The sequence below is a fragment of the Hordeum vulgare genome, chromosome 5H, assembly GCF_904849725.1.
Source record: "Hordeum vulgare subsp. vulgare chromosome 5H, MorexV3_pseudomolecules_assembly, whole genome shotgun sequence".
In the NCBI taxonomy this organism is placed as follows: Eukaryota; Viridiplantae; Streptophyta; class Magnoliopsida; order Poales; family Poaceae; genus Hordeum; species Hordeum vulgare.
Window position 1 is genome coordinate 136,753,626 of NC_058522.1, and position 72,089 is coordinate 136,825,714.

Consider the following 72,089-nt stretch of genomic DNA (forward strand, 5'->3'; position numbering starts at 1 on the left):
AAAGGGTTTTCGACAAATTCAAGGAGTTGACTACGAAGAGACTTTCTCTCCCGTAGCGGAGCTGAAATCAGTCCGAATCATGTTAGCAATTGCCGCCTTTCATGATTATGAAATTTGGCAAATGGACGTCAAAACAGCGTTCCTTAACGGGAACCTTAAGGAAGAGTTGTATATGATGCAACCAGAAGGTTTTTTCGACCCTAAGGGTGCTAACAAAGTGTGCAAGCTCCAGCGCTCCATCTATGGGCTGGTGCAAGCATCTCGGAGTTGGAACATTCGCTTTAATGAGGTGATTAAAGCGTTTGGGTTCATACAGGTTTACGGAGAAGCCTGTCTGTACAAGAAAGTGAGTGGGAGCTCTGTAGCTTTCCTCATACTGTATGTGGATGACATATTATTGATGGGGAATAATATAGAGATGTTGGAGAGCATAAAGGCCTATTTGAACAAAAGTTTTTCAATGAAGGACCTTGGAGAAGCTGCATACATATTAGGCATCAAGATCTATAGAGATAGATCAAGACGCCTCGTAGGTCTTTCGCAAAGTACATACCTTGACAAGATATTGAAGAAGTTCAATATGGAAAACTCAAAGAAAGGGTTCTTGCCAGTTTTGCAAGGTATGAGATTGAGTAAGACTCAGTCGCCGACCACGGCAGCAGAAAGAGAGAAGATGAGTTATGTCCCCTACGCTTCAGCCGTGGCTCTCTAATGTATGCCATGTTGTGTACTAGACCTGATATAAACCTTGCCATAAGTTTGGTAGGGAGGTACCAAAGTGATCCCGGTATGGAACACTAGACAGCGGTCAAGAATATCCTTAAGTACCTGAAAAGGACTAAGGAAATGTTTCTCGTTTATGGAGGTGACGAAGAGCTCGTCGTAAAGGGTTACGTTGACGCTAGCTTCGACACAGATCCGGATGACTCTAAGTCACAGACCGGATACGTATATGTGTTGAATGGTGGGGCAGTGAGCTAGTGCAGCAGCAAGCAAGAAGTCGTGGCAACATCTACATGTGAAGCGGAGTACATACCTTCTTCAGAAGCAGCTCATGAAGGAATTTGGATGAAGGAGCTCATCACCGACCTTGGAGTGGTTCCAAGCGCGTCGGGTCCAATGACACTCTTCTGTGATAACACTGGGGCCATTGCCATAGCCAAGGAGCCCAGGTTTCACCGGAAGACGAAGCACATCAAACGCCACTACAACTCCATCCAGGACCATGTACAGAGTGGAGTGATAGATATTTGTAAAGTACACACGGATCTGAATGTTGCAGACCCGTTGACTAAACCTCTTCCACGAGCAAAACATGATCAACACCATAATGCTATGGGTGTTCGATACATCACAATGTAACTAGATTATTGACTCTAGTGCAAGTGGGAGACTATTGGAAATATGCCCTAGAGGCAATAATAAAATGGTTATTATCATATTTCCTTGTTCATGATAATCGTCTATTGTTCATGCTATAATTGTATTAACAGGAAACAGTAATACATGTGTGAATAAATAGATCACAATGTGTCCCTATCAAGCCTCTAGTTAGCTAGATCGTTAGTCAATAGATGATCATGGTTTCCTGATCATGGGCATTAGATGTCATTGATGACGGGATCACATCATTGGAGAATGATGTGATGGATAAGACCCAATCCTAAGCATAGCACTAGATCGTATTGTTCGTATGCTAAAGCTTTTCTAATGTCAAGTGTCTTTTCCTTCGACCGTGAGATTGTGCAACTCCCGGATACCGTAGGAGTGCTTTGGGTGTATCAAACGTCACAACGTAATTGGGTGACTATAAAGGTGCACTACGGGTATCTCCGAAAGTGTCTGTTGGGTTGGTACGAATCGAGATCGGGATTTGTCACTCCGTGTGACGGAGAGGTATCTCTGGGCCCACTCGGTAGAACATCATCATGAGCTCAATGTGACTAAGGAGTTAGTCACACGATGACGTGCTACGGAACGAGTAAAGAGACTTACCGGTAACGATATTGAACAAGGTATAGGTATACCGATGATCGAATCTCGGGCAAGTTCTATACCGACAGACAAAGGGAATCATATACGGGATTGATTGAATCCTTGACGTCGTGGTTCATCCGATGAGATCATCGTGGAGCAAGTGGGAGCCACCATGGGTATCCAGACCCCGCTGATGGTTATTGGCCGGAGAGGCGTCTCGGTCATGTCTGCTTGTCTCCCGAACCCGTAGGGTCTACACACTTAAGGTTCGATGACGCTAGGGTTATAGGGAATTGTTATACGAGGTTACCGAAAGTTGTTCGGAGTCCCGGATGAGATCCCGGACGTCACGAGGAGCTCCGAAATGGTCCGGAGGTAAGGATTGATATATAGGACGGATGGTTTCGGATACGGGAAGTGTTTCGGGCATCACTGGTAACGTACCGGGACCACGGGGACCACCGGAGGTGGCCCCGGGGGTCCACCGAAGGGGGGCAACGACCCCGGGAGGTAAGGTGGGCCAAGTGGGGAAGGGAACCAGCCCCTAGGTGGGCTGGTGCGCCTCCCCACTCAGCCCAATGCGTGGGGGAGAGAAAAGGGGGGGCAAACCCTAAGCCAGGTGGGCCTAAGGCCCACCAGGTGGTGCGCCACCCCTCCCCACCCTAGCCCCCCCCCCCTTTCCCATCTGGTGGCCACCGGCCCCTAGGGTGGGAATCCTAGGGGTGGCGCAGCCCCTCCCCCTCCTCCTATAAATAGAGAGGGGTTTTGGCCCTTGGGAGACAGACTTCTCCCTCTCCCTCGGCGGAGCCCTGCCCTTCTTTCTCCTCCTCTCTGCCGGTGCTTGGCGAAGCCCTGCCGGGAGACCTCGTCTCTCCATCGACACCACGCCGTCGTGCTGCTGGAGTTCTTCCCCAACCTCTCCCTCCTCCTTGCTGGATCAAGGTGCGGGAGACGTCACCGGGTTGCACGTGTGTTGAACGCGGAGGTGCCGTAGTTCGGCACTAGATCGGAATCGCTGCGAGTACGACTCCATCAACCACGTTCTAGCAACGCTTCCGCTTAGCGAGCTTCAAAGGTATGAAGATGCTCTTATCCCTCTCTTGTTGCTGGTCTCTCCATAGGAAGATCTGAATATGCGTAGGAAAATTTTGAATTTATGCTACGTTACCCAACAGGTCCACCTATGGATCTCAAGATAACAGGGCATGTGAAAGGATCGATATGGTTGACTAGAGGGGGTGCATAGGCTACTGCCATTTTTAAGCTTTTCTTTAACAAATTAAGTTTAGCAACAAATAGGTTGTCTAGATATGCAACTACGTGAGCAACCTATATGATGCTAACAACAGCAACAACAACAACAACAACAACAACAACAACAACAACAACAACAACAACAACAACAACAACAACAACAACAACAAACAAGTAACAAATACAAGTAAAGGTAAGAAGTAACCACAAGTGGAACTGATGAAGATGAGGATGTGTTTCCGAAGTTCCTTCCCTTTGACGGGAAGCACGTCTCAGTTAGAGTGGTGTGGAGTCATAATGCTCCCCAAGATGCCACTAAGGCCACAGTATTATCCTCACACCCTCACACAATGCGAGATGCCATGATTCCACTAGTGGTGCCCTAGAAGGCGGTGACCAAACCTTTACAAACAAGTTTGGGCAATCTCCACAACTGAATTGGAGGCTCCCAACGAAACCATGAAGCTTCACCACAATGTACTATGGCTTCGAAGTGACCTCTTCCGTCTACTGTTCTCAAAAACCCAATAGTAACAAGATCCGCAAGGGATTAATGGGGGGACAATTTTTCTCTTGGTGGAAGTGTAGATCAAGGCCTTCTCCTCCAAACCGTAGAGCATCAATACGAATTGGTGGGTAGGGAGAGAGATCGGGCAAGATTGAGTTTAGGAGAAATAATGGAGCTTTTTGTGGAATAAAATGTAAGGTCTCTTGGGAGAAGAATACCTATATAGAGAGAGGGAAGAATCTGACCATTTTTCTGCCCTCAAGTCGCACATAAGCGGTAGTATCGCTCAGGGAAGCGGTACTTCCAGTTGCATGGAAGTACCGGGCACCATAGGAAAAAGGACACAACTAGGGAGACGGTAGTTCCGCTAGAGCAGTACTACCACGCTTCCCCCAGCGGTACTTCCACTCAAACTAGACACACGACATTGATGGCACTAGAGAGAAAAACTAGGTGAAAGAGGGCTCGAAGGGGAGGACGGCAGTACCGCTCAAAATGGGAAAATCCATCGAATATGCCAGAGAGGAAATACAAGCGAAAGTGAGGCCGGACATGGAGGGCGGCAGTACCGTCGGGCGGTACTACCGCTCTTTAGAGTTGTACTTTCAGTTATATAACTATGAGGGCCTTAGGGGTAGAACACAAGCTCCATTGTGTCGGGAACAGGATGGGGTGCAAATGTGTATGTGTTTGTTCCTCCCAACCTTTCCAAATGCGGATTCCCTCCTCATAGTATGGGTTTACCTGTGACTCAAGTCCACCAACACTAAATAGATAGAAAAACACCTTCTTCTCTTTGAACCACTAGGGGGGAATAACAGTCTCGTGATATCTGATAATCTATGAAAGCTTAATGCACATGATTAGTCCACAAGGGGCATCGTCATCAACCACCAAAACTACTTAGGATAAATTGTGCTCTTACAGTGAGGTCACCCCCTCGGTGCGCACTGATGGCTTGGGAAGCCCACATGCAGGCACAACCCCCATATTTTGTTATATGATGTATTGTGACCTAGAAAAATCAAGAAGATACTTTAGGGGCGAAGATCCAACGTCTTGAGGCAGAAACCTAGGCAGAGGCCTTTTTGCTCTCAGGAAGAGTAATTCCGCCGGGGAAACTTCCCTCCGGGAGGGGGAAGTCAAAGCCATCGTCGTCACCAGTGCCTCTTCCTTTATGGTAGGGCCAATCTTCACCAACATCTTCACCAGCAACATCTCATCTAGAACCCTAGTTCATCTCATATATGCAATATTTGTCCCAAAAACTCATATTGGTACTTGGGGGCTACTAGTAGTGTTGATTACATCTTGTAGTTGATGCTTGTTAGTTTACTTGGTGGAAGATAATATGTTCAGATCCTTTATCATATTTGTTATACCTTTGATATTTAACATGGTGATGATTTGTGAATAGTTGCTTTTGTTCTCGAGGACATGGGAGAAGTCTTGTTATAAGTAATGTGTGAAGTTGGTATTCATTCAATATTTTGAAGATATGTATGTTGTTGCTTCCTTTACTCGTGTCATGTGAATTTCGACTACATGACACTTCCCCATACTTGGGCCTAAGGGAAGGCATTGTGGAGTAGTAAGTAGATGATGGGTTTCTAGAGTGATAGAATCTTAAACCCTAGTTTATGTGTTATTCCATAAGGGGCTGATTTGGATTCGCATCTTTCATGTTATGGTTAGATTTATCTGAATTCTTCTTTCGTAGTTGAGGATCCTTGCGAGAGGGGTTAGTCATAAGTAGGTAGGTCATTCAAGTAAGAACAACACCTAATCACTCGTCCACCCATATATCAAATCATCAAAGTAACAAATGTGAATCAACCCAACATGATGAACATGACCAGACACAAATTTCCATGTGTCCTCGAGAGCATTTTCCTTTATATAAGAGAAATTTCAGGCTTGTCCTTTGCTACGAAAAGGATTGGTCCACCTTGCTATAGACTTTCTACTTTTGTTATTTGTTACTTGTTACAAATTATCTTGCTACAAAACTATTTATCATTGTTACTCAAAGCACTTTTAGGGAATGCCTTGCTGAAAACTACTTATCATTTCCTTCTCCTCCTCGTTGGGTTCGACACTCTTACTTATTGAAAAGACTACTGTTGTTTCCCTATACTTTTGGGTCATCATGACTGCTTTCTGGCGTCGATGCCGGGGAGTGAAGCGCCTATGGTAAGTGGAAATTGGTAAGGAATCATTTTTAGTACATCCTGAAATTTACTGTTGCTTGTTACTATGGAAGATAATCCTTTGAAAGGCATGTTTGTGCTATGTTCACACTGACCAGAACTGGAAAAATTTGCCCCTCAACCTACTGAACCTACTGATAATATTTACTATTAAATTCATTCGGGTATGTTAGAGAAACTACTAGCTAATCCTTATGCAGGAGATGGTACAACTCATCCTCTTTTGCATTTGATATATGCAGATGAGATTTGTGGATTAGTTAAGCTTGTAGGTTTATATGTGGAAAAGTTAATAAAGTTTTCCCTTTATCTTTGGAGGGAAAATAATTGATTTGGTATAGACTATTGGATGATATTAGAACATGGGACTGGAATGGCTTGAAGCTGGAATTTCATCAGAAGCTTTATCCTATGCATCCGATTCATCGTGATAGGAACTATATCTATATTTTTGGCCTTGTGAAGGATAAAGTATTGCTCAAGCTTTGGGGAGGCTTAAGTCTATTATGCACACATTCCACAATCATGAGCTCTCAATAAAAATAATATTTCAAAAAAATTATGCTCGGATTTCTCATGATGATCGATCGAGGCTTGATTCTTCTTCTTCTGGTTCCTTCACGAATAAAACTATTGAATTCGAATGGGATCTCCTAGAAATAATTAAAGCAACTCTGAAGATTGGAAACGTGACAAAGGAAAAGAGTCAAGTATAAAGCTTGAGTTTTACTGTGTCAAAACCTGTATGGAAACTGGTAGCTTTCATAAGTTTAGCAATATGGGCTTGACTCTGTGATGGTAGCTTATTTGTATGAATAATTTTCTACTCATGTTGATCTCCCTAATGATAAGTGGTTTAAATTTCATCCACCTATCAAAGAACTATTGAAAGAACCTATTATAGTTAAAGAGGAAACAATTTTTTACCATGTTGATCCAGTTGTGCCCACTGCTTACATTGAGAAATCACCTTTCCCTGTTAGGATTAAGGAACATGCTAAATCTTCAACTGTGGTTAATACAAGCAATATTAGGACACCCAAACTTCCGAACAAATAAATGTATAACCTAATATTGTTATGGTTAAAGATCTCCTGGTTAATAATATTGATGGACATGTCATTTACTTTTGTGATGAATCTGCTAGAATTGCAAAACCTGTTAGAAACAAACAAGATGAGTTAGATAGAAATAAACCAGTTGTTGACATGCCTGTTGTTTCTGTTAAGATAAGAGATCACTACTATCATGGCTTGTGTGATATGGGTGATAGTGTTAGTGTTATACCTTTTACTTTATATCAAGAAATTATGAATGATATAGCACCCTCTAAGATTGAAGACATTGATGTCACTATTAAACTAGCAAATAGAGACATTATTTCACCACTTGTTATTGTTAGAGACGTTGAAGTCTCGTGTGGAAAAATCAAGTACCCCACTAATTTCTTAGTACTTGGTTCACTACAAGATAATTTTTGTCCCATTTTATTTGTTACACCTTTCATGAATATCGTTAATGTAGAAATTAATTGTGTTATAGAAAAGTTAAAATTAAGTTTTGGTAATGTGACTCATGAATTTAATTTCTCTAAGTTTTGTAGACGACCACATGAGAAAGAGTTACCTAGTAAAGATGAAATTATTGGTCGTGCCTCCTACTGATCCTTTGGAGCAATCTTTGCTAGACCATGAAAATGATATGTATATGAATGAGAGAAATGAAATAGATGAGATATTATTTAAGCAAGCACATATCCTTAAGCACAATTTGCATGTTCACATTTTAGGAGATCACCCCCGCACACACACACCTATGGGAGATCCGATGTTTGAATTAAAGAAATTACGTGATACTTTGAAATATGCTTATCTTCATGAAAAGAAGATATATCATGTTATTATTAGTGCTAACCTTTTAGAGCATGAGGAAAAGAAATTACTTAAAACTATGAAGAAGCACCGAGCTGATATTGAATATACTCATGATGATCTTAAGGGCACTAGTCCCACTCTATGTCAGCACAAGATTAATATGTAACATGATGCTAAACCTGTTGTTGATCATCAACGTCGATTGAATCCTAAAATGGAAGAAGGGGCAAGAACATAAATACTAAAGCTTTTGGAGGCAGATATAATTTATCCTATCACTAATAGTAAATGGGTAAGTCCCATTCGTTGTGTTCCTAAGAAGGAGGTATAGCCATTGTTCCTAATGATAAAAATGAACTTATCCCACACAGAATTGTAAATAGTTATAGAATGGTAACTGATTTTACAAAATTAAACAAAGCTACTAGAAAAGATCATTACCCCTTGCCTTTTATTAATAAATATTAGAGAGACTGTCTAAGCATACACACTTTTGCTTTCTTGATGGAAATTATGGTTTCTCTCAAACACCTGTCTCAAAAGAAGACAAAGAGAAAACTACTTTTACTTGTCCATTTGGAACTTATTCTTATAGGCATATGCCTTTTGGTTTATGCGATGCACCTGCTACCTTTCAAAAATGGATGACTGTTATATTCTTTGACTTTTGTGAAAATAATGTTGAGGTATTCATGGATGATTTTTCCATTTATGGAATTTCTTTTGATGATTGTTTGAGAAACCTTGATCGAGTTTCACACAGATGTGAAGAAACTAATCTCATCTTGAATTGGGAGAAGTGCCATTTCATGGTGAACGAAGGCATATTACTTGGACACAAAATCGTTGAACGGGGTATTAAAGTAGTTAAAGCTAAAGTTGATGCTATTGAGAGAATGCCATATCCTAGAGATGTGAATGGTACAAGAAGTTTCCTTGGCCATGTTGGTTTCTATAGACGCTTCACTAAATATTTCTCAAAAATTTCTAGGCCATTAACTAATCTTCTTCAAAAATATGTTCCTTTTGTTTTTTATGATGATCGTGTAGAAGCCTTTGAAATACTTAAGAAAGACTTAATTATTGCACCTATTGTTCAACCACTTGATTGGAACTTATGTTTTAAAATTATGTGTGATTCTAGTTATTATGTTGTTGGTGCTGTTATAGGGCAAAGAGTAGCCAAAAAATTAAATGTTATCCATTATGCTAGTAAGACCCTAGACATTGCTCAAAGAAACTATGTTACTACTGAGAAAGAATTTTTAGCAGTTGTGTTTACATGTGATAAGTTTAGTCCTTATATTGTTGATTCTAAAGTTACTATTCACACTAATCACGCTGCTATTAAATACCTTATGGAAATATGCATTGAGTGTCTGCAATCTTAGAAGGCTAAATGATGGTTGAGTACGTGAACTTGCTAAAATAAAATATCTTACGTAGACTCTTCTCTGAAATATGATGAATTGTGATTGTCTCAATGACTAAGAACATAGTTTGTCGATTGTCAATAAAGTTTATGCTTCATACTCCAATAATTGTGGATAGATTGTTACTTGTTTATGAGAATTTATATAATGAAAACTTGTTGCTATGTTAATATTCATGATGCTCTCATGTTCGTATTTTGCTTTTATCGACACATATCTCTCTAATTATGTGGTCATTATTATCAAGTTCGGCTTTCGCTTGAGGACAAGCAAGGTCTAAGCTTGGTGGAGTTGATACGTCCATTTTGCATCATGATTTCTTATTGATATTTATTTTGTTCTTGGTTATTATTACACTTTATAATGAAATTATAATGCATTTTCTCTCTTAATTTCTAAGGTACATCACAAAGAGGAAAATTGCCGGAAACTTGAATCCTGGACCCGAAACCCAAGAAAAAGCTAAAAATTCTCTAGACTCCAAATGACCTGAAACTTCACGAGGATTTTTTTTGTGGAATATATATGAATTTATGAAGCAAAGAAGTGCCAGAGGGGGCGACCTATGGCTCCCAAGTCAACAGGGCGCGGTCACCCCCCGGGCATGCCCTGATGGCTTGGGAAGCCCACAGGCAGGCCCAAGCCCCCTCTACCATCCATATTACACATCTATCACCATATCTTTGTCGAATTAGTGCACATACATAACTGACAATTGTATTAAGTGTGTTGGGGACACAAGAGACCACTTGTATTTGATTCCAGGGTTGTTTGAGAAAGAACCACCTTCATCTTACACATATCATGGATTGATAAATCTTATGTCATCCATCCGATGGAAATTTGCTACTATCTTATACTCCCTCCGTTCCTAAATATAAGTCTTTTAAGCGATTTTACTAGGAGTCTACATACGGAGCAAAATGAGTGAATCTACACTCTAAAGTATGTCTATATACATCCGTATATAGTCTACTAGTGGAATCTCTAAAAAGACTTATATTTAGAAACGAAGTGAGTAGAATTATGTGCTTACAGGCCCAACAAAGTCTACAAAAATACACTTGCGTAGTAGACATCGAGCTATTTCTAGCATCGTTGTCGGGAGATGAGTGCTTGAAGGTATCTTCTTTAGATCTTACAATTCAATCTTTTAGTTTCTTTTTTTATTCACTAGTTTGGTTTATAAAAGAAAACTACAAAAAAATGGAAGTAAAGTTACGTCATATTCTTTTCTTTATAAAGTTTTTCATGAAAACCATGAAGCTGATAATTGTTATGAAGTGTTTTAAATTTCATCCACCTATCAAAGAACTATTGAAGAAACCTATTATAGTTAAAGAGGAAGCAATTGTTTACCATGTTGATCCAGTTGTGCCCACTGCTTACATTGAGAAATCACCTTTCCCTATTAAAATTAAGGAACATGTTAAAGCTTCAACTGTGGTTAATACAAGCAATGTTAGGACGCCTAAACTTCCGTACAAATAAATGTATAACCTAATATTATTATGGTCAAAGATCTCCTAGTTAATAAAACTAATGGACATGACATTTCTAGCATAGTAGACATCGAGTTATTTCTGGCGTCGTTGTCGGGAGCTGAGTGCTTGAAGGTATCTTCTTTAGATCTTACAATTCATAGTTTCTTTTTTTATTCACTAGTTTGGTTTATAAAAGGAAACTACAAAAAAATGGAAGTGAAGTTACGTCGGATTCTTTTCTTTATAAAGTTTTTCCTGAAAACTATGAAGCTGATAATTGTTATGAAGTGTTAAAAAAAGAGTTTAACAAAATGTTTGATGTGAGTTCCTTCAATATTAAGAATGACTGTAATGATGTTAGTATGAATTCTCTGAATATGCATAATGTTAATGATAATATGAAAAAAAAAGTGAGGGAGGATGGGTGGATATCCTTAGCCTGTGATAACCAATTTCCTTCTTGATTACGATAGATAGATAGATAGATAGATAGATAGATAGATAGATAGATAGAGATTTCATGGCACTGATCAACCCTAGAGATAGTGGTGCACTTTACCCGATTAGTAGATGTGACTCCATTGTCACTCAGCCACAGATGAGGAAAACAAAGGAAGGGCTAGCTAGCGAGGCCAAGAGGGATGCATGACTCCTGTGCATCCCATACAATAGGACTGTTTTTTTTTTTTGTTTTTTTTTTTTTTGGACAGCAATAGGACTGTTCAGAAATTATTGGAGCTTGCAAAGGGGAAGCTGATATTAGAGCTCCATACTCAGCTACTTTGGCTGACTGTTTTCATCTTGCTCGTGAAATACCACAGGTTTGGTTTAATCATTGCCGCAGGCAAGCGAACAACTTGATTCAAATGTATTTTTGTCTTGGGACTTGGGAGGATGAGCCTCACAACTTCCTGCTCCAACATATACTCCAAGATGTAACTCTATCAACCTTTGAATAAAGTGCCAGAAGGCTTTCCTTTTCAAAAAAAAGAAGAAGAAGAAGAGGGATGCATGACACACGGGAATGACAGGAAATGTAAAATGCATTTGGGATTTGGAGTAGGAGACGTTGGAAGATTCAAACATGAGACCTTGCCCCTTGAGTGCCACTCACCCTACTCTTCTGCATCCTTTGCTCTCTCTCATTGGTTAAAATTCGACAACCTGCTATCTACTCCCTCTGTATCAAAATATAAGGCACTTTGATCTACTCGACTGCTTGATTTCGACAACAACCTGGACTGGTGCATGACAGCATCCAAAGCATATGATACATCTGGAAAGGGCGGAGAATTTTCCAAGATGATCATGCCCATATGGTCTTTTACATTGGAAAAGGTTGCATCTCGCAGAATATCGAACTTCTTTGTATATGATTTACTAACAGAAATGGTGACGCTGAAAATTCACATTAACAGTGCATAGCACAACTGCCTGGTGCCGAGTTAAGGGTGTGGTGATCCATGAAATCGCAATCCTTCTTCTCATGGGGATTATTTTTCAGTACATACACATGCCATCTATACATAACATAATTATTCTTCACCCAGTGTGATGTATGCTAATGGCTGACGCCTGCAAATTGTGAAGCAACTTTGCTCATCCCATTTGCTGCGACCGATGCAACAGAGTGCTAAATTCATGGTAGGTCAATGCTGGTTTGAATATGTAGCTGGTACTCCGGAGGTTACGTCACTGCAAGAAGCAACCTTCCATCAACGACTGCCCACATAAAAAAAAATGGAAAAGCTAAACATTTCTAAGCCAAACTGGAAGAACTCAGTGCACATCGAAATTATCAGAGTCAGTTAGATTTTCTTAGCTGTGTGCACCAATCCATGGAGAGGCTGGAACATAATAAAGCTATTTTTTTTATCTTTTTTTTCTTTCAGATTTCCCCAGAAATATTAGACAGGTCACAGGACCAATTACCTACAGCCAATACACTTCAACCACACTATAATTTATTGTTATGAAATGTATGTGCAGAAACTAATGTGAACCACCGTGTATCACCTTGTCGGTCAGGTATAAGCTGTCCAAAACAGCAAATCCCGCAGCAACACCGCCTTCATCTGACGAAGAAACTTTTGTTCGCATCAAGTAACCACACTTGTCATTGATGATCACTTTATCTTTGTTCCTGAAATCAGATATCAAGTCATGACCTGTTTGTCAGAAGAAACACCCTTATGAGGAGCGCTAGTGTTTGGACTTCTGTGTTTCAAGCACTTATTTTACCGCAGGTAGGCTCCATATATCCCAAGCTCGGATACTGTGAGGGCCTCATGGCAAACACCACCACGGACCAGATTAGCGAGTGATGCTTTGGGAAAGATTCTTTGCATCAATATGTAGGCTGAGAGAGCATCTCCTCCTTCCTTCTTGAGTCTGATCAGAGCCTCTCGCACATCAAGGCCGTATATGTTGTTCCCTGTGCATGAATAGCATATCAACAAATAATGAGAAAAAATCCTAAGAGAACAACTAATGAGAAAAAGAATATCCATATGTTACTGCATAAAACTAACCTCCGCCTTCACGTTGAGGCTTCAAGACAAACAAGTCAGGGTTTTCAATCGCAGATTTGACAACCTCTTCATCATCCAAGCTCCATAGTCCTGCAAAGCATTGACGGAGCTTGGAAATTTCCTCCTTATTTTCAAGAAACCTGTAGGGGGAACAAATTATGGCCAGATAAGCTTTTAATGTCTACCAAAGACTGATAATTGATCTGATCACTGATGGCAGAAGTACAGCGACAATACTACAACGTGTCTTACAACCCTATGTTCAGTCATGAACTTAAGTAGACTCATAGTCCTATATGCAGTTCACATCATTGGAATATTCAAGTGCATTCCACCCATTGGTACTGAAAAACTGAATCACCTTTCAAGCACGTTAGGTTTTGCTAGTTCTTGTTGAATCTTCTTGGTCCCCACTAAATGATATGATATTGAAGGACACTTCACAGCAGATGATTGTTCCATCAAAAGCCTTGCACTCCATTCCTAGAATATACAAGAAACATGCCATGGGATTAACAACAAAAACAATTGCTATATATCCACAAGACATACACAAATTTTGCTTCAGTGTTGACCCTATTAACGACTAGTGAAATCAATATATACGAGGGAATGTAGAAGTATTCAAATATATTAAAATTTAAAATGATGCCGTATTATCTCAAAGAACAGTAGAACGTGCTTCTATGGTAATTTGGTTTTCAATCAAAGGAAATGTCACAAAAAATGCTGTGTTGAAGGGTGGAAACAATGTATACACGTACTGCTTCTGAAGGATAATCGTTTGGTGTATAGCCAGCTCTAAAATATACCACAGCGACCTTCCTGTCATTTCTGCATTTTCCAAAAATACCTTAATGAACATTCTGAAAGATTGCAGCCATCACAAGTGCCAAGCCGCAAACAATAAGCCAATCATTGATACATACACCACAAGAGTTCCATCAGGGAGAACCTGGCCTTCAGCCTCCACCTCCGACAAGGTTTTCCTAATAGTTGTTACGCCATGTGTAACAAATTGTCAAGGGAACACAAATTTGACTTGATTTAACATTTTAGCAGACGGACTGGGAAGAAGATCCTGGACACTAAACTGGAGACAAGCAAATAACCAGAAGTACTAAACAGTTGTCATATGACAAGATTGAGCTATAGACTGGGAAGGTGGACCAGAGATGTCATGCGGAGAATCCCATGGACATCACCGTGAACCCATCACCAACCCCACAAACTCCAAGTGGACCGATGACTAGAGCTCGCCCGCGTGCCATCGAAACTGAGGTGACTTCACTCCTACTTGAGGTCCCTATGTATTTGGATGAGACATAGCTTCTAGCTTAATCCGGAATGTTATGTATGCTTAGATACGAAGGCATGAACCTGGAGAAGCAAGGAAGGAAGCCCAAGTCCCAAGCTAGAAGCGGAGACTCAAAGAAGGAAGAAAACAAGTGCAAAATCTGCAGTTCTGCACTACCAGACAGTCGGGCGAGCGCTGCGCCTCAGCCTCGACCCTCTGGAGCGACCAGAGGTCGAGCAGACTGTCTAGTTGGCGCTCGCACCTCGTCCTCAACCCTCCAAACCGACCAGACTGTCCAGTCAGCGCTGAAGCCTCTGAAGAATTGCACCACCAGACTGTCCCGTCCACTCTGACCTACCTGTCCAGTAGTTCTGTCTGTACAGATTTTGGGCAAGGTCCGTGTATCTCCCCTCCTCATACCCCTTCATGCCTAGGCTACAAATACCGTAATTTTCTCAGATCTAGGGTTAACAAAAAAAAGTATAGACTAAATCTTGAGAGAGCTTTGCTCGATCTACCCTCTCCCTTGGAGATCGAGAGCTATTTTGGGAGAAGAATCCTCTTGGATCATCAAGACATCCATTTCCTTTGGATTGGGGAAGAACTATCTCTCAAGACCCATCTCTCCTAGAGATTTGGAAGAACTACCCTAGTTATGTTTTCCTTTTGTTGTTGCTTGGATCTTGACATGTGTTTCGTTTTGGCATGAGATTTGAGTACTTTGGTAGTGAATCTTGTCTATGTGAGTGTTTCCTCAAAGTTTTCCCCTGTTGTTCTTCGTATTCATCGTGTTTCACCCAAATCCACCTCCAAATCGTGAAGATCAGGCCATCCCTACGGTTTGCCCCGTATCAAGATGGCAACTGCATTGGCAGGAATAACGTTTTAACAAAGCAAACTATGAGCAACTGAGTCACGGCATCTTTTGCTAAGCAAGAACTTAAGATATAGAAAATCACAATTTTCATCATTAAGAGATGTGCCAAAACAGATCACAAAAGGATATGATTCCCTCAAATATTTGACAAGCCAGTACTGGTCATACATATTTCTTTCTTCGGGCTGAACAATCATCATAACTACAGCACTGAACATTTCATGAAAAGGCGTGTCAGTTAATGCTCAATTGGTTAGCTATAATATGCATGATTCAGCTAGAGCATACCAAACCTGTCAACATTAAACTCATCCCATGCTTTGGCCAATGCTTTAGCGAATTGACGGCTCGCCTCATTTCCAGGAACCCTTTTGGCATCTAGACATAATAATTTTCCATACTGATTAATCAAGGTCCTGCATACCAATTAGTGATCAGTTGATTTACCACCCATACTGATGACCCAATAATAAATCTGATAGAAATACCCTGATAGGTACAAAGTACAAAACTTCATAGTATCCATCCGTAAGACTTGGTTAAATATAGAGAGGTTTGGCTTAGGATGAAGCTAGAACCTAGAACTTCAAATAATTTGGAACGTGAGATAGAATTCTTACTTATCTCTAAGTAAACATAGAAGACATAGTATTAGTTGACATCACAATTCCAAGGCCGCATCGTTTAGAAGTGTAAAAATAATCTTTTGGACACAGAAGTTTAAAACCATGTGTACAATTACCTAACCAGAATTCTCAAGTAAATGCACAATGCAAATACACGGAAGCATAGCGATGTAATTACCAAAGATGTGTTTCGCTGTCTGACTTTACCTATGAAGCTCAGCCACTGGAGAACAAAGCCCAGGAAAAGATACGGAAATAGTGTTGAGCTCTATTTGGAGAAGAGAATTGGTTTCTGAGTCCAGCATATAATCTGATCGGTGCAACCCCAGTCGAATATTCTGGTAAAAAAATAGCATTTGTCAGTACCATACAGTTAGGACATCAACCAAGATAGGGACCAAGAGACTAGACGGATCTATTAATGTTGAGGTATAAAAGTTGAGTGAATAGTAGAGGTGAGATGAATAACCTCCTCCTTGTTTGCATCCATCATCTTCCTGTGAATATCTAAGAGCCTAGAAGTGAAATCATCAACCTGCCTTGTTCTGAAAGTACAAGTATGACTGTATCAGGCTATCAGCCCAAGAGTTCCATTAAAATCCTCACCAAATTGTCAACAATCTGATTCGTTGATATATACTCCCTCCGTTCCAAAATATAAGACCTTTTAGAGATTTCACTAGAAGACTACATACGAAGCAAAATGAGTGAATTTATACTCTAAAATATGTCTATGTACATCCGTATGTAGTTTATAGTACAATCTCTAAAAGGTCTTATATTTAGGAACGGAGGGAGTAGTAGCCTCTAAAAAAGGTCAAGGCAAATCTAAGAATAATTGACATAATCTTTTTTTATCGTGGTCAACTTGCAGGCAGAGCTGTGAACAAAAATCATGCAGAGGTTAACATGGCAACAGCACTCACTTGGACAAGGAATCCTGCAAGAAATCCCCATCCAAGCTAACACGATCCACGAGCTCGTTGAAAAGCGGAGCCAGCTCGCACGCCTGCCTCCAGAAGGACTCCGGGAGACGCGACGGGAGCAGGGAGATTGGAGCGTGGACCAGCCCAACCCCAGGAACTGTTCCTGATCTCTGCAAGAGGGCAGGCAGCAACGATGAATGTTTGGTCATGGACGATAGATACTCCGAGCTCTGCTCGTCGCATCAAGGCTCATCCAAAGATTGCTCGTTCAAAGACTGCGGTCCTGAGCTTGGCCGGCGGATCCAAGAAGATGCTGATTTCCATGGAAGTTTGAACCGAGGACGAGGAGGCGAGAGAACCTTACCGGGTCCGCGCGGTCCCCGACGACGAGCCCGTGCATCGCGCACCACGCCGCCGCGTCCCGCGCCATTTCCTCCACCGCAGCGGCGTCCGGCTTTCCCTCGGCGGTGCTCATCGCCGGCAGTGGTGGGCGCTGGGCGTTCGGGCGGGTGCAGAATTTCTGCGTAGTTTGAGGTGGTATATTCTCAATTTGAAGCTTATGTTATTGGCGTGTGGTGGGGTCTGCGATTTCTAGGGAAATGGAGGGGGCGGCAGGGTCAGGTTTGGTCTAAGATACTAATGTTAACGTAAAGGGAATCAAATTACAGGGTGTGACAGCTCGGTATTGAGAAAATCAAATCTCTTTTGGTTCAGCTGTGTAATGGAAATAGTTACCCAGCGTACTGTCTGGCGATGTAGACGAGTTGGGGCGGCAGCAAACGGGGCTGACGACCAGGGACTGCAACGATGGATACCAGGCGATGGGGCCGCGACCAAAGAGGCTGGCATGGCGCGGATGCGGTGGCGCTGGACAAAGAAGAGAGGATCGAGGGGAGGCAAGGGAGGGCTGGAAGGGGATCAGGTGGCGCCGGTGCCGGATGGGGGACGCGGCGGGCGGCACTGGTCAATGTGGAGGGAATTGTGGGCGGCGGCGAAGGAGGAGGAGGTAGGTAACGCAACTGTTTAATTACTGGGGGTCGTGGGTGGTATCGATCGATAGCAAGTCGGAACCCGGAGGCAACGGATTACAGCGTCCAATTAACGGAGCTTTCTGCCGGAAACAAACATCTCAGTAAAGTGTGCCGGTCACTTTCTCTGCTTGGGCAGCAGCCTCAAACATTAAAAACAAAAAATTCTTCCAGCTGAAAAACTGATGATGGATTAAGCGAATCCAAACCATTCTACTCCTCAACAGTGGAGTGCTATATAGGAGTAGACTATATAAGAATAAAAATAAAAGAACGGTGGTGTGCTATACTACTTTCCTCACCTCCAATTTGTGGTTCAGATGAAACTGGAAGATGCTTTTAGAAAGATACCCATGTCACCTTTTTAGAAGAGGTTTATAAACTGGAAAAGGGATAATTGACCTAATCCTTTTTGTTGAAAGTTATCATCTCGACTCGATATTCGTGATTAGTACCATGTAGCTTTTTGTTAGACTAGCTTGTCAAGACAATCCCGAATATTCGGCTCGTTGTCTAATTATTTAGACACAATTTACCTCTTTCTTAATCCTATTTGGATTTATATCGTGCCAATCCAACATAAGCCCCTATTTTATTTACTTTTTCTATCTAATTTGTTTTCTTACCATTGTATTTCCATTGACAAAGGTCTATTGAACAAATAGAATTTGTAGATAGATGGGTCTCTTTATCCTCACTCCATATTTAATTTTTCTGCTTACACTTCGCTCAAATGATAAGGGTGTTCCTCTTGCATGTATTCTCATACAATATAATATATATATTTTTTAATAAAAATCGCTAAAAAAGGAGAATTTGGCCATCGTGATTAGGGTCGCTCTTTTTTTTCACTTTAGTGGAATTTAACCGGACCTGTTCGTTTTGCCATTTGAGTGTTTTTCATGGTCGATAAAATCTTTCTTTTGATGTCTTGCTATGGCATCATGCATGACATGATCAACAGATTAGTGTCTCGATTCACTGAACCTAAAAGAGATGCTGCACCCCATTATACATACTACTCCCTCAGTTCCTAAATATAAGTCTTTTTTGAGATTTCACTATGGACTACATACAGAGCAAAATGGATGTATCTATACTCTAAATGATGTCTATATACATCCGTATATAGTCTTCTAGTGAAACATCTACAAGGACTTATATTTAGGAACAAAGGGAGTACGTACCAGTAAATGGAAGAAAACCTTTATACTAGAGTAACATATTTAAACGGAACAAAGAAAGAAATCTGGATCATGCTTGGCACGTCTCCAGTTTCTCAACGCACCATGAATTTAAGCGGTGATCATCGAAATAGCATTACAACGAGCATCAAATTTGGATACAATGGAAAGAATCCCAGTGTTGTAGAAAATTTATTATTGCTAAGAAGAGAAGACCATGGATTCGAGATCGCATAGAGCCATGAAATCTAAGCTCAGCATACCAAACTTGTCTGACAAAAATGATGTACAGATTTGTTGTTTCCCACTTGAAACACTATTTCCTTAATTATAAGAACTAAGAGAAAACTTCCAGCACAGCTCTGTGGTGGGACCAAAAAACCGTTGAGGACCGTGCCTGGCGATTGAACACTGGCAATCATAATTCTTTTGGCAAAGCTGCAGAAGGACATTTTCCTAAGGTATTCCATAGTATGTAGTCTCCAGAAGAGGCCTGCCAAAGGAGAGCAATGTTATCAAAGAGTATCTTGTATTGATGGTCCGCACAGGGGTCTCGTAACCGATTAGCAATAATACGGTAATTCAAGTACAATTCATATGTTTGGATATACAGATCAAATGTCTATTTGTGGAACAAATCTTTTGTAATGTTAGTCTAGCATAAATTATATTGTGGATCAAATGCCTGGTTTGGGCAACTAGGCATCAACTAATTACTCTAGAGGGAAGCCAGAGGCCTGCACAGGCCTAACCCCCTCCCCGATCCCCACCCACACACACTGCCGCGTGTGCCTCGCCGCCCCAGCTTGCCCAAACCACCTCCTCCACAAAGCCACTGCCACACCGGCGATACCACGGCCAACCGGACGTCTCTGTCTCAGGCTCGGGGCTGCACTTCCACGTGCCGAATTGTTTCAGGCGACTTACAAATAGCAAACACGATTTTATAAATACTGTGTGCAACAGAAGCTAGGAGGGTGCTTCGCATCAGATCAAAATGCTTATAGTTAGTTCAGCACTAACAAAGCAAGGTACACCCTCTGTTCTCAAATGTAAGACGTTTTGGCATTTTCAAATGTAAGATATTTTGGCAGTTTTAAACTGCCAACGTCTTACATTTGTGAACAAAGGAAGTAATATCTTTTGCATATGCAAAACCATGCATGCACTGTATGATTCTTGCTGTAGTTTGTACAATTCTCTTAGGGCAATTATTGAAATGTTGAGAAGAAAACAGGTTTTTCAGTGCATTGACTATTTAAAGAGCCAAAGTTGGAGGGGATGAAATAAGGAAGTCACCTGCATTGAGTATTCCACTGGGGCTTTGACAGAAGGGTAAACGGTTACCTGCAGAATATGTTAAAGGAAACATGATGTTTAATTATGACTAAATTATTTGAATAAAGAATGGGAGGAAATGCTACAAGGAGAAAATAACTAGTATTTCATAATGGAGGTCAGGACATGTAAGGGTGTGATTCTTTAGCAATCTCTTCAGCATGGTAGTAAGGAAACTGTAATATGTACCCCCTATCAAGCACTACAACATAAGAGCACGAACAAAATGTATGTGTGGATGTCGAGTTAAATTTTGTGAAGAACAATGGCTAAATTTTTTGAGCCGGCATGAGGGCATCAACATCATAACAACACTAAGCTACTTGACTGAGTGGGTGAAGATGATGATCAAGAAAGGTTGTGGGTAACTTACAGATCTTGGGTCGATTATAAGACCAGACAGGGTGCCACCAACAATCTTAAAAGACACCTGGAGAATATTTCATAATCAATTAATATTGAAAACACAAGTTCAAATGAGAAGTAGATATTAAAAGACTTCACGGGTGTGCATAAGGAAGAACAAATATGATACAGTGGTTGTTCCAGATTATATTTTCTGATCCCAGGTACAAATATTACATGAATAACAGAATGTCATGCAAAATGAACAGCTGCATGATCCTATATCAACCAACAGAACAGGACAACTGAGAGCTACTATATGCTGAGAAAGCAATATGAAGAAGAGGCCAGGCATGTCAGAAATACAGTGACCGAATATGATTGTTCCCAATGATCTCATATTCAAAATAACATCATGAAAGAATGGCTTCACAAATTCCAACAACAATATGTTTCGGTAGAGGCAAACCTTAGCGTAATTATAAGCCTGCCAAGACAACGGCTCTTCCAAGTCAACTGCTTGAAGGTCTTTGTTCATTTTTTCCATGAGGTAGTCATCCAAGTTGGCACCATTCTTAGTGTTATCTTGCTCACAATCACTATCTTCAGCAAATGCAGTGGTTGCGACCAACCGAAATGATGAATTTACTCGCTGTGCTGTTCTAGGATGAAATCGAACAGTACCAGAGAAGGTAGCTTCAATGCTCCTACCACTGAGGCCCCGGCCACTTGACACAATTCTCCACTCAATTAAATGCTCTGTCATTGAAACCGTCCCAACTGATGGATTTCCGTCATATGATGCAACTCTTCTTCGAGGAAATGGCATTGTAACCATGCAAAATTCCATAAGAAACGGGGACTTGTAGCCCTCCATCAATCTCAGCTTAAATAGAAAAGCACCTTCATTCTCAGATACCATAGATAACTGATAGAACCCTTTAACAGGTGGATCGATGTTGCATGGAGCTTGATAGTGCATCAAAACGAAATTTCCTAGTGGTGGTTGAAATAGCAGAGATTGCTTATCACCAGTAGCTTCTGAAGCTTGAACACAGTGGTGGAATGATGACACCTCCACACGGGCAGTTTTTAACCCAGTCAGTGGCAAAGAAACATCAGGTAACCCTTCCAGTTCAGCCCTACAGGTTAGTTGTCCCGAAACGGAAAGGAAATCTGGCACATCATCACGGTCATATAGTGCAGCGTTTATAGTCTCCAGGCTAGAAAAGAGAGTCCGTTGCCTCCCTTTGTATAGGTAAGGCTTCCAGGCAGGTTGCTTCTGGTCTGTCGGAAGAGGATCAGCTGAATACCCGGTTGTTCTAATCGAAGAAACATTGCCATAATTAAGATCCTGAGGTGTGCCTGCAAAAAGATACTGTTAGCTTCGTTGGCTAATCAATAAACAGATCCATGAAGCTAGATGATAGAACAACACAAAGTGTTATATTCGACATCATACTCACCAAAAGGCATGGCACCGATGATGAAGCTTCGTAGTAATTCCTTGTCAAAAGGTCTTATACCACCTTTTAAAGAGTCTGATTGAGCAGAACCAACAGGCGAAGAAACTGATGCAACTGGGGCTGCAACAGGTGCAGCGATAGGTTTTGACCGGGCTGTAATACCTATGCTTCCAGTCAATGAATCTAACAGTCCACCAACAGAGGGGCCCGAAGTAACGATCACCTCTGGTTCAGCAACATCACCGGTAACTATGTCCCCAATAACATTCGCAACCATAAAGGCCCTATCATGGAACATGAAGTATGAGAGTCCAACTAGTGAACATGATCATTAATTGGTGGATAGCAGTATAAAACTCACAAATATTTTCGTAAAATGATTGAGTTCAAAAATGGGGTTGTAAGTGTAAAGAATGGAAGAACAACGAACACACATAAATAAGGTAAGCAAACTTACATTACCCTGTTATGCACGGAAGATTGAGCAGAATGGAAGAAAGATTGCCATTCTCTTTGGCTGAACTCCCGCAGTCAGGTCTTTTCAGTAGGCTCTCGAACGCTTTAAATGCCTGAGGATCCACCAAAGGCAGCACAAGGACATAATAACTTCCACGTTTCTGAAGAACTACTGGCCACAGCATAAACCCACCCCCTTCCTCTTTGTCAATTTGAAGGGATATAATGTGGCGAGTGATTGGATCATCGACCCAGGAATCCGATCCCACGGATGATAAGCTTGTGCGGATACCAGAGCCACGGGCCGTGCCTTCCCTGCACAATGTCATATTTAAGTGGTCATCGCAACTATTTTATAAGCCATGAACATACCACAACATATGTTGATCCGGTTATAGTTTCAGTGGACTATCCTGCATCTAAATCATAATTCACTTCCAGGACGAGTGACATGGTATCTAATTTTTACTCGGCCACACCAATTCTCCGGAGAAAGCTAGTACAAGAACCAAGAAACGACGGCCAAACCTTCTCCGGCGGTTGGCAAAGGCGGTGGCGACCTCGTAGTCCGCCGGCAGCGGCATCACCGCGCCCTTCCCCGCCCCCTCCGCCTCCCACGCGACCCGCCACCGCTTCTCCACCACTGCAAACCGCCTGAAGAAAGGGGGGAGGTGAGTTCCTGTGACCAGAAGGACCGAATCCTGGCGCGAGAATCCCCGGATTTCATCTCGAGGGTTCGCGAGGTGGGGTCAGTGTCGGGCGTGCGTACCTGGAGAAGGCGACCGCGTCGTTTGGCGTGAGGATCCAGATTGCGCGGACGCTGCACCCACCGCCGGACATGGATCGCCGGAGGTGTGGCCGCGCGGTGGCTGTGGATTTGGCGCTTGTTTCTAGGATGGGATGGCCGGAGACTCCGAGGGACCAGTAGAGAAGACGACAGGAAGAGTACGCGAACGTAAACCCGCCTCCCTGTTAACGATTTCGTCTTCCCTGGAAGTTTACGCATTCCAAGTCATTTGGGGCGTGTTTGCCAGGGTAGTAGCCGGACATGACTAGCACAAGCGTGACTCATGTAATGCTGATTGAGCAAATGCAGCTTTTAAATTAAGATGTATAACCTGTTTGATTCTCTGTATTTAGTTCTCCCATATTAAAGGATGAAAAATTCTTTTTTTTTCACCGAATGATTTGGCGTGTGTGTAATGCCGCTCTCATCGCTTGTCACGTGTCCTAACCGAGCGTCCACCACGGCTTCCTTATCCAAAGAGGAGTCCCGTTCCACCCCCATTTCTTTTTCATCCTAGCTCCTCTTCTCTCTCACAGTCTCTCCTCCCGTGTCGCGCATGGCCTAGCGACCCGCTCCACTCCGTGTTGCTCCACCACCACGTAAGGCCACTCCCCGCGTGTAGCAACAAGACTCACGGCCACTCCTCGACACATAAGGCCACTCCTCGCTGCTTCTAATCACGTCCACGAGCACTGCAGAGCCAAGGGTTGCATCCTTGTGGATCTCGCCATAGCAGCCGAGCTGCAGCATGAGAGTCGAGAGAGCTGCCATGGCCAGCGGCGGAGCTGCGTTGCAGCACGCAAGAGAGGCGATGAACTGCTGCCACACTAACGGCAAAGTTGCGGGTTGTAGCAGGAGAGGCGACGAGTTGTTGCCACGACCAACGGCGGAGCTGCATTGCATCACACGATGCTACATGCGATGTGGCTGCCACACAGCCGACGAAGTTGCATTGTAGCAGGAGAGGCGACGAGGCGCTTCCATAGATAACGACGGAGTTGTGTTGCAGCAGGAGAGGCGACGAGTTGTTGTCATGGTCGGCTGCGAGTTAATGCTGCCATGGGCGTCGCGCGGAGCTGCCCGGCGCTGTGCTACGAGGGAGTTGGAGTCTTGCATACGAGAGGCGTGCTGATGTATTGTTCGGAAGATCAAATCGGGCATGTAGATGGTGTTATCCGACGGTTATGCGAGCGGTTTAAGATTGGCTCGGTTCATCCGGTTGATCTTAAGACCTGCCTTAGAGGATAGCTTAGCGCATGGTGTTTGATTGCCCGTTTGTATACGTGCAAACACAAGGCCCGCTGTTTGGTTGCATATAATGCATGTTGTCGGATAATCTCTTCGGTCCAGTGGTTAGGTTACCAGCACACAGCGGCGTTAGAAAGAACACACGCAACAGAACATAATAGTAAGAAGTTTTAAATATTGTGCCACACATAAACATATCAGTTCGAACGCAAAGTAGTTCGATATTAAACTAAAACAGCTGGAGCATACGAGTGGCTGCCCTAACCGTTCACGACGAAGGCGTTGTCGTGCCTCCCTCGCCTGGTCACCACTTCAATGTCATTGTCATTGAAGGCGATGACCTTCAGCATGTCGGGAGTCAGTAACTTGAAGGTCACCATGAAGCCTACCTTGCTCTGATGGACGGCGACGAATGTGGCCCAACCCTGATCAAGGGTGACCTTGTCGTTCAACACTCGGACAGTGACCCTCGAGGAGCAGATGGTGTTTCTGCAGCACATACAAAAAGTGCTTTGTGAAGTCCAACGGCATAGGTATGGCCTCGAGCGGGGACTAGTATCACCTTGCAGAAGTTGGTTGGCCCTCCCATCTCATGGTAGTGGTCGTAGTTTCAGGGCTTGCCGTTGGGGGGCTCCTCCGGCATGTCGTTGTCCGTGGCCAGGCTCTGGACGTGCGTCATCTGGACGGACGCCACCTCTGAGGGCGGCACCACGTCCTTGCCCTCGTCCTGCTCCTTTGATGTCACCGCCTCCTTTCCCTTGTTCTCTGTGTCGATTCGCATTATGAAGAGGGTCAAATACTGGGTTAGGGTCGTCATTATGAACCTTGCAACACTGTCATAAAAATCTATGCTCGTGTGCCCCTTTATTTACCCACCTGGTCACCACCTACCCACCACATCCCTGTCTTTCACTCTTCCTCCAACCCAATGCCATGAACTCCAACAACAAGTGGAACCCCAACCCCAACTCCTTCCCCTAGGACATTGGATGGAGGGATTTATTTCTAGGGTGCTCGCTCATTGACCGCACCAAATTTGAGAACACCATAAAAGCGTGCTCAAACTTCAGCAACATGGAAGAGTTGCACAAAGAGTTAGACACTGTGATGAAGAAGGCAACGCCGAAGGAGTATAATGGCGGTATGTCAGTCGACATACTTCATTGGGCCATGAATCATACCGACTTCAGCAAGGTTGGACAAAGGGCAAAGTTGGCCAAATACAGACAGTACTGACGTCATCATGATAGTATTATCGGTTAGGCCTCGGCTAAAGTGTAAAATTTTCAACAAATATACAATTAGTTAGGCCTCTTTGATTTCTATCATTCTGAAAAGGAGGGATAGGGAAAACATAGTATTGCAAATATGCATTCATTTCATATGGGATTTTGGTCTGTTTGGTTCCATCGGAAAAGAAAAGGATTATTTCTAAGAGATTTGAGCGAATGTTAAATATAGTTAAAACAACCCTTACATTTATTTATAGAATCATACCGATCAGATGGCCGATGTAGGGAAATTAGGTATGATTCTAATTCCTCGAAGTGCATATAAAACACTTAAACCAGAGAGGTATATGACTGATACTCTCATACAGACCCAGATTCACCTAGGAGAGTGCACATGACACCGGGGTCAAAAACATCTCCCACAGGTAATAAAAAGCTAAAAAAATGAAGCCCGTGTCTTTGAAATCCAACGATCGTAATGCCCCGTACGAGTTAACACATTCTCCCTCCGCTTCATAATATAAAAGCGTTTTTTATGGAACGAAAGAAGTATATCATAATCAGCGTCCATGAGACTTTGAACCCGTAATACAATGACCACGGGCATATGACACGATGTGTGTATGCACGCACACAAAGTACGCTGAAGTGATGAGGAGCAGGTGAACATGTCGTCAGCTCCATGTACTTAATCTAGCTGGTCAAAGGGAAAAGGCATCAAGAGGATCACAATATTGGCATCGTGAAAGTGCAATTAGTCTATTGGTATTTTGGTGTGATGCAAATGTGGTTAGTGAGACTTTAGCACTCACTAAATTTATCTAGGTTCATTGGTGTTAAGATTACCATATGAAGATGGTTGACCCTCCTAATTCAAAAAGGAAAAAATGTCGTGTTTTTCCCACAACTTGAGAGTTTTGTTTTTTCTTTTGTTTTAGTTATACAACAAGCACACTATTAAAAGGGATTGAGGTGCCAGGTTAAACGTGTGGGGTCATGCAAAAAAAATTATCAACCATCCTACAACCATCACAGAGAAACTAGCCTTTCAAAACTCTCCGTCAGAGTGCCCCTGGCCTCCCAATTATGTGCCCATGTCCAAGGTTCCACGAAATCTCTAAGACACCCCGTGCGCACAGGACTTCTGACACCTGTATCCATGGGGTCGAGTTGAAAACTTATAGGACACCTTATGCACACGGTGTCAATGGTTCTCGTGTCCATGGGCTCTTAAGTTTTCTTCTTAGGTTACCCCATGTGCACAGGTTCCTTTAGCTCGTGGGCAACGGTCACTTGGTGGGATGGTTATATAAAACACATCTTTCACCTCCAACCCCAAACCATAATGTCATGGCCCTTCTTCCACCTCCAAACCCCAACCTCTAATGTCTTGAGCTTATCTACCATTCTCAATCCTCCAAAAGGTGGCACCAATCTTTTCGGGCGAGGAGGATTGAAAGCTGCCCCTCCCGACAAAAGCGAGTGGGACGAACGAGGAGTTTGTGGGGCAAATTGAGATCGGGTAGTGGTGGTCCATGATGAATTGCAATCTCACGCCATCGACCACTTCATGCAACTACGACGTTCAAATCGTATGGCATGTGAGAGAGCCTGCCTTCCCCGCCATGCAACGACGGCGTCTAAATTCAACACCAGGACAAGGAGGGGGTACCGTCGTCCCCACCCCAACGCCAGCCGAGCAATCGATGGCGCCCGTTCCTCGCCGCCATCAAGGAGAAGCCCCTGTCCTCTCACCATCGCCAGCCACGCCTCCACTACTACCTCAAAGGCGCCAACGTCAACGCCTCATCGTCCAAGAGCAAAGTCGGCGTGGGGCGGTGAGCATGGATGCGTCTAGGAAGAACCAGGTTGGCCCGGCCTAGGTGCTGGCGGACCCGATACTCATGGAGGCTTGGGACCTTGACCGGTCCATGACGATCATCGAGTCAGACGTGACGAGTGACCAGCTCCTCAAAGTGGTGTTAGTGAAGTCCTGACATGTCACCATCATTCAAGTCACCAACACAGCCAAAAGACAAGCAACACTAGGCAGATGCGGCGCTAGCGCCAACACCGTGACGGCCAAGCGGATTCCATTACGCCACCGTGACGGCCAAGCGGATTCCATTACGCCTTGCGAGCGTTCGGCCGTCGACGCGATGACAATGACGATGACTCACGTGATGGTCCGTTGACGACGGCTTAGAGGAGGCCAAGGAGGCCATGCCTATAAGGTCCGGTACCTCGCTGATTTAGTTTAAGTTAGTTTGATAGTTTGAACTTTGTTAAATTTCATTTGTTTGGTTGTAATGCACGGAACTTGCTTAAAATTCATCACTTTAGCTGAAATTTTGTCTGTATTTGTGTTTGAAAATCGTCTAAAATGGGTCGGACAATTGATACCTATGATTGGATGGCTCATGTTTCACTATCTGTGGACACGTTCACATGTATCTGCAAATATTTGATGTTGTTTATTTATTAATCCCCGTTGGAATCCTTCATTCTACTAGTACCACACAAAGTGCGTACATCGGACGTATTCGCTTGAGCCTTCAGAACACACGATGAACTTGAAGCAAAGAGTACGATCAGTTGTAACATTACCATGAACTAGAAGAAAAGGATACGGTCCGTTGTGTGCAGTTCGAACGAACGTGTGGTACTCCGTGTTATATTTTCTGTGCAACTGTACATATAGCTTGTGTGACAAACTAAAACAACTGAGCTGGTTTGCCCGAGTGGTTAAGGGGGAAGACTTAAGATCTTCTGCACATAAGTGCGCGTGGGTTCGAACCCCACAGCCAGCACGCTTTTTTTTTTCTTTTTTTCCATGCATTCCTTTTTGAGTGATTAGCTAGCAGCAATTTTTTCATATAATGAGTTTTTTTACATGCAAGCGTTTTTCTCTTTTCCATGCATTCTTTTTTGAGTGATTAGCTAGCGGCAATTTGTTTTCATATAATGAGTTTTTTATGCAATATACGCTAAATTTCTCATTAAAGTGCAATGAATTTGCTTTTTTTTTTTCATGCGTTCCTTTTTGAGTGATTAGCTAGCAGCAATTTTTTCTTCGTATAATGAGTTTGTTTACATGCAAGCGTTTTTCTCTTTTCCATGCATTCCTTTTTGAGTGATTAGCTAGCAGCAATTTTTTCTTCGTATAATGAGTTTTTTTACATGCAAGCGTTTTTCTCTTTTCCATGCATTCTTTTTTGAGTGATTAGCTAGCAGCAATTTGTTTTCATATAATGAGTTTTTTATGCAATATACGCTAAATTTCTCATTAAAGTGCAATGAATTTGCTCTTTTTTTTTCATGCGTTCCTTTTTGAGTGATTAGCTAGCAGCAATTTTTTCTTCGTATAATGAGTTTGTTTACATGCAAGCGTTTTTCTCTTTTCCATGCATTCCTTTTTGAGTGATTAGCTAGCAGCAATTTTTTCTTCGTATAATGAGTTTTTTTATATGCAAGCGGTTTTTCTCTTATCCATGCATTCTTTTTGAGTGATCAGCTAGCGGCAAATTGTTTTCATATAATGAGTTTTTTATGCAATATACGCTAAATTTCTCATTAAAGTGCAATGAATTTGCTTTCTTTTTCTTTTTTTCCATGCATTCCTTTTTGAGTGATTAGCTAGCAGCAATTTTTTCTTGAGTTTTTTTACATGCAACCGTTTTTCTCTTTTCCATGCATTCCTTTTTGAGTGACTAGCTAGCGGCAATTTTTTTTTCATATAATGAGTTTTTTATGCAATATACGCTAAATTTCTCATTAAGTGCAATGAATTTGCTTTTTTTTCCCATGCATTCCTTTTTGAGTGATTAGCTAGCAGCAATTTTTTCTTCGTATAATGAGTTTTTTTTACATGCAAGCGTTTTTCTCTTTTCCATCCATTCCTTTTTGAGTGATTAGCTAGCGGCAATTTGTTTTCATATAATGAGTTTTTTATGCAATATACGCTAAATTTCTTATTAAAGTGCAATGATTTTGCTTTTTTTTCTTTTTTTTTTCATGCATTCCTTTTTGAGTGATTAGCTAGCAGCAATTTTTTCTTCGTATAATGAGTTTTTTTACATGCAAGCGTTTTTCTCTTTTCCATGCATTCCTTTTTGAGTGATTAGCTAGCGGCAAATTGTTTTCATATAATGAGTTTTTTATGCAATATACGCTAAATTTCTCATTAAAGTGCAATGAATTTGCTCTTTTTTTTTTCATGCATTCCTCTTTTAGTGATTAGCTAGCAGCAATTTTTTCTTCGTATAATGAGTTTTTTTACATGCAAGCGTTTTTCTCTTTTCCATGCATCCCTTTTTGAGTGATTAGCTAGCGGCAATTTGTTTTCATATAATGAGTTTTTTATGCAATATACGCTAAATTTCTCATTAAAGTGCAATGATTTTTTTTTGCATGCTTTCCTTTTTGAGTGATTAGCTAGCGGTATCTTTTTTTCATATAATGAGTTTTTTACATGCAATATATGCCAAATTTCTCATTAAAGTGCAATGTTTTTTTTTGCATGCTTTCCCTTTTGAGTGATTAGCTAGCGGCATTTTTTTTCTTCATATAATGAGTTTTTTTACATGCAACATGTGCCAAATTTATTCGTAAAAAAGTGCAATGAAACATTTCCATATTCGCAATTGTATATGGAATATGTGCTCGTGTTGAATGAGTACTAGAATATGAACACATTGTAATTGAATTTTTTGAAAGGCATCCTTATTTATATCTAAACATATTGATTTAAAATTACTAAATGAGGTGGTGTGGTATATAATGCATGACTGTTGTAAGGCTCATGCTTGTCTCTAGATTGATAAGTTACTCAACATAATATGAGTTATATATAATAAAATAATACCATCAATTCATATATAAACCTTTTCTTTTCTATTTCTCTTTAAACGATGTTGGGCCCGCTTGTCAGGGACACGACGCTAGGAGAGGTGGTGACGACGACCGGAGTGGTGAGGCAGGGCAGGGCAAGCGTGACATGCGTCCTTGCATCGATGTGCGACCTAGTGATGCAGCCCGCGAATGCTGGAAGAGTGAGGCGGCAACACAACCTTGCGATAGTTGTCCGACAACGCGACGGGGCGGCGATGGTGGACCGATGACACAATGGCAGCCTCATGGAGCGCAGGGTAGCGTGGCCTTGCGACACTTGTGTGGCGGCACGCCGAAGCGGCGATGATGTGGCGGCAACAACACGAGGGTGTCCTAGCTTGAAAGTTGAGGCGATTTCAGCCCGTCAAACATGAGGGGCTTAGGGGAAGGGGTCTCGTAAAAATGCTCGAGGGCTATTTTTGTCTCAACTTCTCTTAAATGGTGATTTCCCATTCACTAAATAGGAGCTACCGTAGTTGCTCTACAGAAAAAACGTGTCTCACCTTAAATAAAAATCCAATTGGCCGACTCATAGTCGGTCCCAAATTTATAATCATCAATGGGTGTGAATGTTGGAAACGAAAGAATCATGGGCTCCTTTATTCATCTGGTATCACTGGATCATCCCTCTCTTCTCCCCTCCTTTGCTCCATGCGCGGGTGACCCAGTGGCGGAGACACGGGGGTGCCAGCCAGGACCGTGACCCCCCTAACATTAGTGATTTAAGCCTAGAATGAATAGTAATAGTTATTTTGTGTGTGCTAAAATGGTGTTTTTGGATGGATTGGCCCTCCCTAACAAGGTTTAACTATACTTGGCCCCCCTTGTCCTAATTTTCTGGCTCCGCCATTGGGGTGACCGAGGGGCTCGAATCCTAGCCGTCGGCCCTCTTTCTTCCACCTCCCCTCCGTTGTCGTTGATGGCCGATGTTGAGCAAATCCCGTGCATGTGACGGCGGCGACGGAGGTAGTACGCCCTCTTGCGGGTCACCGGGTGGCGCTGGGCACTCTCACTCGTGTGGGTGCGACCCTGATGTGGACCACAGTGGCGCGGTGGCCGACCGACGTCCCAACGATGAATGTGGTGGCAAGGGGTGTGCTCCTCCTCCCAACCTAGGGTAGAGGGCCTTGGATATATCCGGGGCGCCGGCCCCTGGTATAGCTTCCCTATTCCTTGGCGCAACGGGGCAGGCGGTCTGTAAGCGATCGAACCGGGCGGCCGACAATCCACCGATGGGTTGGTGTCACGGCTTGCTGCCCGGTGGCCAATAACGCATGCCCGCTTCTTTCCCCGTTCCCAATTACGCACACTTCGTCTCACCGGACATGTCTGGGCTGCTAGCCGGTCATCGAGATGGGCGGAGCGGCAGGTGGGGTTCTGGATTGGGATAATTCTCCGATAGACTCCTGGCGGCAATGATGCACGAGGGAACCAATTTTCTTCCTAGAGATGTCGTTCGGGTCCACCGAACCTCTACCGACCTCACTGCTCTTCGGGTGAAAATCCTAACTGCGGTGGGCAAGGACGGTGATCATGGCGTCATATTCTTCTTGAAGGCGTCGTCGCGAGAGTTATGTTGGCACAATTTGGGTTCATGTGAAGTTGTAGATGGCGTACCCCTCTTCCTCCAGGGAACATATGTTCTGGGGGAAACGCTAGATCTGTGTCTTTCAGATCGAATGATGACAGAGACTCTCGTGTCGTTCTCCCTCCCAAGGGCATTGTTTTGGAGTAGGGGTTCACTGCAAGGGCCAAAAAGTGTAGCGGTGTTACACCAACTACATTGAATATGAGGGTCTCGGCGGCACGGAGCAGTGGAGTCTCATCATTGGACGCGTGTAGGCTGGTGACACCGTTTGGCATCATGGTGACGTCGAGGGCACACGAGGCTCGCAGAATCTATGTAATAATCCCTCATGAAGCTAAGACGACAGAAGATGGCGATGCCGGATCCCGGAGAGTGTGTATTTGGTGCTCGTCATGGGAAGCCTAGACCGGTTGGTACTGAGAGCTTGTCGGGCGGGAGGTTTCTCGAGGACACCGGATTAGATGGTGTCCATTGATGCGCTAGGGCACATCTTTATACTTATAGATGTATCGTCTTTATTCGCCTCGAAGGTGATTTTGGGTTGATCTTTGTATTCATTTTGTTAGACTCTGATGAATAAATTAATAAAAATGATTGCATGGATTATTTTGATGTAGAGCCGAGGTGCAATCCTCAATTTCAAAAAATGGTACCGAAAACTCTTTTCTCGTTTGTCACTTTTATCAACACCATTAGATCCTCATTCAATTGTTCAAATAGATCGTGTTGTTGTTCATCTTCTTTTTCCTCCCGAACGCCTTAGCTTACCCCGCCCCAACTGTTGGAAATATGCCCTAGAGGCAATAGTAAAATGGTTATTATCATATTTCCTTGTTCATGATAATTGTCTATTGTTCATGCTATAATTGCATTAACAGGAAACAATAATATATGTGTGGATAAATAGATCACAATGTGTCCCTAGCAAGCCTCTAGTTGGCTAGCTCGTTGATCAATAGATGATCATGGTTTCCTGATCATGGACATTGGATGTCATTGATAACGGGATCACGTCATTAGGAGAATGATGTGATGGACAAGACCCAATCCTAAGCATAGCACTAGATCGTGTTGTTCGTATGCTAAAGCTTTTCTAATGTCAAGTATATTTTCCTTCGACCGTGAGATTGTGCAACTCCCGTATACCGTAGGAGTGTTTTGGGTGTATCATACGTCACAACGTAACTGGGTGACTATAAAGGTGCACTACGGGTATCTCCGAAAGTATCTGTTGGGTTGGTACGAATCAAGATCGGGATTTGTCACTCCATGTGACGGAGAGGTATCTCTGGGCCCACTCGGTAGAACATCATCATAATGATCTCAATGTGACTAAGGAGTTAGTCATGGGATGATGTGCTACGGAATGAGTAAAGAGAATCGCCGGCAACGAGATTGAACAAGGTATGGGGATACCGACGATCTAATCTCGCGCAAGTTCTATACCGGTAGACAAAGGGAATTGTATACGGGATTGATTGAATCCTTGACATCGTGGTTTATCCGATGAGATCATCGTGGAACATGCGGGAGCCACCATGGGTATCCAGACCCCGCTGATGGTTATTGGTCGGAGAGGTGTCTCGGTCATGTCTGCATGCCTCCCGAACCCGTAGGGTCTACACACTTAAGGTTCGATGACACTAGGGTTATAGGGAATTGTTATACGAGGTTACCGAAGGTTGTTTGGAGTCCCAGATGAGTTCCCGGACGTCACAAGGAGCTCCGGAATGGTCTGGAGGTAAAGAATCATATATAGGAAGTGAGGATTTGGTCACTGGAATTGTTTCGGGCGACACCGGTAATGTACCGGGACCACCAAAAGGGTTTCGGGGGTCCACCGGGAGGGGCCACCAGCCCCAAAGGCTAGCATGGGCCAAAAGGTGGAAGGGAACCAGCCATAGTGGGCTGGTGCGCCTCCCACCTAGGTCCAAGGCGCCACAAGAGAGGGAAGGGGGGTGGAACCCTAGTGTAGATGGGCCTAAGGCCCATCTGGGGTGCGCCACCCCCCTCTCTTGCCTTGGCCGCCACCACCAGCCCTAGATGGGGCTGCCGCACCCTTTGGGGGTGGGAACCCTAAAGGGGGTGCCCCCTCCCTCTCCTCCTATATATAGTGGAGGTTTTGGCTGATTTGGGACACACGAAATCTCTCTCTCGGCGCAGCCCCGCTTCTCCTCTTTCTCCTCTCCCACGGTGCTTGGCGGAACCCTGCCGGGAGACCTCGTAGCTCCTCCGCCACCACGCCGTCGTGATGCCGGAGCTCTCCCTAAACCTCTCCCTCCTTCTTGCTGGATCAAGGCATGGGAGATGTCACCGGGTTGTACGTGTGTTGAACGCGGAGGTGCCGTGATTGGCACATAGATCGGAACCGACCGCGATCTGAATTGCTGCGAGTACGACTCCATCGACTACGTTCATAGTAACGCTTCCGCTTAGCGATCTTCAAAGGTATGAAGATGCTCTACAACCTCTCTCGTTGCTTGTCTCTTGTAACGACTAAGATGCGGTCCTTTCCGATTTGGGGAACGAGGTCCCGAATTGGAAAGAAGCGCATCTAAGCATTTTGCAAGCACGGTAACATAGCACATACATAATAAAAGAAGAATGACAACAAGGGATTCAACTGCCATCTCATAAATATATCAGAGTTACATCACGCATCCAAACAAGGTAGTTCCGCTACGGACTACAAATCATGAGAAATGACTATGCTACCCTGCATGCTTGCCCACGATCACGACCACGCCTCAGTCTTCTGGATAGTTCACGTACAGGCGGTCGTTCTCCTCATCGTACTGCCACGCCAGCTGCGTGCCGTCGGGATCACCTGTCTCGGGGGTACCTGAACCTGTTGGTGTTGTGAGGGAATCTGTGAGCCATGGGGACTCAGCAATCTATGACCTCGCTGCCAGAACTAGTCAAGTTATTAGGTTGCAAGGTGGAGTATTTAAGTTGCAGCATCCTAAGCTTTATATGGTGGTTAACTTACGTAGAACATGTATTGAAGGTGGTCTATACTAGCGATCGATGTTTAACTGATCACTAAGTGATCCTGAACACCTACTTACGTCAATCATAACCCCACCGTGTTCCCGATCGAAGAGAGGTCTTCGAAGGGGATAGTCACGGTTACGCACACAGTTGGCAATTTTATTAGTTTATGTTTAAGTTGTCTATTACCGTATGTTAACAAATATTCCAAGTTGCCACATAACTGCGGGCACGACTTTCCGAAAGATTAAACCCTGCAGGGGTGCTCCAACTAGTCCATCACAAACGTACACGGGCTGCAAAGTAATCCTCTATCACGAATCTCGTGATCTCGTCGGATTCGTTAGAGGAAAACCTCAACTCTGGGGAGAACCAAAGCTTCACCGGGATTCCTATATGCAAGATATATCGCTAAGGTAAGACAAGACTAGCAGGACCTCCCGACGTGTCGACGACCCTGATAAGAGCCGCGTGTCTCAGTCTCAGGACACGCCGGATGAGCGATGGTTACCACGCCAAAACACCGAGTTGCCCCGGGGAGCGTAATAAGCTGCTCTGGGTTGGACCAACACTCATGAGGAGCACTGGCCCGGGTTGTTGATTAAATTCCTCGGGGTAGCTATTCCCTATGCAGATTATTATTAAGTGATTAGCAAATTAACACCAATGTTGGGTCCTGCCGGACAAGCCTTAACACTACACGATTTATCAAGGGGGTCCCCATAACAACCCCGGACGTGTTAGGACCGATCAATATGGAATCAAACACCGGTAGCCGGTAACTATGGCGGCAATAACGGAACAAAGCACCCGACAAAAGGCTAAGCCTTCCGTTATTTACCAAGTATATAGGTGCATTAATTAAATAACAGATTGAGCATAATGACATCAAACTCATGTTATCACATGAGACAATTGCACCTGCAACTAGCAACGCTAACATTAGTAGCTGAGCAAAGCCTACTTAGCCATACAAGATTTGCTAGGAAGGAATAAGTGTTTGCGTTTCATGGCAATTCAGGAGGCAATTATTTCAGTGGTAGGCAACGAGCATATGACAAAGGAAACATAATCTAGCATAACAAGTCTAGAGATGGAATCAAGGTCATATCATCTTGCGTGTGATATCCTTAGTTTGGAACTGCTCTTGTTCGTCCTGCACGTACTCTCCCGAATCCACGTACGCGTTCTCCGATCCCGGTGCTACCCAACATAAAAATAGCATCCAATGAACAGCAGCACCTCAAGATGCAACAAGCACATGATGCTTGAGATGAATATGAGCATGCATCCCTATTCTACTCATTAGCACAAGCATGAGAAGTAAATACATGTTCCTGGACAGAACATCACCCTAAGCTATCTTTACATGCATGAGAATGACATGATCAGATGTGTCACGTGAAAACGATGCAAAAGCATATAAAGAACATTACAAACGGAGCTACGGATCAACGGGAAACAACGAATCAAGAAATGAAGTGCTACGTGTCAAATACATCACAACACACTCCAATGGCATAACTCTGGTATTTCCAGGTTGCCAAGACATAAAACAAACCAACATGGATGGGGTGGTGCAAAGAATAACACCACACCATCATCTATGCACCCACAATCATCAAAACACCAAAACTACACAATCTGCCATAAACAACATCATAGCACTTTGAGAGCTACATGCAAAGCACCTACAGCCACCCAAACATGACAAATAAGATATGTGGCAGAAGCTATCCAAGATTACTACAAGCACAAGCAAAAAGATCACACAAAGGAGTTTCACACAGAAAGTTACACAGCTGCTAACTTGGCCAAAAATATCAGATTTCAGGGACTTAGTGAAAATTCCAGATTCTCACTAGTTGTTTATGCTGTGAAGCATTTTGACAGCATCGAAAACAATATCTACATGACTCCAAATGGAATGAAAATTTACAGAGAGCTAGACAAACATAAAATCTAGAACTTCCCAGTTGAAAGCTAAGGCTCAATCACAACACATGGACCTGCACAAGCTCATCAACAGGAGAAGAAAATATAAGCAGATTCTCAGACTTAGTGAAAATCATAGATTTTCACTAATCTGGAATTTCAGCCTCATGCCTACTTTGATTGGGCACAACTTGCACATATGAATTCCTAAGCATGAAACAAAACCAACATGGGGTAGAGGGGGTCACCCTCTACTGCCACAACCAAGAATCAAACTATTGTGCTCACCACATCTCATGGAACCTAGCTCTAAACATAGAACAAATCTGAAATAAGTCATCTCCAGAAAGTGTTCCAATGGCAAAACTGACTTCACCAATGGATTCCTGGGATGATTCTACCCCAAAAATATATATAATACCTATGCACTTGTATAGAACAAATGGGCACAAACTAGGAAAGAAAAACCTACATAGGATCACATATAGTGAATAGTGCATCATCACATGTGCTATTCACTAGAACAACACCTACACTAGCATATGCATATGTCCACAACATCAATGGGGCACATGAGGGGTAGACCTCATGCCCATGTGCCTTGGCACACCACCACACCATCACATGAGACAAGCACAACATAATAAAAACACCTACACAAGCTAAATAGATGTCACTACTAACTTAACTCACATAAGCACTTCTACACTACACATGTCATCTTGCACATGTGCTCATCAAGTCATATCTTGCCATTACATGGGTGAGACAAACACACATAGCACACACACACTCACATCACACCATGGTGCATGATTTCATCACCATGCCCATGGGCACACACACTCACATGAATCTACACATGCATACATGCAAATCCACCTACACATGCAATCTACTTAAGAACATGTCTACACACACACTCACACAAGGTATGTGGGAAGGGGGAAAACCCATCCACACACACACAATAGCACACTTGTGCAACAAAGAGGGTACAAGCACTACAACACCACAACATCTCAATCCTCACATGCACACTTATCATCTAGAACACATATGCACAAAGCTCATCTCCTATACATGAGCAACTACTCACATCTAGCAGAAATATTATGCATATAATGCTGTTGTGAGGGGAGATAAAATACCCTCATGGTGTGAGGCACACCACAACAACAACTACACAAGCCAAAGGTGAAAACAGCATAAGAAAAATAATGCACAACAAAAAAATAAAAGGAGGGGGAAGAGGGATCGAACCCTGTACCCCCTGGACTCAGCAGTGCAACGCAACCACTGGGCTAAGGTGTACTTGCTTGACAGCTATAGGCAAGAGAGTTGGGAATGCTCTTTGCTAGCTACTGTGCCGAAATAAATAAATACAAAAGGGTGTCGAGGGGGGATCGAACCCGCAACCTCCAACTAGCACCAAAACCATCCTACCACTGCGCTACTACTTCGGAGCTTAACAGGAGAGGGGAGTTTACTCTTTGAGTAACCCCTCTCAGCAACTCCTCTGCCCGACGGCTGTCGAAATAGGGGACGATGCTCGCCGGTGATATGCTGCAAATCCCACCACGGCTCCTAGATGGAAGGGAAAAAAGTTCCCATGGTTCCATTTCTACTCCTATCTCTGCCCGAGAGGCTCTGCAACGACGACTCGATGTAACGCGGCGGCTCCGGCGACAGAGAAGAAACGCCGACGACCCTATGGCGTGCTACTCGAGATCTGGGACAGGGAGGAAGGGGAGATGGCTCTACCTCACCTACGGAACGAGGGGAAGCTTCGGCCGGAGAGGAAGTAGAGGAAGGAGCGGGAAGTAGACGATCGGTGAAGCTCATTGGGGAAGGAAGTCGCCGTCGTGGAGGAGACGAAGCAGAGCAGATCTTGACGTCCTAGCCGCGGGGATGGATTCCTGGAGGGTCCCGCGTGCTCGCCGAGGCGTCGGAGGGGAAGAAGAGGCACGGGCGTGACGGCGAGGAGCTCCTCAACTCTCGGCCATGGCGGAGGAACTGATCCCCTTACCTGGAGTTCGTTGACAGAGAGGGAGATGGCGAGGGAATGGTGGTGGTGGCGCGAGAGGGAAACCCTATCTTGCACGGACACCAAGGGGGCTCCTTTTATGGAGGAGGAGGGGCGAGGGACGCTCCTCGACGTCCGTGACGGCGTCTGTTGTCGTCGCTGTGTTCCTGCAACTGTGAAGAAGAACTGACGAAGGAAGGGGGGAACAGGACGGCGTCTACAGGAGAAGGAGGCAGCTGGGCTGCGATAGAAAAGAGAGAAGGGGGGTAGATGGGCCTGCTAGTGGGAGTAAGCCCACTAGTGGCGCCAGATAGACAGAAATAAAACTCTGGGGGTTTTCCATTTACAGAAAAAGACAGAGAAAGAAAAAGAAAGCCAGGCAAAACTATTGGGGTTAAAAACAAAAACAAAAATGCCCCTGGTCATGGAAAAAAGATGACCTATTTGAATAAATTGGAAAAGAATTATTTGGAGCAACTAAATATTTACAAAACAGAATTATAGGGTCTGTTTTGTAGTTATTTGCACCATTTAAAACACCTATTAAAAACAGTAAAATTACATCTCCAATCCACCACAATACAATGCTAAAACCTGGGCATTTTAGAAATAGGATTGAAACAAGGGAACTTGATCTTGGGATAATTAAGAGGGAGAGAATTTTTGAAGTCTATTCAAACCACAAGGTGACCTATTAGCATATGCACCACTCCTCTTAACCACACATATCACATCACATCACAACCCATATCAACACCACACCACAATGATCACAAAGCAAGAACACAAGGTCATGGAATGATATGGCATGCATGCATGCAAAGTAAGAATAAACAAGGTGACATCACTTGAAATCATATGCATTGAACTCTCTCATATCAATGACAAGGTGAACCCACATGGGAAGTTTCCAGATATGGTAAGCTACACACTTGGGGCATTACAAACTCTCCCACACTACAAAAAGATCTCGCCCCGAGATCTACGCCTGAAAGAACTCCGGAAATTCAGAACGGAGGTGATCCTCGCGTTCCCAAATAGCCTCTTTATCGAAATGGTGTGACCATTGCACTTTGAGAAATTTGACAGTCTTGTTGCGGGTCTTGCGCTTAGTCGCCTCGAGAACCGCAACTGGATGGTCACGTTAAGATAGGTCAGGCTGAAGGTCGATGTCTTGAAGATGAATAGTGCGCTCGGGGGTCTTGAAACACCTTCGGAGCTGAGAGACATGGAACACATCATGCACATTTGCAAAGTTTGACGGGAGCTCAAGCTGGTACGCAAGGTCGCCTCTATTGCCAACAACTCTGAACGGACCAACGAAACGAGGCGCAAGCTTGCCTTTGATGCCAAAGCGTTGCATACCCTTCATAGGCGACACCTTGAGATAGACGAAGTCATCAAGCTCATAAGACATGTCACGATGCTTGCTATCATAATAGCTCTTCTGATGGGACTGAGCTGCTCTGAGGTTGTCGCGAATGACCCGACACATCTCCTCAGCTTCTTCTATCAGGTCATTCCCAAGGATCCGATGCTCGCCGGTCTCGGACCAGTTTAGCGGGGTACGGCACTTCCTGCCATAGAGAATTTCAAACGGAGCCTTGCCAGAACTAGCTTGATAACTGTTGTTATACGAGAACTCCGCAAAAGGCAGACAATCCTCCCACTTCATACCAAAAGAGATAACACAGGCTCTCAGAATATCCTCAAGAACTTGATTGACTTGCTCCACTTGACCACTAGTCTGAGGATGAAAAGCTGTGCTGAAGCGGATCTTCGTGCCCATCGCAGACTGAAAAGAGTCCCAGAACTTGGAAGTGAAGATACTTCCGCGACCCGAAGAGATAATCATAGGCACGCCGTGCAAAGACACAATCCTGGAAGTGTTCAACTCTGCAAGCTGAGCTGCCGAAATGGATTCCTTGACTGAAGAAAATGAGCCACTTTACTCAACTTGTCGATGACGATGAAGATGGCATCATTACCCTTCTTGGACTTCAGAAACTCGGTGTCGAAATCCATCTCAATATGATCGAACTTCCACTCGGGAATGGGCAATGGATGCAAAAGACCTGCTAGACGTTGATGCTCTGCTTTCACCCTTCGACATATATCACATTCATTTACTAACTGAGCAATCTCACGCTTCATGCGAGTCCACCAGAAGGTCTGTTTCAAGTTCTGATACATCTTGGAGCTTCCAGGATGAATACAGAGCAGAGAGTTATGAGCTTCTTCCATGATTACCTTTCTGAGATCACCTTTCGGAACGACAAGACGATCCTCAAAGAACAACGTGTCTCTGGTATCAACACTGAAGCACTCATACTTGGGAAGACTCTTTGCCACGCCAATCTTGACTTTCTTCACCATTGCATCAAGAAGCTGTGCTGCTCAGACCTGATCTTCCAAGGTAGGAGAGATCTGAAGGTTTGCAAGAAATCCCTGAGGTACTAACTGAAGGTTGAGCTTCCTGAAAGACTCACAAAGGCCAGGCTGGAGAGGTTGCAGAATAAGACTGTTGCAGTACGCCTTCCTGCTCAAGGCATCTGCCACGACATTAGCTTTGCTTGGCGTGTACTCAACACTCGGATTAAAATCTTGGAGCATTTCCACCCAACGAGTTTGCCGAAGATTCAGGTTAGGCTGAGTGAAGATGTACTTGAGACTCTTGTGATCGGTGAACACTTCAACCTTACGTTCCAACAAGAGTTGTCTCGAAGTCATTAGAGCGTGTACCACAACTTCTAGCTCAAGATCATGCACATGATAGTTCTTCTCCGCTGGCTTCAACTGCCTGGAGGTATAAGCAACCACCTTCTTCTCTTGCATCAGAACTGCACCAATACCCTGGAGAGAAGCATCGCAGAACACCTGGTAAGGCTTGGAATCATCCGGAGGAACCAAGACTGGAGTGGAGGTGAGCTTCTCTTTGAGTGTGTCAAAGGCCAACTGACACTCTGGAGACCAAGCATACTTCACACCCTTCTGAAGAAGACTTGAGAGCGGCTTCGCAATCTTGGAGAAGTTCTCAACGAACCTTCTGCAATAGCTTGCGAGCCCGAGAAAGCTTCGAAGCTGCTTCACATTCTGCGGAGGCTCCCATTCAACAATGGCCTGCACCTTGGACGGATCAACTTTAATGCCCTCGGCAGAGATAGTGTGACCAAGATAGACGACTTCTTTCAGCCAGAACTCACACTTGGAAAACTTGGCATACAATTTGTACTCCCTCAGCTTATCAAGCACCAATCTGAGATGTTCTTCATGTTCTTCCTCAGTTTCAGAAAAGACCAGAATGTCGTCGAGATAGAGCAAGACAAAGTCATTCTTGAACGGAGAGAATATGTAGTTCATCAATCGAAAGAATGTCGGAGGAGCATCTGCCAGACCAAAAGACATGACCGTATACTCATACGATCCAAAACTAGTCCTGAAGGCAGTCTTTGGAATATCCTCTTCGCGAATGCGAATTTGATGATAGCCCATTCTGAGATCAAGCTTGGAGAAGACCTTAGCCCCTTTCAACTGTTCGAACAACTCAGTTATGTTCGGAAGTGGATATTTGTTCCTGATTGTCTTCTTGTTCAATGGACGGTAATCGACACACAACTGGTCCATGCCATCCTTCTTCTTGACAAACAGAACTCCATAGTCCCACGGAGACGAGCTCGTTCTGATCAGACCCAAACACTCATGCTCATCAAGTTGCCTATTGAGTTCCTTCAACTCTTCTGGACCCAATTTGTACGACCGTTTGCACACCGGCTCAGTACCTGACTCATGCTCAATCACAAATTCAACTTCTCGGTGCGGAGGCATGCCTGGCAGCTCTTCTAGAAACACATCTTCATATTCGTAGACCACTGGGACTTGCGAAATAGGACTAATCTCACCCTTCTCATTCAAAGAGAACAAACATATTGTATCATCGCGCGCCGTGAATATAATCACGTCCTCCGAAGAGTGGGTAAGCTTCACTTCTTTAGCTTCACAATCAATCGATGCCTTGTTCATGGCCAGCCAGTCCATACCAAGGATGAAGTCAATGTCGGAATTGCCCAAACAATAGGAAACGCCAGAAAAGAATAACTGCCTATCTTGACAGAAGCATCCGAGACCAACATGTGAGAAATCATGCGCATGCCCAGAGAAACCACACGGAAGGGACTATCCAAATGAATTGCAGGAATATCATGCTTAGAAATGAAAGGCTTGGAGATGAAGCAATGCGATGCACCAGATTCAAATAACACTTTAGCAGGAATATCATTAACGAGGAGGTTACCCATGATCACATCTGACGAGTTTTCTGCCTCAGCTGCATTCACCATGTTGACTCGAGCTGATCTGGGGTTGAACTTGAAAAGATCATTGCTTGGAGGTTTGCTCGGAGGAGGAGGAGGCAGACGAAGCTAAGAAGTGCACTTGTTGGCATAATGACCCTTCTGCCCACACTTGTGACAAGTAACCTCTGCTGGCTGCCGGTACTGTGTCTGAGGAGGCCCTTGCTTCTGATGCTGGAATCTCTGTTGAAAGACTGGGTTGGGTGGGTGGGAAGAACCACGACCACCTGAAAGCTTGAGCTGCTGCGAGTGCCGAGGAGCAGGAGGAGACACCCAAAACTTCTGTTGCTTCTGAACCACCTGAGTAGAGGAAGAGCTGGAATCTCTGAAGCACTTCTTAGAATTCTCCACCCTGAGCAAGACTGCCTCTGCCCTGAGAGCTAAGTTGTAGAACTTGTCGAACTCCTCAGGATCGTGCAAAGCAAGAGCTAACTGCAAATCTTCTTTCAAGCCACCTCTGAACTGATAAATCTTGCTCTTCTGATCAGGCATATCCTGTGCTATCCCACAGACAACAACGCTAGAAATTGACACGTTGACAGAGGCTGGGCTTGCGTTGGTTTTTCCCTTGAAGAGGAAAGGGTGATGCAGCACAGGAGCAGTAAGTATTTCCCTCAATTTGAGAACCAAGGTATCGATCCAGAAGGAGGGTCTCGTCAAGTCCAGAGTACCTGCGCAAACACAAACAAGCTTGCACCCAACACTTCAAAGGGGTTGTCAATCCCTTCAAGATTGTTTGCAAAGTGAGATCTGAAGGCGGAAAGTGCGACGAAGTAAAAAAGTGTAAGACTCGAAATATGGTGTGGAGTAGACCCTCGGGGCCATAGTGTTCACTAGAGGCTTCTCTCAAAATAGCAAGTGTTACGGTGGGTGAACAAATTACCGTCGAGCAATTGATAGAACCACACAAAGTCATGACGATATCTAAGGCAATGATCATACATATAGGCATCACGTCCAAGACAAGTAGACCGATACTTTCTGCATCTACTACTATTACTCCACACATCGACCGCTATCGAGCATGCATCTAGTATATTGAGTTCATGACGAACAGAGTAACGCTTTAAGCAAGATGACATGATGTAGAGGGATAGTCTCAAACCAATGAAGAAAACCCCATCTTTTTACCCTTGATGGCAACAACAAGATGCGTGCCTCGCTACCCCTTCTGTCACTGGGTGAGGTCACTGCACGATATGAACCCAAAACCAAGCACTTCTCGCATTGCAAGAATCATAGATCTAGTTGGCCAGACAAAACCCACAACTCGAAGAGAATTACAAGGATATGAAATCATGCATAAGAGAGATCAGAAGAAACTCAAATAAGATTCATAGATAATCTGATCATAAATCCACAATTCATCGGATCTCGACAAACACACCGCAAAAGAAGATTACATCGGATAGATCTCCATGAAGATCATGGAGAACTTTGTATTGAAGATCCAAGAGAGAGAAGAAGCCATCTAGTTACTAACTATGGACCCGTAGGTCTATGGTGAACTACTCACGCGTCATCGAAGAGGTCATGGTGTTGATGAAGAAGCCCTCCGTGTCCGAATCCCCCCTCCGGCAGGGCACCAGAACGTGCCCCAGATGGGATCTTCTGGAGACAGAAGCTTGCGGCGACGGAAAAGTGATTTCGATGATCTCCTGATTTTTTTGGGATTTTTAGGGAATATATAGGTGCAACCCCTAGGTCAGGGGGCACTCAGGGGGCCTACAAGCCTGGATGGCGCGGCCTCCCCCCTGGCCGTGGGGTGGGGGCTTGTGGGGCCCCTGGGGCTCCCCTGCCTTGGCTCCCAAGCTCCCCGATCTTCTTCCGTTCTAGAAAATATCTTTTCGGGGATTTTCTTCCGTTTGGACTCCGTTTCAAAATCTCCTCTCAAAGGGGTCAAAAACATGGAAAAAACAGGAACTGGCACTTGGCACTCAGTTAATAAGTGATACGTCTCCATCGTATCTACTTTTCCAAACTCTTTTGCCCTTGTTTTGGACTCTAATTTGCACGATTTGAATGGAACTAACCTGGACTGACGCTGTTTTTAGGAGAATTGCCTTGGTGTTATTTTTCTGCAGAAATCAAAGTTCTCCAAACGTCTTGAAAATTTACGGGGAACATTTTTGGAAAATATGAAAAATACCTGCGCCAAGATCCACCTGAGGGGGTGGGCCAGTGGGCCACAAGCCCTACCTCTGCCACCCCCTGGTGGTGGTGGGCAAGCTTGTGGGGCCCACACGGCTCTGCCGCCCCCAATCTCAGGTCTATAAGTTCACTTTCGTTCGAGAAAAAAATAAAAAAGAGAAGATTTCGTCGTGTTTGCGATACGGAGGCGCCGCCACAACCTGTTCTTCATCTGGAGGGCAGATCTGGAGTCCGTTTTGGGCTGCGGAAAGGGGAAATCGTCGCCATCGTCATCATCAACCTTCTTCCCTCTCCAATTCCATGAAGCTCTTCATCATTCGTGAGTAATCTATTCGTAGGCTCGCTGGGCGGTGATGAGTAGGATGAGATCTATCATGTAATCAAGTTAGTTTGATGGGGATTGATCCTAGTATCCACTATGTTCTGAGATTTATATTGCTACTACTTTGCCATGCTTAATGCTTGTCACTAGGGCCCGAGTGCCATGATTTCAGATCTGGAATTATTATGTTGTCACCAATATATGTGTGTTTTAGATCCGATCTTGCAAGTTGTAGTTACCTACTATGTGTTATGATCCGGCAACCCCGGAGTGACAATAACCGGAACCACTCCCGGTGATGACCATAGTTTGAGGAGTTCATGTGTTCACCAAGTGCTAATGCGTTGGTTCGGTTCTTTATTAAAAGGAGAACCTTAATATCCCGTAGTTTCCTTTTGGACCCTGCTGCCACGGGAGGGATGGATAATTGATGTCATGCAAGTTCTTTTCCCTAAGCACGTATGACGACACACGGAATGCATGCATACATCATATGGACGAACGAGAGCTAGCCACGTATCTCTCCGTGTTGTAACTGTTGCATGATGAATATCATCCAAACAAATCATCGACCCATTGCCTACGAGTTTGTCCTACTGCTGCTGTTACTTGTCTTGCTCTGCTGTTGTTACTTGTCTTGCTCTGCTGCTACTGTTGCTACTACTGTCGCTTGCTACTGTTGCTACTTGCTACTGCTGTCACTACTCTAGTTCCTTGCCACTGCTATTACTCGTTACACTGCTGCTACCTGCTACAGTCTTGTTCGCTCGACGTTGACGGGAATAGACAATTTCTGTCAACGGGCAACTTGGCGCCATTGATACAATCGTTAGAAATAGTCTGCCGTGTCAACAGATCATTTCTGACACCGTTGTTATCATACTACTTTGCTATTACTACTTTGCTTGCAGATACTAATCTTTCAGGTGTGGTTGAATCTGACATATTCAGCTGCTAATACTTGAGAGTATCCTCTCACCTCCTATAGGCGTATCAACAAATTTGGGTCGAATACTCTACCCTCAAAAACTGATGCGAACCCACGCGCTGGTGGGCCATCAACAACATTCTTCTAGTTTCGTTGCCGGGGAGTGCTAGCAGCATTCTTCTGGTGCTGTTGCAAGGGAAGGTTTGTTGTCACAGAATCAACATTCGTCTAGCTATTGCCAGAGAGTGTTAGTCAGCATTTTTCTGGCGCCGTTGCCGGGGAGGTATTGCTATATTCTTGAGTCACTTGGGATTTATATGTGCTGATCACTATGAAGAATCTGAAGGATCCAAAAACCAAAGTCTTGCCCTCAACTACGAGGGGAGGTAAGGAATTGCCATCTAGCTCTGCACTTGATTCACCTTCAGTTATGAGTAACTTTGCGACACCACCTCCTGCTAGAAATCTTGATATGTCGCCTGTGCTTGATGATGCTTATGATGCTACTGCTAGAGATGCTATGCTTGATACTATGCCTAATACTGGTTTGCCTGATGATGCTAGAGATGCTATTTTGCTTGATGATGCTATGCTTGATACTGCTAGAGATGCTATGCCTGATGATGCTATGCTTGATACTGCTAGAGATACTACTTTTCCTGATGTTCCACTAGGGGTATTTCTTGATGCTCATATTGCTAGAGTTACTGCCAATGTTCGTGATGCTTCTGAAACTGCCGATACTATTGAGATAGAACCTGCTTTTGCTCCTATTAGATCTAGCTCTCCTAGATATGAATTGCGTGATATACCTGAGGGTTACGTTATGGAGGGAGAGATAGCTGAGGATTTTCTTGCGTGTAAGGATGCCTATGACGTTGAGAAATTACTTCTCAAGTGGAAAGAAAAATCTCTGAAAGCTAGGATGAAATACGACCCGAAGTTTGCCACTTCACCTATCTTTATCACCGATAAGGATTATGAATTCTCTGTCAATCCTGAGATAATCTCTCTAGTTGAATCTGATCCTTTTCACGGTTATGAGTCTGAGATGGTCGTAGCCCATCTTGCCAACCTACATGATATAGCCACCCTTTTCACTAATGAGGAGAAGATCCGCCACTACTATATCCTTAAGCTATTTCCTTTCTCTCTAAAGGATGACGCTAAAGCCTGGTTCACCTCTCTTGCTCCTGGATGTGTGAGTAGTCCCCAGGATATGGTCTATTACTTCTGTGAGAAATATTTCTCAGCCCATAAGAAGCAAGCTGCCTTGCAGGAAATATACAACTTTGCTCAACTCCAAGAAGAGAGTCTCCCACAAGCTTGGGGAGGCTCGTCCAGCTACATAATGCTTTGCCTGATCACCCTCTTAAGAAGAACGAGATACTTGATATCCTCTATAACGGACTTACCGATGCCTCTAGAGACCACCTAGATAGTTGTGCCGGTTGTGTTTTTAGGGAACGAACTGTAGAACAAGCTGAGACCCTACTGAATAACATCTTGATAAACGATAATGCTTGGACTATTCCCGAACCACCTCCTAAGCCAACTCCGAAGAAAAGAGGTATTCTATTCCTCAGTCCCGAAGATATGCAAAAAGCCAAGAAATCTATGCAAGAGAAAGGCATTAGATCTGAAGATGTCAAAAATCTACCACCTATCGAAGAGATCCATGGTCTCGATAACCCGATACAGGTAGTAGAAGTGAATTCTCTGCGTAGGTTTGATGAGAGTGATATTCCTTTTGACAAACCTGGTAGCCTATGCTTGGATGAATTTGACAACTTTGTTGCCAAACAACAGAGTTTCAATGATTATGTTAGCAGACATTTGGAACAAAGTACTCGTATGCTTAGCCATTTAAGTGCTTGTGTAGACAGAAATGTCAATGATCCAAAGCTTCTGAGTAAACATGCCTCTATGATTACTACTCGGGTAGAACAAGTACTTAAAGCTCAGAATAACCTACTCAATGAATTAAATGACAACTCTGTCAGAGTCATTACTAGAGGAGGCAAAATGACTCAGGAACCTTTGTATCCTGAAGGTCATCCTAAGAGGATTGATCAAGATTCTCAAGGAATCAATGCTGAAACACCCAGTCATCCTAAGGAGAAGAAGAAGGATGATAGAAACCTACATGCCAGTTCACCAAATACTGTCACACCTGAAGAACCTAATGATATTTCTGCGTCTGATGTAGAAACACAATCTCGTGATGAACATGAACCTGGTGACAATATGGACAATGATGTTCATAATAATGCTCAACCTAGCAATGATGAGGATGTGGAGACCTACGGTTAATCCTGATAACCCACAACCTAAGAGATACGATAAGAATGACTTTACTGCTAGGAAGCATGGTAAAGAAAGGGAGCCATGGGTTTAGAGATCTATGCCCTTTACTCCTAAGCCATCCAAGAAAAAGGATGATGAGGATTTTGAGCGCTTCGTTGAGATGATAAGACCCATCTTTCTGCAGATGCGGTTCGCTGATATGCTAAAGATGTCTCCGTATGCCAAGTACATGAAAGATATCGTGACTAATAAATGAAAGATACCGGATCTTGAGATCTCCACCATGCTTGCCAATTACACTTTCAAAGGTGGAACTCCTAAGAAACTTGGTGATCCCGGAGTGCCCACTATACCTTGTTCCATTAAAGGAAACTACGTAAGAACTGCCTTATGTGACCTTGGATCCGGTGTTAGTGTTATGCCGTTCTCTCTTTATCGTAGACTTGAGTTGGATAAGTTGACACCCACTGCAATTTCTCTGCAAATGGCCGACAAATCTACTGCTTTCCCTATCGGCATTTGCGAGGATGTGCCTGTTGTGGTTGCTAATACCACTATCTTAATAGACTTTGTTATCTTGGATATTCCCGAGGACGATGCCATGGCTGTCATCCTCGGAAGACCCTTTTTAAACACTGCAGGGGCTGTTATAGATTGCAACAAAGGCAATGTCACTTTCCATGTCAACGGTAATGAGCACATAGTGCACTTTCCGAAGAAACGATATCAAGTACATTGCATCAATGCTATTGAAAAGACTTCATCGATTCTTATTGGGAGCTTTGAATGCCCTATTCCTCGTGTCAAGATGAAGTATGATTTGCTTGTTGGGGAGATACATATCCCATTGAGGTGACTTAGTGGATATTCAAAAATTCTCCGTTCTCTCTTGCGATTCGAGAAGGTTTTGTCATGAGGACTTGATCAACCCCATTGATAGATTTCTTTCGATGACCATTAAATGGATGAATCAAAGAGTCACATACCTTTGTTTTGAGCTTTCATTTTCTGTTGCTTAGAAGAAAAATGATAGGTTTAGTTTAGCTTTTCTTGTTTTCTGTTTTAGCGCCCCAGAGAAAAATACCTCGAAAATAAAAGTTCTCCCATGGTCCTGAAAATTTAGTATAATTTTTGTGGAATTTTTGAAAATTACTAGGCCTGAGAGCTGGCCCGGGGGCCACACCAGTGGGCCACAAGCCCTGCCACCGCCACCCCCTGGTGGCGGAGAGCAAGCTTGTGGGGCCCACAGGGATCCCCTCCACTCATTCCAGCTCCCAGCCTCTTCTTCCACCTCGAGAAAAAATTGTTTCGCAGCTCAAACCCGTGTTCTTGCTCATTTGGCTGTGATTTTTGATCTCCTTGCTCAAAGCACCATTCTCCGAACCGTTTTGGGGAAATTACTCCTTGGTAAGTGACTCCTCCATTGGTCCAATTAGTTTTTGCTCTAGTGCTTTATCTTTCGCGTATTCTTGCTACCCTGGTGACCCTGTTCTTGAGCTAGAAAGGTTGATTTTAGCTGGTCCCAAGTAGTTTTAGCGCGTGATACGGTCTCTAGGCACTAGTAGGAGTAGTTGCTACAAGTTGGGTTAATCTTTATTCACTTTTCTTTCGAAGGCTCTAAAAATTTCAGAATTTTTCAAAGCTAGAGAAAGGAAAAGATGAAGAGGTTCTTGAGAGGCTCTTCAAGCCGTAACCCCAAGGAGGATGAGAAGAACCACCCCAAGTACTAGTCCCTTGAGTCACAGAAGTTCGAGTGTGCGAGTGGCCAAGTGATGAATTTTTGCGCGCCGCTGGGCTTTATGAAGACTTTTATTACTTGGTGGAGAACGCAGGTCTTACTGCGTTCGTTGAAGATAAGTGCTCACAATACCTCCTCCTCACCAATATTTTCGTTCAAAGCTTCAACTTTTACCCGAGGAAGAATCCTCCCATGGTTGAGTTCATGATATACGACATCCCCCAGTGCATGACACTACAGGATTTTTGCAATGTATGCAAATTACCTTATGTTGGGGATATCCGTGACCCTCGTCCACGGGACTTGGAGGATTTCATTGGTTCTATTGCTGTTGGAGAGGAGAGATGAGTGTCTCGCGCTAGAATTGCTAGCATATATTTTCCTGTGCTTCGGTACTTCTCATTATTTGTGGGAAAATGTTTGATTGGCCGTGGGGAGGCTGGATCACTTAGTTCTCCAGACCTTGCGGTTTTGCGCGAAGGCCTTTATAACGATAAGACTTACAACCTAGGTACTATAGTGGCCCAGCGGTTGAACATCAACCATTCCAAGGGTGTTGTCTATGGAGGTATCTATGCTACCCGTCTTGCCAGACACTTTGAGATACCCATTAGACTGGGAGAGGAAGGAGAAATGCTTCTCCCCGAAAAATATCTGGATTATGACAGCATGGTTCACCATGATTTTCTGGATAGAGATGCTAGTAGACGGATGATTTATAACCTGGTATTTAGTCAGGGTACTCGAGAGACTATTACTTTGCCTGCTCCTTGTTTGTTCGATCTTCATGCAGGCAGGTAAACTATGATGCCCTCGGACATCTACGCATATTGGGGCTTGGCCCAACCACAGGCGCCCGTGCCCGAGCCGCCAGTCGAGTACCAGATGCCAGTTTATCAGTGGGAGCCAGAGGAGCTCACACAGCAGTGGCATCCACAGTCTGCTCCGGAGTATCCTGGAGCTGGTGATTTCCCACCATGGGAGTAGACCCAGCTAGGACAAAAGCCTAAGCTTGGGGGAGTACGTGTTCTCACCGACTTTACATTCATGCTTATGCTTTCACTTTGTTAGCCGGTGTTCACACTTTGCCACTGTATTATCCATGCTAGTTTATTTTTGTTTTCTTGTTTTCTTGTTTTGTGTCCTTTTGAGAAAACCCAAAAAGATTTTTCTTTCTTTTGCTTGTTGGGATCTTTCCCGTGTAAATAGTTTGCTTTTTCTTTGGGTCAAGGTAGAAGATATTGGTTACAATGTTTAGTGGTTCTTGCATGCTTACCTGTTTAGCTTTCAAAGAGCCATATTACTTTGTCTTCTCCTTTGTATTTGCCTGCAGATTCAGCTTAGTCCAATGCACGAGCACTCTTATTATTGTTCACAACGTTCGGTCGTGCAAATGAAAGGCAATAATGATGATATATGATGAAGTGACTGAGACTGAAAAGCTGGTATGAAATCTATCTATTTTGTTTTTGTAAATATGACTAGCTTGTCGACCCAGATCCAGCTTTGTTGTGAGAGAACCATGTTTGCAATGACAACTTAGAGATCATAGTTTCTGATGCCATGCTTATTTAGCTAAGAGTTTATAATGGTTTGTCTTGAATGCCAACATAGATTTTGAGATGACTATGATGTAGTATGATAGGATGGTATTCTCCTTTGAATGTTTCAAGTGGCTTGACTTGGCGCATGTTCATGCATGTATTTGAAACAAAATCAACATAGCCTCTATGATGTTCGTGTTCATGGCGATTTATGTCCTGTTCATGCTTGCATTCAATGTTAGTCAAACTCATTGCATCTTGATGATTGTTGTCTCTCTCTAGTTGGTTGCTTCCCAGTCTTTTGCTAACCTTCACTTGTACTAAGAGGAACATTGCTTGTGCATCCACTTCCATAAACCCAAAAGTTTTTCCATGAGAGTCCACCATACCTACCTATTTGCGGTATCTACCTGCCGTTCCAAGTAAATTTGCATGTGCCATTCTCTAAATCTTCAAGAAATAATCTGTTTTGCATGCCCGAACCGCTCATGTGGTGACAGAGGGCTATTGGTATCTTCCATGCTAGGAGTGTTATCCTCGACATGTGTTTATTCACTGTCATTCATGAGAAAGGGGCCGGTAATTGTAATGCCTAGTTCCACGCTTAAATCGAAAACATAACTGTAAAACAAGACCCCCCGGATTGATGTTAGTATGGACGGTACCCGAGGATTCGACTAGCCGTGGAGTGTGATTGATTGGTGGTGGGGGAGTTAAAACTTTACTTTTCTGTTTGGGAACCGCCTATAGCATGAGTAGCACGAAAGATATTGAGAACTCTTGGTCATTGCGTTGACAATGAAAGCATGCCACCCAAAATTATTATCTCTGTTTTCAAAGCTTGAGCTCTGGCACCTCTGCAAATCAATGCTTCCCTCCGCGAAGGCATGTCTATCTATTTTCCTGTTGAGTCATCCTCTTCTTTTACAGGCACCAATTAGAGAGCACCTGTGCCATTTTTGTGCTTTGCTTTTGATTGATATTGAGTATGACCATGACTGGATCTTCGTTGCTATGAATTACAATGTTTAGTTAGCCCTTGATCTTTGAAAGTGTTCTGCATTTATGTTTTGCGGTCTCAGAAAGAGCTCGCGAGATACCACCTATTCATATTGCTTCATGCTTGTTTTGATTGAAGTGTTGGTATTTGAAACTCATTATTATTTGGTCGTTAGCTGATTATGCCATTGATATTAGTTTACCGTGAGACCTTTGTGTCACTTGCTTATGTGGTTAACTTGTGATCTTGCGGAAATTCTGGTTATGAGTTAGACATAGTTGCAACAACAAGATCAAACAGAGTTTGTCAAAGTTTTTCTTTCTCTCTCAGTTTGTCAACTGAGTTGCTTGATGACAAGCAAGGTTTTAAGCTTGGGGGAGTTGATACGTCTCCATCGTATCTACTTTTCCCAACTCTTTTGCCCTTGTTTTGGAATCTAATTTGCATGATTTGAATGGAACTAACCTGGACTCACGCTGTTTTCAGCAGAATTGCCTTGGTGTTATTTTTGTGCAGAAATCAAAGTTCTCCAAACGTCCTGAAAATTTACGGGGAACATTTTTGGAAAATATGAAAAATACTTGCGCCAAGATCCACCTGAGGGGGTGGACTAGTGGGCCACAAGCCCTGCCTCCGCCACCCCTGGTGGCGGTGGGCAAGCTTGTGGGGCCCACACGACTCTGCCGCCCCCAATCTCAGCTCTATAAGTTCACTTTCGTCCCAGAAAAAAAATAAAAAAGAGAAGATTTTGTCGCGTTTGCGATACGGAGGCACCGCCACAACCCGTTCTTCATCTGGAGGGCAGATCTGGAGTCCGTTTTGGGCTCCGGAGAGGGGAAATCGTCGCCATCGTCATCATCAACCTTCTTCCCTCTCCAATTCCATGAAGCTCTTCATCGTTCGTAAGTAATCTATTCGTAGGCTCGCTGGGCGGTGATGAGTAGGATGAGATCTATCATGTAATCGAGTTAGTTTTGATGGGGATTGATCCCTAGTATCCACTATGTTCTGAGATTGATGTTGCTACTACTTTGCCATGCTTAATGCTTGTCACTAGGGCCCGAGTGCCATGATTTAAGATATGAAATTATTATGTTGTCACCAATATATGTGTGTTTTAGATCCGATCTTGCAAGTTGTAGTTACCTACTATGTGTTATGATCCAGCAACCCCGGAGTGACAATAACCGGAACAACTCCAGGTGATGACCATAGTTTGAGGAGTTCATGTGTTCAACAAGTGCTAATGCGTTGGTCCGGTTCTTTATTAAAAGGAGAACCTTAATATCCCGTAGTTTCCTTTTGGACCCCGCTGCCACGGGAGGGATAGACAATAGATGTCATGCAAGTTCTTTTCCCTAAGCACGTATGACGACACACGGAATGCATGCATACATCATATTGACGAACGAGAGCTAGCCACGTATCTCTCCATGTTATAATTGTTGCATGATGAATATCATCCAAACAAATCATCGACCCATTGCCTACGAGTTTGTCCTACTGCTGCTGTTACTTGTCTTGCTCTGCTGTTGTTACTTGTCTTGCTCTGCTGCTACTGTTGCTACTACTGTCACTTGCTACTGTTGCTACTTGCTACTGCTGTCACTACTCTTGTTCCTTGCCACTGCTATTACTCGTTACACTGCTGCTACCTGCTACAGTCTTGATCGCTCGACGTTGACGGGAATAGACAATTTCTGTCAATGGGCAACTTGGCGCCATTGATACAATCGTTAGAAATAGTCTGCCGTGTCAACAGATCATTTCTGACACCGTTGTTATCATACTACTTTGCTATTACTACTTTGCTTGCAGATACTAATCTTTCAGGTGTGGTTGAATCTGACATATTGAGCTGCTAATACTTGAGAGTATCCTCTCACCTCCTATAGGCGTATCAACAAATTTGTGTCGAATGCTCTACCCTCGAAAACTGCTGCGAACCCACGCGCTGGTGGGCCATCAACAACATTTTTCTAGTTTCGTTGCCGGGGAGTGCTAGCAGCATTCTTCTGGTGCCGTTGCAAGGGAAGGTTTGTTGTCACGGAATCAACATTCGTCTAGCTATTGCCAGAGAGTGTCAGTCAATAAGTTAGTCCCAAAAAATATATAAAAGGCATGCAAAACATCCAAAGTTTGACAAGATAATAGCATGAAACCATCAAAAATTATAGATACGTTGGAGATGTATCAAGCATCCCCAAGCTTAACTCCTGCTCGTCCTCGAGTAGGGAAGTGATAAAGAATGAATTTTTGACGTGGAATGCTACCTAGCATAGTTGTCCTTTGCAACTTATTTCACGTGACATGAATGTTCAGATATGTAAGATTCAAAACAATAGTTTGCTATTGACATGAAAATAGTAATACTTCAAGAAAACTAGCAAAGTAATCATGAACTTTCAAAATAATAAGGCCAAAGAAATTTATCCCTACAAAATCATATAGTCTGGATATGCTCCATCATCCTCACACAACTAATGTAAATCATGCACAACACCGGAATTGGCCAAGTAATTGTTTCCGCACTCTTACTTTCTCAAACTTTTTATAACTATCACGCAATACATGAGCGCGAGCCCATGGATATAGCACTATAGGTGGAATAGAGTGTGGTGGTGGTAGTGAGAAAAAAAGGAGGAGATGGTCACATTGACTCGGCGTATCAAAAGTCTATGGAGATGACCATTAATAGATATCAATGTGAATGAGTAGGGATTGCCATACAAAGGATGCACTTGAGCTATAAGTATGTGAAAGCTCAAAAGGAAAACTAGTGGGTGTGCATCCAACTTGCTTGCTCACGAAGACCTAGGGCAATTTTGAGGAAGCCCATCATTGGAATATACAAGCCAAGTTATATAATGAAGATTCCCACTAGCATATGGTAGTGACAAAGCAAGAAGCTCTCAATCATGAAGAACATGGTGCTATCATGAAGCACAAGTGTGGAAAAAGATAGTAGCATTGTCCCTTCTCTCTTTCTCTCTCTTTTTTTGGGCTCTTAGGCCTCTCTTTTTTCTTTTCTTTTCTTTTCTCCTTTTTTTTGTTTTTGGGCTCTTTGGCCTCTTTTTTTTATTTCTTCACATGGGACAATGCTCTAATAATGATGATCATCACACTTTTATTTACTAAAAACTCAAAATGATGATGACTCTATAGGAAATGCCTCCGGTAGTGTACCGGGATGTGCAACGATCTAGCATGGCGTATGACGTTGAAACATCTCGCTAGCTATCTTACGATCATGCAATGGCAATATGAGAGTGACGGCACAAGTCATGAGACGGAGCAGTGGGAGTTCCATGACAATATATCTCGGAATGGCTATGAAAATGCCATAGTAGGTAGGTATGGTGGCTGTTTTGAGGAAGGAATTTGGTGGGTTTGTGCACCGGCGAGAATTGCGCGGCACTAGAGAGGCTAGCAATGGTGGAAGCTGAAAGTGCATCTATACCATGGACTCACATTAGTCATGATGAACTCACATACTTGTTGCGAAAGTTTTTATTAGTAATCGAAACAAAGTGCTAAACGCATACTCCGAGGGGAAGGGTTGGTAGGTGTTAACCATCGCGCGATCCCGACCTCAACACAAAGGATGGCAATCAATAGATCAATTATGCTCCGACTTCCTAACATAGCGGTTCACCATATGTGCATGCTACGGGAATCACTAACTTGAACACAAGTATTTCTAGATTCACAACACCCTACTAACATGACTTCTAATATTACCAAATCCATGTCTCAAAACTATTTGAGAGTAATCAAAACTTCTCTTTCTACTCAATGCACATGAAGATGGAGGTTTTTGCATCCTCTTTGGGTACCTATCACATTTGGAACTACTTTCATAGCATAAGCCAACTACCAAATCACGCACCGCCGTGCTCTAAAAGATATAAGTGAAGCACAAGAGCAAAAGTATCTAGCTCAAAAGATATAAGTGAAGCAATATGAGAATTCTAGCAAAAATCACGATGAGTGCATGTCTCTCTCTCTCTCAAAAAGGTGTGCAACAAGGATGATTGTGACCAAACAAAAAAGAAAAGAGTCATATGATACAAGACGCTCCAAGCAAAACACATATCATGTGGTGAATAAAAATATAGCTCCAAGTAATGTTACCGATGGATTGAAGACGAAAGAGGGGATGCCTTCCCGGGGCATCCCCAAGCTTAGGCTTTTTGGTGTCCTTGAATTTGGCTTGGGATGCCTTGGGAATCCCCAAGCTTGAGCTCTTTCCACTCCTTATCTCTTTGTCCATGAGAATATCACCCAAAACTTGAAAACTTCACAACACGAAACTTAAACAGAAACTTGTGATGACATTAGTACAAGAAAACAAACTACCACTTCTTTTGGTACTGTAGCAAACTTGAATTCTACCTATATTGATTATGGGCTACTGTATTCTCACTTTTCCATGGCTATTACCCCCCAATACTAACCATAGTTTCATCAAAACAAGCAACCAACTCAACAAAAACAGAATCTGTCAAAAACAGACCAGTGTGTAGCAATCTGTATACTTAGTATACTTATGGTACCTCAAAAAATCTGAAAAATTACGAAGGCCTAGGAAAAAAGCATGTAAATCAGAATAAAAAAGAATCAACTCAAAATCTCTTTCTGAATAAAAATGAAAAATCATCTCGTGAGCGAAAAGTTTCTGTCTTTTTCCAGCAGGATCAAACAACCATTACCAAGACTAGTCATAAAGGCTTTGCTTGGCTCAAACAAAAAAGAAAAAAAACACAATCACAACAGAATTATGAAAGTGCGGATGCAACAAAACAGAAAGAAAAAGATAAATTCATTGGGTTTCCTCCCAACAAGCGCTATTGTTTAACGCCCTTAGCTAGGCATAGAAGCGATAGAATCACGTATCGTCGTCTTTGGTGCTCAAACCATAAGTGACCCTCATCATGGATTCATAAGGCAATCTTATTTTATTTCTAGGAAAGTGTTCCATGACCTTCCTTAAAGGAAATTGGAATCTAATATTCCCTTCCTTCGTATCGATGATAACACCGATAGTCCTTAGGAAAGGTCTACCAAGAATTAATGGGGCATGTAGGATTGCAATCAATGTCAAGCACAATGAAATCCACGGGTACATAGTTCCTATTTGCAATAATAAGAATATCATTGATCCTTCCCATGGGTTTCTTGACAGTAGAATCAGCAAGATGCAAATTAAGAGAGCACTCTTCAATCTCATTAAAACCCAGAACATCACATAAAGACTTTGGAATCGCAGAAACACTAGCACCCAAATCACACAAAGCATTGCACTCATAGTTTTTTATTTTGATTTTGATGGTAGGTTCCCACTCATCATGAAGATTTCTAGTGATAGAGACTTCCAATTAAAGTTTCTCTTCAAGAGATTTTATCATAGCTTCGACGATATGATCGGTAAGGGCTTTGTTTTGGCTATAAGCGTGTGGAGAGTTCAACATGGATTGCATCAAAGAAATGCATTCAATCAAGGAGCAACTATCATAATTGAATTCCTTGAAATCCATGGTAGTAATTTCATTACTACTCAAAGTTTTAACGTCTTCTACTCCACTTTTAATGCTTTTAGCATCAAGATAGATGGACTTCGAATCATTGAGGCACTTTTCAACCAAAGTGGATTCATATCCAGCCCCATAATCATTAGGTTTGACACAAGAAAACAAAGATTCATTGGCAGTCACACCAAGCACTTTAAGATCTTCGTGATTCTCATCACGAGAACACGCCTTTTTAAGCCATTCATGTCTAGCACGAATTTGGGCGGTTCTTTCTTGGCTCTCAATCATGGAAGCACGCATAGCTTTCAAAGTTTCATCCATGTTGCTTTTGGGAGGAGCACATCTAACTTTTAGAGCATCAACATCAAAAGAAATTCTATCCATGCTCTTAGCCAAATCATCAATTTTAAGTAGTTTTTCCTCTATGGATGCATTGAAAATCTTTTGAGAGTTGATGAACTCTTTGATATTACTCTCTAGATCAGAGGGTAATCTATTGTAATTTCCATGAGTATTGTTGTAGGAGTTGCCAAAGTTATTAGAGGAGTTACTAGGAAAAGACCTAGGAACATAGTTTCCTCTAAAGGCATTGTTGGTGCCAAAGTTATTCCTATCAACAAAATTAACGTCCAAGCTAGCGTTGCTACTCTCAATTACAGAAGACAAAGGCATATCATTAGGATCCAAAGGAGAACTTCTACTAGCAACCAAATTCATTAACTCATCCATCTTAGCACTCAACGAGTTAATTTCTTCTATAGCGTGTACCTTCTTACTAGTAGGTGGCCTTTCAGTGTGCCATTGAGAGTAGTTTTTCATGATGTTGTCTAAGAGCTTTGTGGCTTCCCCTAACGTGATTTCCATGAACGTTCCACCTGAGGTGGAGTCCAAGATATTTCTAGAAGCGAAATTCAAGCCAGCGTAAAAGATTTGAATAATCATACAAAGACTCAAGCCATGAGCGGGACAATTTCTAATCATTTATTTCATTTGTTCCCAAGCTTGTGCAACATGTTCATGATCAAGTTGCTTGAAATTCATGATATCATTACGGAGAGAGATGATCTTAGCCGGCGGAAAATACTTGGATATATAAGCATATTTGCACCTATCCCAAGAATCGATACTATTTTTGGGCAAAGAAGAAAACCAAGTTTTTGCGCGATCTCGCAACGAGAAAGGAAAAAGCTTCAATTTAATCACGTCATTATCCACATCTTTTTTATTTTGCATATCGCAAAGCTCAATGAAGGTATTGAGATGGGATGCGACATCTTCACTAGGAAGGCCAGAGAATTGCTCTTTCATAACAAGATTCAGCAAAGCGGCATTGATTTCGTATGACTCCGCACTAGTGGCGGGAGCAATCGGAGTACTAATAAAATCATTATTATTAGTATTCGAGAAGTCACAAAGTTTGGTGTTTTCTTTCATGGTGACTTCAGCAAGCAAGCAAGCACACAAGCAAACAAAGAGGAGGCGAGAAAAAAAGGCGAACGAAAGGGCGAACGAAAAGGCAAACGAAAAAGGCAAATTGGTGAAGTGGGGGAGAGGAAAACGAGAGGCAACTGGCAAACAAAGTAAATGAAAGAGATGAGTTTGTGACACCTACTTGTATGAGTTCTTGACTTGATCTTCCTCCCCGGTAACGGCGCCAGAAATTCTTCTGCTATCCCACAAACAGCAGCGCCAGAAATTGACACATTTACAGAGGTTGGGCTTGCGTTGCTTTTTTCCCTTGAAGAGGAAAGGGTGATGCAGCACAGGACCAGTAAGTATTTTCCTCAGTTTGAGAACCAAGGTATCGATCCAGAAGGAGGGTCTCGTCAAGTCCAGAGTACCTGCGCAAACACAAACAAGCTTGCACCCAACGCTTCAAAGGGGTTGTCAATCCCTTCAAGATTGTTTGCAAAGTGAGAGCTGAAGGCAGAAAGTGCAACGAAGTAAAAAGTGTAAGACTGAAATATGGTGTGGAGTAGACCCTGGGGGCCATAGTGTTCACTAGAGGCTTCTCTCAAAATAGCAAGTGTTATGGTGGGTGAACAAATTACTGTTGAGCAATTGATAGAACCGCGCAAAGTCATGAAGATATCTAAGGCAATGATCATACATATAGGCATCACGTCCGAGACAAGTAGACCGATACTTTCTGCATCTACTACTCTTACTCCACACATCGACCGCTATCCAGCATGCATCTAGTGTATTGAGTTCATGACGAACAAAGTAACGCTTTAAGCAAGATGACATGATGTCGAGGGATAATATCAAACCAATGATGAAAACCCCATCTTTTTACCCTTGATGGCAACAACACGATGCATGCCTCGCCACCCCTTCTGTCACTGGGCGAGGTCACCGCACGGTATGAACCCAAAAACAAGCAATTCTCCCATTGCAAGAATCATAGATCTAGTTGGCCAGACAAAACCCACAACTCGAAGAGAATTACAAGGATATGAAATCATGCATAAGAGAGATCAGAAGAAACTCAAATAAGATTCATAGATAATCTGATCATAAATCCACAATTCATCGGATCTCGACAAACACACCGCAAAAGAAGATTACATCGGATAGATCTCCATGAAGATCATGGAGAACTTTGTATTGAAGATCCAAGAGAGAGAAGAAGCCATCTAGTTACTAACTATGGACCCATAGGTCTATGGTGAACTACTCATGCATCATCGGAGAGGTCATGGTGTTGATGAAGAAGCCATCCGTGTCCGAATCCCCCCTCTGGCAGGGCACCAGAACGTGCCCCAGATGGGATCTTGCGGAGACAGAAGCTTGTGGCGGCGGAAAAGTGATTTCGATGATCTCCTGACTTTTTTGGGATTTTTAGGGAATATATAGGCGCAACCCCTAGGTCAGCGGGCGCTCAGGGGGCCCACAAGCCCGGATGGCGCGGCCTCCCCCCTGCCCGCGAGATGGGGGATTGTGGGGCCCCTGGGGCTCCCCTGCCTTGGCTCCCAAGCTCCCCGATCTTCCTCAGTTCCAGAAAAAACCTTTTCGAGGATTTTCTTCCGTTTGGACTATGTTTCAAAATCTCCTCTGAAAGGGGTCAAAAACATGGAAAAAACAGGAACTGGCACTTGGCACTGAGTTAATAAGTTAGTCCCAAAAAATATATAAAAGGCATGCAAAACATCCAAAGTTTGACAAGATAATAGCATGAAACCATCAAAAATTATAGATACGTTGGAGACGTATCATCCTGCAAGGCTATCGGGCTAGCTCGTGGAACTCAACGTTGTACTTGTACACGGAATTACCACCCTGCTTCAAGCGCCTGAATTTCTCACGCATTTCCTCCACGAAGCTGGAAGGAATGTAGTGGGACCTGAAGGCACGGCAGAACTCATCCCAAGTGATCACTCTAGCGCCTCTGGAATGCTTCAACTGTTGCCACCAGATAGATGCTTGCCCCTTCAGCTGGAAAGTTGCAAATTTGACGAAATCCTCAGGACGAATATTGTTGCACTCAAAATGCTTGTTCATGTCGTGGATCCAATCCTCAACATCAAACGGCTGATCACACGAAGTGAAAGTCTTCGGCTGATTCGACAGGAACTGACTCAGATTCGCAAACTGATTGCCACCATGCTGGAAATTGCCTTGCTGCTGATTAGCCCTCTCTTGCAACTACTGTAGTAGCATCTGAGTGTTTGCATTTGTAGCAGCCATCACCGCTTGCCAAGCCTCAGTAGGAGGAGGTGGCGGTGGAGGAGGATTCTTCGAAGGAGGAGGTGGCGGTAGCACATCCTCACGCCCTGGGTTCTGACGAGTTGGTGGAGCCATCCTGAAGACGGACACACATTAGCCCACAGAATAAATTGAAGATATATCTGAATCAAAATGACAGGAATATCTGAACAGGAATATAGCAATTGCACTCGAACAAAATAGTAAGAATGCTTCCTGCTACTGCGTCAACAGACCTTCCCTGGCAACGGCGCCAGGAATCCTTCTGCTACGGGCTACGCCTATAGGGACTTCCTTGGAAAATATGCAAAGGATTTCCCGCGGCCTTGGAGCCTTGCGTTGGTGTTCCCTTGAAGAGGAAAGGGTGATGTAGCACAGCGGCGATAAGTATTTCCCTCAGTTTGAGAACCAAGGTATCGATCCAGTGGGAGGATCGCGTCAAGTCACAAGTACCTGCACAAACACAAAGAGCTTGCACCCAATGCTATGAAGGGGTTGTCAATCCCTTATAGATTGTTTGCAAAGTGAGAGCTGAAAGCAAAAAGAAAACAAAGCAAAGTAAAAGTGAAAGTGGAGACGATAGTTGTGAATAGACCCGGGGGCCGTAGTGTTCACTAGTGGCTTCTCTCATGAAAGCAAGTAGATGGTGGGTGAACGAATTACTGTCGAGCAATTGATAGAACCGCGCAAAGTCATGACGTTATCTAAGGCAATGATTATATCTATAGGCATCACGTCCAAAACAAGTAGACCGATACTTTTTGCATCTACTACTATTACTCCACACGTCGACCGCTATCCAGCATGCATCTAGTGTATTAAGTTCAAAAGAACAAAGTAACGCCTTAAGCAAGATGACATGATGTAGATGGACAATCTCAAATCTATGATGAAAGCCCATCTTGTTACCCTTGATGGCAACAACATGATGTGTGCCTTGCTGCCCCTTCTGTCACTGGGAAAGGTCACCACACGGTATGAACCCAAAACCAAGCACTTCTCCCATTGCAAGAATCAAAGATCTAGTTGGCCAAACAAAACCCAAGACTCGGAGAGACTTACAAGGATATCAAATCATGCATATAAGAAATCAGCAAAGACTCAAATATAATTCATAGATAATCTGATCACAAATCCACAATTTATCGGATCTCGACAAACACACCGCCAAAGAGGTTTACATCGGATAGATCTCCATGAAGATCATGGAGAACTTTGTATTGAAGATCCAAGAGAGAGAAGAAGCCATCTAGCTACTAACTACGGACCTGTAGGTCTGAAGTGGACTACTCACAAGTCATTGGAGAGGCGATGATGTTGATGTAGAAGCCCTCAAACTCCAAAGTCCCCTCCGACGGGGCACCGGGAAGGGTCTCCAGATGAGATCTCGCGGAAACGGAAGCTTGCGGCGGCGGAAAAGTGTTTTCGTGGATGCCTTGATTTTTTCTGCGATTTTAGGGAATTTATAGGCCAAAGAGCTAGGGCAGGGGATCACCAGGGAGGCCTCAAGCTTGGTTGCCACGGCCCCCCTGGCCGCGGCAACACGGCTTGTGGGCTCCCTATGGGCCCCCTGCCTTGGCCCTCAAGTCCTCCGATCTTCTTCCGTTCTCGAAAAATTTATTTCGGGGATTTTATTCTGTTTGGACTCCGTTCCAAAATAAGATCTGAAAAGAGTCAAAAACAAAGAAAAAACAGGAATTGGCACTTGGCACTGAATTAATAAGTTAGTCCTAAAAAAGATATAAAAGGTATACAAAACATCCAAAGTTGACAAGATAACATCATGAAACCATCAAAAGTTATAGGTACGTTTGAGACGTATCACTTCCTCAAAGTGACGGTCGACAAAATTCTGATTAAGACCACTTGAAAACAAGTATGAGCTAGAACTGCTCGGAACAAACATATGATCGAGATTTCATCCGATATCTTCGTGGATAAGATCACACGGGCTCGAATTTACAGTAGCCATCCTGTGCAAGGTAGTGCACATGACTTACGAAGTATCCCTGAGTCGTAGCGAGCTACAAGGACTCTTTAAGACACAACGAGAACCGCTGTAAGACGACCGTGAACAAACATACCCACTGAACATCGAATCCCAACCTCACATCATGCATCTGTAGGAAGATAGTCCTATAAGGTACTACTTGATATCCCACCTATGAATTCCGAAAATATCTGGCCATGCAATCTGGTACACGGATACAAGGAGTAATATCACACAACTCCTATACTAACCCGTCACCTGTATCACATCCGTCAACACACAACCAGAATCTCGGACCTTCATCTACAACAGACCCTCGTGATCACAACGATACAAAGTATGGCAGTACTCCCGAACAATCTGCACTAGTACTGGGGACATCGGGGTTATCTCGCCACTACTAGTATTGAAGCAATAACGAACATCCTTCGTTCTTAGATACTCAGAAATCTGAATGATGGCGATGTGCGCAAGAATCCCCTGGAGCTCAACTCCCCGGAAGAAATCAAGGCAGACAGGAGGCACCAAGACAGAACTCCATCACATCGAAATCATATAGATTTCACAAATACCCGCGTGATCCTAAAAAAATTTTGAGCGAGAAGAGGAGTAGAATTAAGATTTCCTAAGTCGGGAACCTCACCAGAGCATGGAAGAGGAGAAAAAAGAATCCTACTCTCCGATATAACTAAGACTCAAAACATTTTACTAGACTCGACTCGGCCAAGTACGATCACACAAAGGCTCCTATGGTCGTAAGGCTCTGATTACCAACTTGTAACGACTAAGATGTGGTCCTTTCCGATTTGGGGAACGAGGTCCCGAATTGGAAAGAAGCGCATCTAAGCGTTTCGCAAGCATGGTAACATAGCACATACATAATAAAAGAAGAATGACAATAAGGGATTCAACTACCATCTCATAAATATATCAGAGTTACATCATGCATCCAAACAACGTAGTTCCGCTACGGACTAAAAATCATGAGAAATGACTATGCTACCCTGCATGCTTGCCCACGATCACGACCATGCCTCAGTCTTCTGGATAGTTGATACGTCCATTTTGCATCATGTTTTCATGTTGATATTTATCGCTTCTTTGGCTGTTATTTCACTTCATGGTACAATTCTTATGCCTTTTCTCTCTTATTTTGCAAGGTTTACATGAAGAGGGAGAATACCGGCAGCTGGAATTCTGGCCTGAAAGTGAAGCAAAGTTGAGATACTTATTCTGCGCAACTCCAAATGTCGTAAAAATCAACGAGGATTTTTTCCCCAATTTATCAAAAATACTGGGCCGAAGAAGTGCCAGAGGGGCACCAGGGGGTGCCCACAAGCCTGCACGGCGCGACCACCCCCCCAGGCCGCGCCATGAGGGCTTGTGGGCAGCCCACTGGCCCACTGGCCCCTCTCTTTTTCTATATGGAGGGTTTCGTCCAGGAAAAAATCAAGGAGGAGCTTTTTCGTGGTTTTGCCACCGCCACGAGGCGGAACTTGAGCAGAACCAATCTAGAGCTCCGGCAGGACGATCCTGCCGGGGAAACTTCCCTCCCTGAGGGGGAAATCGTCGCCATCGTCATCACCAACACTCCTCTCATTGGAGGGGACTCATGACCATCAACATCTTCATCAGCACCATCTCATCTCCAAACCCTAGTTCATCACTTGTAACCAATTTCCGTCTCGCGACTCCGATTGGTACTTGTAAGGTTGCTAGTAGTGTTGATTACTCTTTGTAGTTGATGCTAGTTGGATTACTTGGTGGAAGAGTTTATGTTCAGATCCTTGATGCTACTCATTACCTCTCTGGTCATGAATATGATTATGCTTTGTGAGTAGTTACTTTTGTTCCTGAGGATAAGGGATAAGTCATGCTAATAGTAGTCATGTGAATTTGGTATTCGTTCGATAATTTGATGTGTTGCATGTTGTTTTTCCTCTAGTGGTGTTATGTGAACGTCGACTACATAACACTTCACCATTATTTGAGCCTAGAGGAAGGCATTGGGAAGTATTAAGTAGATGATGGGTTGCTAGAGTGACATAAGCTTAAACCCTAGTTTATGCGTTGCTTCGTAAGGGGCTGATTTGGATCCACTAGTTTAATGCTATGGTTAGACTTTGTCTTAATTCTTCTTCCGTAGTTGCGGATGCTTGCGAGAGGGGTTAATCATAAGTGGGATGCTTGTCCAAGTAAGGGCAGTACCCAAGCGCCGGTCCACCCACATATCAAACTATTAAAGTAACGAACACGAATCATATGAACATGATGAAAACTAGCATGACAGAAATTCCCGTGTGTCCCCGGGAGCGTTTTTCCTCCTATAAGTCTTTGTCCAGGCTTGTCCCTTGATACAAAAGGGATTGGGCCACTTTGCTGCACCATTTCTACTTTTGTTACTTGTTGCTTGCTACGAATCATCTCACCACACAATCACTTGTTACCGATAATTTCAGAGCTTGCAGATATTTCCTTGCTGAAAACCACTTGTCAGATCCTTCTGCTCCTCGTTGGGTTCGACACTCTTACTTATCGAAAGGACTACGATTGATACCCTATACTTGTGGGTCATCAAGACTCTTTTCTGGCGCCATTGCCGGGGAGTGAAGCGCCTTTGGTAAGTGGAACTTGGTAAGGAAACATTCATATAGTGTGCTGAAATTTATTGTCACTTGTCACTATGGACACTAATCCTTTGAGGGGCTTGTTCGGGGTATCTTCACCTCGAACGGAAGCACAAAGAGTTGCTCCTCAAGTTGCTGCACCTACTGAAAATATTTTCTTTGAATTTCCTTCGGGTATGCTTGAGAAACTGCTGGCTAATCCTTTTACAGGAGATGGAACATCACATCCAGACTTGCATCTGATCTATGTAGACGAAGTTTGTGGTTTATTTAAGCTTGCAGGTGTGCCCGAGGATGAGGTCAAAAAGAAGGTCTTTCCTTTATCTTGGAAGGATAAGGCGTTGACATGGTATAGGCTATGTGATGATACTGGATCATGGGACTACAATCGGTTGAAATTGGAATTTCATCAAAAGTTTTACCCTATGCATTTAGTACATCGTGATCGGAATTATATTTATAATTTTTGGCCTCGTGACAGAGAAAGAATCGCTCAAGCTTGGGGGAGGCTTAAATCAATGCTATATTCATGCCCCAATCATGAGCTCTCGAGAGAAATTATCATTCAGAACTTCTATGCTCGGCTTTCTCATGATGATCGCACCATGCTTGACACTTCTTGTACCGGTTCTTTTATGAAGAGAGATATTGACTTCAAATGGAATTTATTGGATAGAATTAAACACAACTCTGAAGATTGGGAGCTTGAAGAAGGTAAGGAGTGAGGTATGAATTTCACGTTTGATTGCGTTAAATCCTTTGTTGAGACAAATACCTTTAGTGACTTCAGCGCTAAGTATGGACTTGACTCTGAGATAGTAGCTTCATTGTGTGAATCCTTTGCTGCTCATATTGATCTCTCCAAAGAGAAGTGGTTTAAATATCATCCTCCTTTAGAAGTCAATGTAGTTAAACCCACTCCAGTTGAACAGAAAGTCATTGCCTATAATGATCCTATTCTTCCTAGTGCTTACATTGAGAAACCACCTTTCCATGTTAGGATAAAGGATCATTCTATAGCTTCAACTATGATACGTAGAGGCTATATTAGAACACCTACACCCCCCTGAGCAAATTAGAGTTGAACCTAGCATTGCTATTATCAAAGATCTTTTGTATGAAGAAGTTGAGGGACATAATATTCACTTCTGTGAAGATGCTGCTAGAATTGCTAAACCTCACGTTAGAGACAAACATAGGCTTATTGTTGGCATGCCTGTGGTTTCTGTTATGATAGGAGATCATTGTTATCATGGCTTATGTGACGTGGGTGCTAGTGTTAGTGCAATACCTCAATCCTTATATGATGAAATCAAAGATGGGATTGCACCTATAGAGATAGAACCTATAGATGTCACTATTCAGCTTGCCAATAGAGATACTATCTGCCCTGTGGGAATTGTTAGGGATGTTAAAGTCTTGTGTGGTAAAATGAAGTATCCTGCTGATTTCTTCGTTCTTGCTACTGCACAAGATAGCTTTTGTCCCATCATATTTGGCAGACCTTTTCTCAACATCGTCAATGCTCATATTGATTATGAGAAGCAAACTGTCACTGTTGGCTTTGAAGGTGTGTCACACGAGTTCAATTTCTCTAAGTTTTGTAGACAACCTCATGAAAAGGAGTTGCCTAGTAGGGATGAAACTATTGCCTTAGCCTCTATTGCCGTGCCTCCTACTGATCCCTTAGAGAAATACTTGCTTGAGCATGAAAATGATATGCATATGGATGAAAGGGATGAGATAGATAGAGTTGTTTTAGAACAATATCCCATCCCTAAGAATAACTTGCCTATTGAACTGCTTGGGGATCCACCCCCACCAAAGGGTGATCCTGTGTTCGATCTTAAACAGTTGCCTGATACTCTTAAGTATGCCTATCTTGATGAAAAAGAGATATATCCTGTTATTATTAGTGCTAGCCTCTCAGAGCATGAAGAAAAGAAGTTGCTAAAAACTCTGAGGAAGCACCGTGCTGCTATTGGATATACTCTTGATGATCTTAAAGGCATTAGTCCCACTCTATGCCAGCACAAGATTAAAACTGATCCTGATTTCAAACCAGTTGCTGATCATCAAAAGAGATTAAATCCTAAGATGAAAGAAGTAGTAAGAAAAGAAATACTAAAGCTCCTGGAAGCAGGTATCATTTATCCTGTTGCTCACAACGATTGGGTGAGTCCGGTGCATTGCGTCCCTCAGAAGGGAGGCATTACCGTTGTCCCTAATGATAAGGATGAATTGATCCCACAAAGGATTATTACTGGCTATAGGATGGTGATCGATTTTAGGAAACTGAATAAAGCCACTAGGAAAGATCATTACCCTTTGCCTTTTATTGACCAAATGCTAGAAAGGCTATCCAAACACACACACTTCTGCTTTCTAGACAGTTATTCTGGTTTCTCCCAAATATCAGTTGCACAATCTAATCAGGAGAAAACCACTTTCACCTGTCCTTTCGGTACTTTGCTTATAGACGTATGCCTTTTGGCTTATGTAATGCACCTGCCACCTTTCAAAGATGTATGATGGCTATATTCTCTGACTTTTGTGAAAAGATTGTTGAGGTTTTCATGGATGACTTCTCCGTTTACGGGTATTCCTTTGATGATTGCCTCAGCAACCTTGATCGAGTCTTGGAGAGATGTAAAGACACCAATCTTGTCTTGAATTGGGAGAAGTGCCACTTTATGGTTAATGAAGGCATCATCTTAGGACATAAAATTTCCGAAAGAGGTATTGAAGTCGATAAGGCTAAGGTTGATGCAATCAAGAAAATGCCATACCCCACAGATATCAAAGGTATAAGAAGTTTCCTTGGTCATGTTGGTTTCTATAGAAGGTTCATTAAAGACTTCTCTTAGATTTCTAGGCCTATTACCAATCTCTTGCAAAAGGATATTCCTTTTGTCTTTGACGATGATTGTGAGGAAACCTTCGAAATACTTAAGAGGGCTTTGATAACTGCACCTATTGTTCAACCACCTGATTGGAACTTACCTTTTGAGATCATGTGTGATGCTAGTGATTATGCTGTTGGTGCTGTTCTAGGGCAAAGAGTCGATAAGAAGTTGAATGTTATTCACTACGCTAGTAAAACTCTAGACAATGCCCAGAGAAACTATGCTACTACGGAGAAGGAATTTTTAGCAGTCGTGTTTGCATGTGAAAAGTTCAGGTCTTACATAGTTGACTCCAAAGTCACTATTCACACTGATCATGGTGCTATTAAGTACCGAATGGAGAAGAAGGACGCTAAACCCTAGACTTATCAGATGGGTTCTCTTGCTACAAGAATTTGATTTACACGTTATCGACAGAAAGGGTGCTGATAACCCTGTAGCAGATAACTTGTGTAGGTTGGAGAACGTTTTTGATGACCCACAACCTATTGATGATAGCTTTCCCGATGAGCAACTAAATGTCATCAATGCTTCACATAGTGCATCGTGGTATGCTGATTATGCAAACTATATCATCGCCAAATACATACCACCTAGTTTCACGTACCAGCAAAAGAAGAAATTCTTCTTTGACTTGAGACATTACTTTTGGGATGATCCTCACCTTTATAAGGAAGGAGTAGATGGTGTTATTAGACGTTGTGTACCTGAACATGAACATGGACAGATCCTACATAAGTGTCACTCCGAGGCCTACGGAGGACACCATGCGGGAGATAGAACTGCACACAAGGTATTGCAATCAGGTTTCTATTGGCCCACTCTCTTCAAGGATGCCCATAAGTTTGTCTTGTCTTGTGACAAATGTCAACGTATAGGTAATATTAGCAAACGTCACGAAATGCCTATGAACTATTCACTTGTCATTGAACCATTTGATGTTTGGGGCTTTGATTATATGGGACCTTTTCCTGAATCCAACGGGTATACGCATATCTTAGTTGCTGTTGATTACGTCACTAAGTGGGTATAAGCTATCCCACCAGTAGTGCTGATCACAACACCTCTATCAAGATGCTGAAAGAAGTTATCTTCCCTAGATTTGGAGTCCCTAGATATCTAATGACCGACGGTAGTTCACACTTCATTCATGGTTGACACGTCTCCGTCGTATCTACTTTTCCGAACTCTTTTGCCCTTGTTTTGGACTCTAATTTGCATGATTTGAATGGAACTAACCCGGACTGACGCTGTTTTCAGCAGAATTGCCATGGTGTTGTTTTTGTGCAGAAATGAAAGTTCTCGGAACGTCCTGAAAATTTACGGAGATTTTTTTCTGGAATAAAAGACAAATACCTGCGCAAAGTTCCACGTGAGGGGGCGTGCCAGTGGGCCATAAGCCCCTGGGCCGCGACCACCCCCTATGGCCGCGCCATGAGGGCTTGTGGGGCCCACGTGGCACCACCACCCCCAATCT

General features: G+C 43.4%; 2 protein-coding genes and 1 non-coding gene across 3 annotated transcripts; 1 reads left to right on the forward strand and 2 right to left on the reverse strand.

Annotated features, from left to right (window-relative positions):
- Positions 1-12,133: 12,133 nt before the first annotated feature.
- LOC123395067 (glutathione synthetase, chloroplastic-like) lies at positions 12,134-18,024 on the reverse strand. Its single transcript, XM_045089995.1, has 14 exons — positions 17,733-18,024; positions 17,362-17,517; positions 16,998-17,167; positions 16,541-16,616; positions 16,279-16,409; positions 15,739-15,861; positions 15,575-15,655; positions 14,201-14,281; positions 14,036-14,105; positions 13,633-13,754; positions 13,272-13,411; positions 12,982-13,174; positions 12,757-12,883; positions 12,134-12,435 (listed from the first exon to the last, which is right to left on the reverse strand). The coding sequence occupies exons 1-14, from the start codon at positions 17,844-17,846 to the stop codon at positions 12,433-12,435; spliced, it is 1,587 nt and encodes a 528-aa protein (XP_044945930.1). The 5' UTR covers positions 17,847-18,024; the 3' UTR covers positions 12,134-12,432.
- A 1,226-nt stretch (positions 18,025-19,250) lies between these two features.
- Positions 19,251-23,819, reverse strand: LOC123395952 (AP-5 complex subunit mu). The gene is made up of 8 exons (XM_045090975.1): positions 23,584-23,819; positions 23,343-23,468; positions 22,821-23,129; positions 22,359-22,642; positions 21,362-22,257; positions 20,921-20,977; positions 20,509-20,556; positions 19,251-19,702 (listed from the first exon to the last, which is right to left on the reverse strand). The coding sequence occupies exons 1-8, from the start codon at positions 23,652-23,654 to the stop codon at positions 19,628-19,630; spliced, it is 1,866 nt and encodes a 621-aa protein (XP_044946910.1). The 5' UTR covers positions 23,655-23,819; the 3' UTR covers positions 19,251-19,627.
- Positions 23,820-28,808: 4,989 nt separating this feature from the next.
- Positions 28,809-28,891, forward strand: TRNAL-UAA. Its single transcript has one exon. It is a non-coding gene; the product is annotated as a tRNA-Leu (tRNA).
- The last annotated feature ends 43,198 nt before the right edge of the window (positions 28,892-72,089 follow it).

Coding starts and splice junctions, on each gene's coding strand:
- LOC123395067 (XM_045089995.1), bottom strand. CDS start 17,846: ATGCCAGCCTCTTTGGTCGCGGCCCCATCGCCTGGTATCCATCGTTGC. Junction 17,168..17,361: donor TCGGGGACCGCGCGGACCCG/GTAAGGTTCTCT, acceptor GCCCTCTTGCAG/AGATCAGGAACAGTTCCTGG. Junction 16,617..16,997: donor TTGCAGGATTCCTTGTCCAA/GTGAGTGCTGTT, acceptor TTGTACTTTCAG/AACAAGGCAGGTTGATGATT.
- LOC123395952 (XM_045090975.1), bottom strand. CDS start 23,654: ATGTCCGGCGGTGGGTGCAGCGTCCGCGCAATCTGGATCCTCACGCCA. Junction 23,130..23,342: donor TTTGCCAACCGCCGGAGAAG/GTTTGGCCGTCG, acceptor GACATTGTGCAG/GGAAGGCACGGCCCGTGGCT. Junction 20,978..21,361: donor AGGCTTATAATTACGCTAAG/GTTTGCCTCTAC, acceptor AATATTCTCCAG/GTGTCTTTTAAGATTGTTGG.